Genomic DNA, 54,276 nt, shown 5'->3' with positions numbered 1-54,276 from the left:
ACGATCATGTCATACTAGTAAGACTTATAGGATAAAGTTATATATATATAGGATAAAGTTATATATATATATATATATATATATATATATATATATATATATATGCAAGTGGGTTTTATTCAACTCCTTAAACTTAATGCACAAGCATAAAATAAAGTACAGAATAATAGAGGTTATACACCAGAGCTTGCCTGGGTAAGATATAACCAAAGTTAGCATCCCATCATGGCGACACAATCACCAAGGCACCATCTTTTCTGCTACTTCGGTCGTCTCCACGGTCCATCGTTGTTCCTATTATGATATACGTGGATGCAACGCATAGATGTAAATAATCAACGACAGCCGAAACTCTTAGAAATTCGATTACGCTTCACGAGCTAATGAGATAGCTCTAACGTGCTAGTCTACGTATCCACGTCGTCAAGTAAGGCTCATTCCCGAAAAATGTTTTTGTTCTACAAACCCCCAATTAATTTTCACATTTGATTGATTAAATATATATTTTTGTACAAGTGCTTATTTAGTTACCTTAACAAACTAATTCCTATGGAGCTACAAAAATTACAGTGAGCACCTAATATTGTTAGGAATCTACTGTAAAAATTTCAGAGCCAACACTATCACCAATTTATCACAATAATTCCTATAAGTTTATATTTTGATAATATCAAATATCTCAAATTAATTATATAGCTTCTAAGAATATTATAAAACTATGTGAACAAAATATACTGGCAGATAGATCATGATTTTAGGATCCTAACAAAATTAGTTTTACTATTTTTGGACGTCTATGTAATTTTATAATATTTAATAGAGATTTGCTCAGAAATAAAATTAACAATCTATTTCTAATTCCTTCTAAAAAGGAAAAGGCGAAACCGGCCTAGCACGGCCCAACCTAGGCACGGCCCATGCGCGCGACGCTTGGACGCGGCTCACGTGATGCGGCACACGACAGAGACCGGCGGCCCCTCGGGCGCGCCTGTGCTACTTTCAAGTTTGTAAGTACCTGTGCTACTTTCAAGCAGGTGGTAAGCAATCAGAATCATTTTACCATCTTTCATCTTCCAGTTTTTACTACGATGCTAGACTATAGACAAGTCGTCCCAGATTATCCGGCAATTCACGAATCAATGTGCCTAGCTGGGTACCCCAAAACACATGCCCTGCTTGTACCTCAGGCATAAGCAGGACCAACTCACCACTCTCCTGTCAAGGGGTCTAGGTCTCCATTCAAACTAGAACTCCAAGCCCCTACACCCGAGTCTCGGACTCAGTGTGGTGCTTACACCTCCACCATCCCTGCTTCCAATCAATCGGTCTGGAAAGAGCCGAAACCCATGACAAGAGAGCAACGAGCCTTCTCTGCTCCCATAAATAAATATGTGCTCAGGATAATAAGTTTGTGACCTGCCTAGAACCCAACACAACGCCCGGTCTTTAACCGACATAGGCAGAATAAATGCAATCCGTGCCTCGCTCGAATGCCAAACGAGTACCATTCCGCCCGGTCTCCAATTATCATTCATATATATTTTTCAGGTGATAATAATATAATAGCAATAATAATGTCTTTCCTATCTTTTGTGAGTGACAGGCAATCACTCAACTTCTACCGGAGTCCTATACCATAGCAATCTACACGATCATGTCATACTAGTAAGACTTATAGGATAAAGTTATATATATATAGGATAAAGTTATATATATATATATATATATATGCAAGTGGGTTTTATTCAACTCCTTAAACTTAATGCACAAGCATAAAATAAAGTACAGAATAATAGAGGTTATACACCAGAGCTTGCCTGGGTAAGATATAACCAAAGTTAGCATCCCATCATGGCGACACAATCACCAAGGCACCATCTTTTCTGCTACTTCGGTCGTCTCCACGGTCCATCGTTGTTCCTATTATGATATACGTGGATGCAACGCATAGATGTAAATAATCAACGACAGCCGAAACTCTTAGAAATTCGATTACGCTTCACGAGCTAATGAGATAGCTCTAACGTGCTAGTCTACGTATCCACGTCGTCAAGTAAGGCTCATTCCCGAAAAATGTTTTTGTTCTACAAACCCCCAATTAATTTTCACATTTGATTGATTAAATATATATTTTTGTACAAGTGCTTATTTAGTTACCTTAACAAACTAATTCCTATGGAGCTATAAAAATTACAGTGAGCACCTAATATTGTTAGGAATCTACTGTAAAAATTTCAGAGCCAACACTATCACCAATTTATCACAATAATTCCTATAAGTTTATATTTTGATAATATCAAATATCTCAAATTAATTATATAGCTTCTAAGAATATTATAAAACTATGTGAACAAAATATACTGGCAGATAGATCATGATTTTAGGATCCTAACAAAATTAGTTTTACTATTTTTGGACGTCTATGTAATTTTATAATATTTAATAGAGATTCGCTCAGAAATAAAATTAACAATCTATTTCTAATTCCTTCTAAAAAGGAAAAGGCGAAACCGGCCCAGCACGGCCCAACCTAGGCACGGCCCATGCGCGCGACGCTTGGACGCGGCTCACGTGATGCGGCACACGACAGAGACCGGCGGCCCCTTGGGCGCGCCTGCGGCAGCGGTGTAAAGTCGAGATGGTGACTAGAGGGGGGTGAATAGTCGTTTCTAAATTTAATCGCGTTGGCTAATTGAAATAAACGCAGAATTAAAATAATTCAGTCTAGCCAAGACTACACCCCTCTATCAAAGTTCATAAGCATCTTATAAAGATCCTAGTTAGGCAACAAAGGTGCCGGGTTAGCTAGAGCTCACCTATCCAATTCTAAGAGCAAGATCGCATAAACCTATGCCACTAATATTTCAAGCAACGAGGGAGCTCCTACACATGCTAGTAAGCAAAAGCACAAAGCTAACTAAGCTCGCTAGTAATGCTCAATAACAAGGCAACCAATGCTAAATTAGAGAGCGTAAATACTTAGCTACACAAACTAAGCAATGTGATTAACAAGGTTACACAAACCGAATTAGCCACGCAAGGGAGCTACTTCTATACTATACAAGCAAGAAGGTAACTAGTGAGCTACACAAGCTAACTAATTATAAGAGCAACTACACAAGCACAATGTATATGAAAGTAATTACAAGCTTGTGTAAGGGGATTCTCCCTCCTCGGTGCTCAGACATCGCTAGCGACGCCGAGGACTCCTCGCTCCTCGGTGCTCGGTCATCGCCAGCAATGCCGGGGACTCCTCGCTCCTCGGTGCTCGGTCCTCACCAGCGACACTAGGGACTCCTCGGTGCTCAGACATCGCCAGTGATGTCGGGGACTCCTCGCTCCTCAATGCTCGGATATTGCCAGCGATGTTGGGACTCCTCGCTCCTTGGTGCTCGGACGTCGCTAGCAACACTGGGGACTCCTCGCTCCTCGGTGCTCGGTCATCGCCAGCAACGCTAGGGACTTCTTGCTCCTTGGTGCTCGGACATTGCCAACGACACCAGGGACTCCTCCCTCCTCGGTGCTCGGACATCGCCAGCGACATCGGAGACTCCTCGCTCCTCGGTGCTCGGTCATCACCAGCGACGCCGTGGACTCATCGCTCCTCGATGCTCGGTCATCACTAGCGACATCGGGGACTCCTCGCTCCTCGGTGCTCGAACATGGCCAGCGACGCTAGGGACTCCTCGCTCCAAGGTGCTCGGTCGTCACTAGTGACGCCAGGGACTCCTCGGTGCTCGATCGTCGCCAGCGACACTGGGGACTCCTCGCTCCTCGGTGCTCGGACATCGCCAGCGATGCCAGGGACTCCTCGCTCCTTGGTGCTCGGACATCGCCAGCGACGTCGGGACTCCTCACTCCTCGGTGCTCGGACATTGCTAGCTATGTCAGGGACTCCTCGGTGCTCGAATCTTGCTATGTCTCACCGGTGTGCTATCAAGCTGCTCTATGCTGTTCGGATCAGGGTGATGATCTTAGGCAGTACGTCTGGGGTCTTGATATGCGCATGTTAGACGATATCGGCAAGCTTTTAGACTTCTTTTTCTTTGGCCCTACTACAAGATTCATTCTTCATCTTCTAGTAGGCTCGGGGACTAAGTGGGCACACTTCACTTTACGGTGAATGTGCGCTTTTCTCATCTCGTGGCTACGCCTGAGGACTAGCTGCCTGCTCGGCTGATCTTCTACTTTCTGACCCTGGCACCACGTGACTACGTCACCTACTGTTAGGCTCGGGGACTAGCTATGGGGGTATGCCCCCCGGTATCCACAAGACAAGACATAGGCCGCACCATCAGAGGTGGCCCAGTCCACAAGATCAAGGTGTGCACAACGCTGCTTGGCGTGCACCGCAAGCTATTGTATAGTACCAAATATGATACTTTCCTTGTATCCTTGCCCCTCCAGACTATATAAGGAGAGGCAGGGGTCCCCTAGTGGACATGATCCATACATCTTAATGCAATACATCAGAAAATAGGATGTAGGTATTATGTCATACTGACGGCCAAACATGTCTAAATCTTGTGTCTTGGTGCTTGTATTACCATCTCGCTCCTGATCTCGCTCACCTCTACAACAAATCTACCATCGTGGGATACCTCTCGGTGGACTGCTGAGCATCTTTTGTTGATAGTGCCTTTCTTCAATATGTAGCATTTACAATAAAAAAACTCGAATGTATGTTATGTTGGGCTTTCTTTCATTCAATAGCTCATAAGGTGTCTTCTCCATCATGGGGTGACAATAGAGTCGGTTGCTATAATAGCAAGCCGTGTTGATTGCTTTGGCCCAAAATGAATGACTCACATTGTACTCACTCAACATTGATCTTGCCATATCAATCAAAATTCTATTCTTTCTTTCAACTAGACCATTTGATTATGGAGTGTACTTGACCGAGAATTGATGTCTAATTCCAAATTTATCACACAACTCATCAATTCTAGTGTTCTTAAATTCGCTACCATTGTCACTTCTAACTTTCTTGGTAGTTGTTTTAAACTCATTGTGAATGCCCTTGATAAATGATTTGAATGTTGCAAACACATCACTCTTGTCAACAAGAAAGAACACCCACGTGTATCTAGTGAAATCATCCACAATCATAAATCCATATTTGTTTCTACCAATGCTAGTGTATGTGGTTGGTCCAAACAAGTCCATGTGCATCAACTCAAATGCCTTAGATGTGCTCACCATGCTCTTCTTAGGATGTGTGTTACCAACTTGCTTTCTGGCTTGACGTGCACTACATAGCTTATCATTTTCAAATGTGACATCTTTCAAGCCTCTAACTAAGTCATGCTTGATCAACTTGTTCAATTGTTTCATTCCAATATGATCAAGCCTTCTATGTCATAACCAACCATGCTAGACTTAGCGATCAAACACGTTGACAATTGAGCTTCTCTAACATTAAAATCAACTAAGTATAGATTCTCATATCTAAATCCTTCGAATATCAAGTTAGAGCCATCTACACTTATAATCTCTACATCATCCACACCAAATATGCACTTGAAACCAACATCACACAATTGAGCTACCGACAATAGGTTGAAGTTCAAGCTCTCTACTAGTAGCATATTAGAAATGCTCAAGTCATTGGATATTGTAATCTTACCAAGCCCTTTGACCTTGCCTTTGCCATTGTCACCAAATGTGATACTATCAGTCCCATTACTCTTGTTTTCATTGATTGAATTGAATATTCTTGAGTCAGTGGTCATGTGTTGTGTGCACACACTATCAAGCACCCAATACCTTCCTCTGGCTTTATAATTGACCTACAAAAGAAGATTAATTTCTTTTAGGTACCCAAACTTGCTTTGGTCCTTGAAGGTTAGTTACTAAGGTCTTTGGTACCCAAATAGTCTTTTTCTTTGGGCCCATAATTTGTGTACCAATGAACTTAGCCTTCGCACCATTGGTACCCTTAAAAAGCATGTAACAAGAATTAAATTTAATTGAGGATGCATTAGGTAGCTTGTTCTTGTTAATCTTGCAATATTGCTCTACATGCCCAACGTGCTTGCATCTTTTGCAAAATCGATCATTGCCCTTCACAAAGCTAACTTTAGGAGTGACAAAGGCCGCCTTACCTTTCTTGGCGGTATAGCCTAATCCCTCTTTGTTGAGAGAAAACCTTTGGCTACCCAAGCACTTTAGCAAGCGGGCATCTCCACCATAGGCACTGCCTAAGGCACGAGTGAGCTCATTCATCTCCTTCTTGAGGGTCTCATTATCCACCATTAGTGAGGCATCACAAGTGAGACCATCACTCAAAGGTGAAGTAGAAGTAGTAGTGCTACAAGAAGTGTTAGTGGGAGCAACTATAATAGGCTTATAAAACATTCATCAATAATATCACATGTTAGTCCCACATCACAAGTCACAATCACTTGCTTCTTCTTGACTTGCTCAATGAGAGAGGAGTGAGATTTTTCAAGCTTAGAGTGAGCTTTGCCAAACTTCTCATGGGCTTCTATTAGCCTCTCATTAGTGGCATTGAGCTCATAAAAGGATTGCTCAAGAAATTTAACTTTTTTGCGTAATTCTTTGCACTCCTTTCTCTTCATCTCAATGCAAGTGTGCACTTGCTCACACATGTCCAAGAACTCCTCCTTGGTGTACTCCTCTTCCTCCTCATCCTCCTCCTCATCACTCCTACAAGCATCACTTTCACATTCATCATCATCACTTACATCATATTTTACCTTGGTAGGCTTTGCCATGAGGCATGTCAATGGAGTGTCGAAGATGGAGGGCTTGTTGTTGATGGTGATGCTTGCTAGTGCTTTCTTGATAGATTTCTTGCCATCATCACTAGAGTCATCACTATCCAAAGAGCCATCACTATCCCAAGTGACCACATATCCTCCACCCTTCTTCTTTTCGAAGGTCATCCTCTTCTCCTTCTTCTCCTTTTTCTTCTTGTCCTTCTTGTACTTCTTTTTTTCATCCTCATCATTGTCACTACTATAGGGACAATCCGCTACAACATGATCAGGGCTCTTACAATTGTAGCATCTTCTCACATATTCTTTGCTTTTGGTGTGATCTCTTCTCTTTCTTGCACCATACCCCTTCTTCTTCATAAATTTGCCCATCTTGCGCACAAAGAGAGCCATGGCCTCATCATCAATATCACTAAGATCATCATCATCACTTGGTTCTTTCTTAGACTTGCCCTTATTCTTGGATGATGAGCTAGCCTTGAATGCTACACTCTTCTTCTTCTTGTCTTCATCTTCCTTCTTGTCATCCTTGTCAACCCCCTCCCTTTTCATACGGTATGTCTCTTATGTCATGACATTACCTAGTACTTGGTTAGGGGTAATCTCCTTCAATCCTCCTCTTATGATAAGCAATCTCAACATCTCAAATCTTGGAGGTAGGCACATCAAGAACCGATGAGAGACATCATCATCCTTGATCTTCTCTACCAAAGCCTTCAAGTCATTGACAATTACTTGCAACTGATAGAACATTTCCAGAATGCTTTCATCATCCTTCATCTTGAAACTTGTCAACTTATCCTTAAGGATGTACAACTTGGCACTTTTCACCGCCGGTGTAAGCTCATATGTTTTCTCCAATCTCCTCCACACCTCATTAGCTCTTTCACAATCTTTGGTTTGCTCAAACACATTGGAATCAATGGTATTGTATATGGTGTTGAGAGCCATTATATTGCATTGTTTGTTAGTCTTGTCTAGGTTGGTGGGATTGTCGGGATCAATGATAGCATAGTCATTCTCGGTCACATCCTATACTTGATCATTGATTAAACCAAGATACATCTTTATCTTTCTCTTTCAATAATCATAGCATGTGCCATCAAAGAATGATTGTTTGCCCCCCACATGGTTGAACACAACTTGAGCCATAATTTGACATCGAGGTTGTTAAGCCTTTAATCAAACGGTGACCAAGAGCTCTGATACCACTTAAAAGGTCCTAATATGGCTAGAGTGGGATGAATAGCCTATTTAAAAATCTACAAACCAACTAGAGCAATTTGATTAGTATGATAAATAGTGAAATGCAAACTTGCTCTAGCTCTATAAGGGTTGCAAGCCACCTATCCAATAATTCTAGTTTCTATGATCACTAGACATACAATTTACTATGTTACTACTCACTAAGATCTCTCATACTTGCTACACTAAAGAGCTCCACTAGATAAACTTAAAACAACAATGCAAGCTCTCAATTCTAATTACACTAAAGAGATTGCTATAACTAGTTTATAAGAATATAAATGAGTGAGTAGAGTGATTATACCACCGTGTAGAGGAGTGAACCAATCACGAGATGAATACTAAATCAATCACCGAGAGAATACCAAAGGGCAAGAGACAACCAATTTTTCTCCTAAGGTTCACGTGTTTACCGGCACGCTAGTCCCTGTTGTGTCGACCAACACTTGGTGGTTCGGTGGCTAAGAGGTGTTGCCCGAACCTCGTCCACACAATAGGACACTGCAAGAACCTACCCACAAGTGAGGTAACTCAACGACACGAGCAATCCACTAGAGTTACCTTTCAGCGCTCCACCGGGGAAGGCACAAGACCCCTCACAATCACCACGATCGGAGCCGAAGACAATCACCAACCTCCGCTCAACGATCCTCGCTTCTCCAAGTCATCTAGGTGGCGGCAACCATCAAGAAAAACAAGTGAATCCCATAGTGAAACACGAATACCAAGTGCCTCTAGATGCAATCACTCAAGCAATGCACTTGGATTCTCTTCCAATCTCACAAAGATGATGAATCAATGATGAAAATGAGTAGGAGGGCTTTGGATAAGCTCACAAGGTTGTTATGTCAATGCAAATGGCCAAGAGAGTGAGCTTGAGCCAGCCATGTGGCTTAAATAGAAGCCCCCATAAAATAGAGCCATTGACTCCTTAGTCCACTGAAAAACAGGACGACCGGACGAGCAGGTCAGATCGACCGAACGCTGGACCCCAGCGTCCAATCGCGCGATGTGTGCCACGTGTCCCCTGCTTCAAATGTTGATTACCCGATCTCAACGGTCATCGGTACATTTAAGTTGTGACCGGATACGCTGCTTTGAAGTGACCGGACGCAGGACCTCAACATTCGGTTGTTTCTAGTAAACATCCAGAAGCGAAACATCATGCTCGACCGGACTCACCCTGCGTCCGATTACTCAACGTCTCCTCTATGCGCTGCCACGTTAGCAGGACCGAACACACCCTGTTAGCGTCCGGTCACTGAGTGACCCAGCGTCTAGTCGAAGACCGATGCCAGTGTCTTCACGCTTCCACTAACCGAACGTGCTGGTCCTACCGAGATCAGCGTCCGGTCACTTATAGTGACCTTCGTCTTTTCTGTATAGAGCGCCGGTGGCACCGTCAAATTGTCCGCACTCTACGGATGGATACTCAGTCGGTGAAGTTCCTAACCCTTACTCAAATGTGTCAACCACCAAATGTATCACCTTGTGCATGTATGTTAGCATATTTTCACAAATGTTTTCAAGGGTGTTAGCACTCCATTAGATCCTAAATGCATATGCAATGAGTTAGAGCATCTAGTGGCACTTTGATAACCATATTTTGATACGAGTTTCACCCCTCTTAATAGTACGGCTATCGATCCTAAATGTGATCACACTCACTAAGTGTCTCAATCACCAAAACAAAATGGCTCGTACCATTTATACCTTTGCCTTGAGCCTTTTGTTTTTCTCGTTCTTCTTTTTAAGTCCAAGCACTTGATCATCACCTTGGAATCATCATCATCATGTCATGATCTTTATTTGCTTCATCACTTGGAATGTGCTACCTATCTCATGATCACTTGATAAACTAGGTTAGCACTTAAGGTTTCATTAATTTACCAAAACCAAACTAGAGCTTTCAGGCATCCGCTCATCCCACCTACGGCCTCACCGACGGTGACCCTAGCCCAGACCCACGGAGATGAGCGCTGCCCACCTTGGCCCGTTGTGCAGCTAGCAGAGCAACGGCCATGGCTAGGAGCGGTCGGGCAGCCATGGCACCGGACTCGCGTGGTGACCGCAATCATGGAAGTCCAACGACCGAAATGACAACACACATGATTTTTAAAGTGGCGCAAAAACCGCTAACGACCAAGGTTAGGGTTCGACTCCATTTCCTAACCTAAAGTCGATTATACCATCTACCCAGCAAAACCATCACAAGGACCCGAGAGCAACCCGAGAGGGAGATAGGAGGGTGCCAAGATGGTTTTGTCAAGCTGGGCGGTGGGCGCTGGTTCACGAACCGAGCAGCAATTCGCGGTCCGCAGCGCATTCTAACGAAGTTAGGCAATTTCTATGAGAGTGTCGTGACACCCATCGCCACCTCGACCTATACCGTTCTCAAGTGCTCATTTCGACGCAACTGACGGTGCAAAAACATGAAGTTGGCATTTAGAAAATTTTGTGGATATTTAAATGTTGAAGTAGCATTGTCTATCATCTTTTCAGACTTAAAAGGAATTTAAGGTTCCAGTTAGAACTAACACTCCCTAGCACTTTTGGTTGAATTTTTAAACGGTGTAAACTTTACCACACTTTACCAACAACCATTTCACGACATAACACACACTTTATACCAAACAATAGAACCAAAACATTAGGGCATTATTTAACTATTTTACATTTTATAAAATCGTCAAAAAGTGTACTTTCAACACAACTTCATTTTTTTGCCGATTCAACGAAAATGGCTAATTTTAATTTCCAGTTTGATTTTTGAGCTTCCAAGAACACTAGTTAACAACCTTTGTTTTCAAAAATTAAAGTTGCACTTTTCATTTACACCATTTGCTCATCACCTTTACTTAAGCACCACTGTCGATAAAAGATGCTTGGTAGTTCACCGAGTGGTATCCCGCGATGGTAGATTGATCGACAGATGGTAAACCTAAATAAAATCTATAACTAAGTTATACATGATCCAATGAGTATGAATTTTTTTACTATAATTTAAGCATATAATAATTAGACCACCATAAAAATTTTACCACAATTGAAACATAAAAACTACAGCTAAATTATTCTATTTAATTACAGAAAAACATAGATCTAAATCTACAATAAAAATTTTGTACTAAAGAATACTATATTATGTGTTCACTATGTAGATCTACTCATGTGGAGTCCAACAAAATTGAATTTTCTATTTTATGATTTTTCTGTGATTTATTATGATTTTTCAAATATTCATCCGAAATAAATAAAAAAGAAAAAAACAAAACCGTCTTCAAAACCGTTTATGACTAGGCCAGTGAGGTAAGATGAACGGTTTTAAAAGTTGAGGGAGATGTTTTGCCCAATTTTGAAGTTCAGGAAGAAAAAACGGATTTTCGTGAAAGTTGAGAGAGATAATGTGGACTTTTTCCCATAGTATTGTGCTCAAAATCGCAGGCGACCCGTTGAACAGCCCATCAGGCTGAAAGTCCATACTGGGCTTTCGCTCTTCCCAGGCCATCACTGATCACACTGAACCAAAGCCGTCAGCCCAACTCTCCCCGGACATCACAACGGCACTCCTTACCGTGTTGCTGCTGGTGGGGACGCGTGCAAGAGTAACTGACCAGTGGACCCAAAAGATCAGCTGCCACAACAGCGGTGTACACGCTTTAATGCAACTATGCAAGCCCGTCCAGAGACAGAGAGCAGAGCTGCACAACTCTCTCCAATCCCGTCCAGAAACCTGCGCGGAGAAAAACCTCACGGCAAATAGGGTTCCCGGCGCAGGCGCGCGCGTCCATGGCGCGGAGCAGGCGGGGCGGCTTCGGCGGCGGCGGCGGCGGCGTGAAGGTGACGCCGAACCTGGCGTGGGACCGGGAGGGCACGCGGATGCTCAACCTCAGCGTGCTGCGGCGACTCGACCCCGCCGTCGCCGACATCCTCATCACCGCCGCGCACGTCGTCGCGTACAGCTTCGACGAGGGCGAGCGGGAGTGGGTACGCTGCCGTACCGGTTCCCTGCAATCTCCCGTTCGATTTCGCTCTGTTGCAATTGCGAGCCCTGATTATGTGCGCGCGCGTGGCTGCTGCAGACCCGGAAGCCTGTGGAGGGGTCGCTCTTCGTCGTCAAGAGGTCTGTGCAGTTATCCTGAGTCCTCATCAATGGACTCGCGCTGATTTCATCCATCGCCATAGTTTGTGACTTCACGCTTTGCCTTGCACTTGGTGTCGGTTTGGGCTGTTGGATGGATGCTCAGAATTCGTAGCTACTGTACTTGGATTCTGCTGTGTAGTAAACGTAGTTTGCTTATCTTATGTCTGTTGTTCCTGCTGCTTTTGAAACAGTAATGTCATTTCAATGAAAGTGATTCAAGGAGTACACATGTTATTTTGTGTTGTTGGCTTTTTGCTAACACATTGATGTGCCTTTTGCAGTAACCGCTATTGGTCACTTGTTGGTATTGTTATTGGTTTATTTTGCAGTTGATAAACGTAGTGCGCACCTATACTGGGTCATGTGTTTTGCGGATCCTGGTCCTAATATATACTATCTACTAATGTACTGATTCGCAGTGTATGTTTCTGAAATGTGTCAGGGTAAATACAGATTAATTTCGTAGACAACATAGGACACCATGGAATATGTTAACATTTTCTTTCCACGTCATTGTAGCTGTGTCTGTTTATTTTTTTAGTAAAGTATGTGATGACAGTTCCATGAAGGGCGGGCTTGGTGCAAGCGGTAGAGTCTTACCGCCTATGACCGGAAGGTCCCGGGTTCGAGTCGCGGTCTCCTCGCATTGCACAGGCGAGGGTAAGGCTTGCCACTGACACCCTTCCCCAGACCCCGCACAGAGCGGGAGCTCTCTGCACTGGGTACGCCCTTTATGTGATGACGGTTCCATCATGTAATTTAGTGTCGTTCAATATTCAACTAGTGACATTGTTGATGCTCTGGCTGGCTTGTAGTTATTTTAAATTGTGATGAAGATATTGGCTCTATCAACCATGAAGAGTGCAGTTCGCCTTGTTTTATCCCGTTTATTTTGCAATAATAAGCACTTATTCTTGCAGGAACACCCAACCCAGATTCCAATTGGTCATCATGAACCGTATAAACACAGGTATGCTTGCACACCTACTTTATTGAACACACACTTGTGCAAATTCACCCTGGTTGAACATAAAAAATGTTGAAACAGATCATAGATTGAGCATTTGGCGATGAAATACAGATACCAGTACATAATTTAGTTAAGAGGCTTCGCTGCTGGCCTTTTGTGTTAAGTTAAACTATCAGATGTTTCACTCACAATATATTCATACCGGGGAACGTGATAACTTAGGCATCATAAGAGCTCCTTTATCGAAAATTGATTCCTCTTAGGTTTACACTTGTGGCTGTTTGTGCCATTGCACAAACAGAAACAGAAACAGTGTTTGCTCATTCATCTGACAACTTTACCAATCATAGTTCTGGTTGATTAAGCGAAATGTGTCTATTCGATTTCCAATGGTACCAACGTCAGTGATGTTATTTCTTATCTGTACTTCCTGTCTTTTTTATATTAGTGTTAAAATTAAATATGTGAATTTTATGTTGCCTTTTCTCCTAGAACAGAAAATCTAGTCGAAGATCTCTTGACAGATTTTGAGGTTGAGATGCAAGTTCCCTACTTGATGTACCATAATGCTGCTGATGAAATCATTGGAATTTGGTTCTATGATCCACAGGAATGTCAAGAAGTTGCACATCTTTTTAGTAGGTAACTATTTGATCTGTTCCTTTCAATTTCATCCACACTGGTATCATCCACTCCTTTTTCGTACTGTCCTTTCTAGGCAGATGCACCAATTATGCAATTGCAGCCTTGGCTAATCTCAGATTGCGTTCTGCTTCTGTGCTAATATTATTATCTTTAAGATGAGTTGGTAAAATTGTATGTATTAGTATCTCAACTCGTAACACAATTGTGTGTGTGTGTGTGCATCTTGTTCAATACATGGATTACTGAAATACTAAATAACAATTTAATCTGTTCCTTTCAGTCTCATCTACACTGGTCAGACATATAAATGTGTAACCAATACATCCTGACTCGTACTAACTCTAGGCCACTTTTGAGTTGTAGTTCCTTATGTGTGCCAACTAGGTGTTATAGAAGGGGAAGGGCAAGACAAGATTTTGCAAGTTTTATGTACTTTTCTTTATTCATACTGATTAGCCTCACATTCAATGTATAGGATAGAATATGCATATTCAAGGGCGTCACCCAAGGCAAATCTTTCTTCCAAAAGGTATACCAGATTTGCATGCACTCCTGTTTTCATTGGAAAGAAGGCTGTACCTGAAAATTATTTAAGTCAGGAGTTGCTATGTTTACTTGTTATATTTACCTTTTGTGTCCCCATTTTCATTTTACTAATCATTTCTAATTTCATGCTCAGTATTTTCTCTTCACATATGGTCATTCTTTGAAAAGTATGATTATTGCGGTAGATACCCATACAAAAGTAGCAAAATAATTTTGGCATTAAAGCCCTTTTAGGCCATGAGGTTTAATAACCACGTTGATTATTATACTTTTCAAAGAAAAGAGGGACGAACATTGAGTTGCTTGAATATATTATTGAAAAAGAAAGAGAAAATACAAAATACAGTGTGAGTGTGACTTTTAGTTGAATTGATCCCCTTGAACTCAAAATGTCACCACCTATAGTTGGCTAGGAGTTATGTTGAAACTATCTCTCCTACTATGTCTGTTACAGTGTATTTGAAGAACCAGAAGCAGCATCTGGGCGATATGCTCTACCTGTAGTTGAAGATACTCTAGAACAGCCGACGTCACCTACCATGGATGATGACGATGTTGAAGAGTTCCTCCTAACCCCTTCGAAGGTAAGGAAACTTCCCTTCCATTTATAGCTGTATTTCTTTTTCTTGGATAGCTGTAATTTAATTTAAATGCTGTTCATATTTATTATGATCGTTTGCAATCTAAATTAACCATTACATGAATTTCCTCAAACAGGCAGCCACATGTGTACATACGATTGGTGGAACAGGTGCAGTACAACCAAACCAATCTTTCAGGGCTATCCCTTATCCTAGTCATGGATCACATAATTCTACTGCACCACACTCTTCTTCCCTGCACAGTCTGCTTCCTTCACGAACTTCATCAGTTACTCTGAGGGCCTTTGATGCTCATAGACCCAATAGCTCTACCACCATCCAACCTGCAAGTCTTTTAAATTCAAAACCTCCACTCCTTGCACCGATGGCTTCTACGCATTCAACAGTAGCTAATGCTGCTTCATCACTGCCTACTGTTCCTCCACTTCATCCTCCCTTTGCTGACCGGCAACCAAAAAGTGCTCCCTTGCTCCACCCCTTTCCACTACCCACTGTGTCCCCTGTTCCATCATATGGCATGCCCTTGCTTCAACCATTCCCACCTCCTAATCCATTGCCATTGCTTACCCCGTCAGCATCTTATAGCCAGGTGGTAACAAGAGAGCAAGTACGCGCTGCACTGCTGAGGCTTGCACAGGTATTCTCACTTCCTTGGGCTCTGCTCGTTGCCAGTCAACTGAGGCTTGTTATTTCTGCAAGGATTTTTTTGAGAGTTCGCAGTCAACTGAGGCTTGTTATTTCTACAAGGATTTTTTTTTTCTAGACCAACCTAATTATTTCTACAAGGATTGTCAAGTGTACAACCTTTCTCGACAGGAATAATTTTGTATCGCGTTTTCACAAACATGTCTGTTAACAAAGCTCACCACATCTTCCCTGTGAAACTTCTGCTGAGACTATCTTTTCTTTTGGCAGAATGATAATTTCATCGACATGGTTTACCGGGAGATGGCTAAGAGACCGTACCCATGAAGAGAACATGGTGGTGTGTCCGCGGCAGCCGCTTAGGTGTCTCATCTTTTGCCTTTTGTTAAGCCTTTTTTGACACATCTGTGGAATGTGGTGGCTGCGGTTTAACAGCACTGTTTGAGTTGTAGGCTGATATATCAAATGTAGAGAGGCCAAGGGGTTTTAAACATCTCACTTTTGTAGTTTGAGCCGTTCTGAGGGAACGGGAATGTTCCCGGGCATACAGCTTGCCGCTTGCGCAGTTGGCAGCTGCACCCAACATCTGAGGTGAGGCGGTGAGCTCGTGTATAATTCTGAACTGACTTTACATGTTACGTTGTGAAACCAGAATCTGTCTGTTCAGTATTTTTATGCCTGTTCAGTATTCTGAAGGAGGCTGACAGTTGGTCGAGGGTCTGGATGTATGCGCAGATCATACAGAGAATTTCGGTGTCTATTTTCTTCATCATAATATAAAATGCCATCTATAATCTATTGGTGTAGGTTTTTTTTTGTACGTTCAGTATTCAGTAATTTGACTGTTTAAAGAAGAGCAATATTATACGAGCCATCCACAAATGCATGTAAATATGTAACTAGCGAGACCGATTTTAGCAGAGTCCAGGTCCAACTTAGAAACACGTGTAGATTCTAGAGTTGTAAACGTTTCTAATGGGATAATACCACCCACCCTATATAAATAGGAGGGTACTAGAAAACATGGGCGCAGCGTTGCCGCGCCATCTTTGATAACATGTGATTTTATTGGCCTATGTTTAAACAATAGAGTGTTGAAGCTCAATAGAGTGTTAGACATCTTCTTGACTAATGTGATAGGAATATATATTCCATGACAGATAAATCAGCAATAATAGTCATTCACAAAAAAAAAATGAAGGAGCAATACACGATTGATGAAGACGTGAATCCATGAGCTTTAGTATGATTTATTGTACTCGTAGTGTCGTAGTAATTAAAATGCATTTGATCTGAAATTTAGTATTTGGTGAAGCTTTTAAGAAGATTTATTGTCGCGAATTATAGTGAAGAATAAATTGAGGTGACAACACTAACTAAATAGATTTAGTGTTCAGCTGAATTGACATAAAAGGGACATACAAGGAGACATCTCTTGGTGTATGCTTTTCGCGGACGATATAGTGCTAGTTGATGAAAGCTGGACATGAGTGAATCAAAAATTGGAGTTATGGCGGGAGACTTTGGAGTCCAAAGGTTTTAGACTCAGTAGAACTAAAACTGAGTATATGAGATGTGACTTCGGCACTACTACTCGGAAGAAGGAAGATATTAGTTTGGAAGGTAAGTAGTGCATAGGAAGGATACATTTCGATATTTAGAATCAATGCTACAGAGAGACGGGGATATTGATGAAGATGTTATCCATAGAATCAAAGCAGCGTGGATGAAGTGGCGCCAAGCATCTGGTGTCCTACGTGACAAAAGGGTACCACAGAAGCTAAAAAGCAATTTTATAGGACGACGATTAGACCTGCTATGTTGTATGGTACAGAATGTTGGCCTACGAAAAGACAACATGTTCAACAGATAAGTGTCGCGGAAATGCGTATGTTACATTGGATTTGCGGTCATACAAGAAGGGATCGAGTTCGGAACGATGATATACGTGATAGATTAGGGGTAGCACCAATTGAAGAAAAGCTTGTCCAACACTGGTTAAGATGGTTTAGATATGTCCAACGAAGATCTCCAGAGGCACCGATGCGTAGTGGAATCCTAAGCCAGGATAGTAACGTGAAGAGAGACAGAGAAAGACCGAAGTTGACTTGGGTAGAGGCAATAAAAGAAGACTTGAAAGGATGGAATATACCCAAAGACTTAGCCTTAGATAGGAGTGCTTGAAAAACAGCTATTCACGTGCCTGAACCTTGATTGTTTCTGCTAGATTTCAACTTTAGCCTACCCCAACTTATTTGGGACTTAAAGGCTTTGTTGTTGTTGTTGTTCAGCTGAATTGAGAGCCTACAACTTCCTATCTATATTTGAGTACTTACGTCTATACAACTCTTGATGCAAATCAGTACATGTCTAGGAACTGATGCCAATTGCCAAACCACAAATGAAAAAGAACATAGAGCCTACCCAAGTCTTGAATATATATTTTATAATGACAGGTGGTCCACTGAAAAGAAAATGAATCTATAAAAGATTATAATTGTCCAGCTGAACTGAGAGCCTACAGCTTTCTTTTAGAGTTCACAGTCATAATTCATAAAATGTGATGAGCTTTGTTCTTGTTTCTCGTCTATTTGTGCATAATAAAATATAAATGATAAGTTGCAGCAATGAATTACCCGTACAAGTTCCAGAATTTAGCAAATGCCAACACGGTTTACATTTTGGGAACTTAGCAAACAAGGTATAAGGAAATGGCACGGGAGACCGCACGACCACGGGCAGGCCGCGTCAAGACCCGAGTCGGCCCCCGGCAGCCTGCCCGCGCGAGCTGTGGCGACGGCAAGCTGGCAGCAGCGGCCCGGCCGGACGGACGGCGGCAACGGCGCTCTAGGCGTGGTGGCTACGCAGCGGCGGCGCACGCACACGGGGAGGAAGGCACGGCAACACGGGCCCCAGCGCGCGGGAGAAAGGATGAGAAGCCACGCACGGCTCGGGCGCGCCTGCACCCGCGGTGACTGGTAGCGGCGTTGATGGCTGGCCATGGCGGGAGCGCTACGGCTCGGGCGCGTCGGGGTGAAGCGGCTCAGCGGCGGGTGCCTCAGCGGCTCCCGACAGCAGGATGGCCGGCACGGACGACGGCGGGGCGTGATAGCGATCGAGCAGTGCGCGCTCGAGGTGCGCCAGCGGCGGCAACGGCGGCTGCGGTCCAGAACGGGGAAGGAAGGGGCGGTGCGTGCTCGGGCAGCAGCGGGCCGAGCAGACGACGGCGGAGACATGGTGGGCTACAGCAGTGGATGAGCAGCGCACTCGCGGGGCGACTTGGTGGTAGGGGCGCCGCGCGAGGCAAGCAGAGGAGGGGGCCGAGCGAGAGAGCAAGGAGGGCGAGCCGGAGTTGGGACGCCTCCCATCGGCAGCAGAGAAGAAAAGGGAGGAGTATGGGGCTTGGCGGTGATGCTGCGAGGGCTCGGTGCAGCAGAGGAAAAAGGGAGGGAGAGACAGGTCTGGCACGGATTGACCTGCGACGTGACTGAGCGAAAGTGGCACACGTGCAGGCGTAGGCACGTCGGTTGCTCGGCTCGGCACAGAGGCAGACAACAGCACAACAGGACGATGCGAGCAGTAGGTAGAGACAAGCAAGGCAGAGAGCAGAGAACACGACAAGAGACGCAGGGTGAAGCGACGGAACTGGCAGTGATGAGGGAAAACAAGCAGAGCAGTACACGGCAGCAACAGCCTGGCCAACTCATCCATCAACGCGCGTGTCGTACCGGCGAGGTAGGTGGGGCGAGTGGTCAGCGACACTCTCGTTATTATTTCAGCTCTCAAATATTCATTTACCAAGCCGACTATTTATATTTTCAAATACGGCTAAGGCACTAAAGTTTGTTACTCGATATTTTAAATGCAACCAAAATCATGCTCCGAATTTTACTTAAGTACTATATACCAGTCATATCGTATTTTCGTTTATAAAAATTGTTTTCATGTTCAATCCAACAGAACAAGCTGTTCACCATTTACTTGCTAGAATCGTTATCGGACATTTCTAAATATTTCTACGCGCTGCGTAATTTAACTTGAGCATTTATTTGAGTCCACGAAACTAAGTCACACAGGATTCGCTTGTCGCCTCAAGTACATTTTAAATTAAAAACTCAAGAAACTCGTTTCGAAAATTTTTCTTAGGCTTAAATCTCGGTGCTAAACGAGCTCGTAACACCAGATGTGTTACATCTTTCGCCCTCGTACTAAATTCAAATTTGATGATTTTTTTCAAAAAAATTCTATAATTATGCTCTATCAATTTATTGTGTTTTTACCGCTATTGTTTTGGTCATCTTTTTATGTGACTTTATTTTATTAATGTATACTACCACTTTGTCGGATGAACAAATGACCAAAATAAACTTATAGATCTTGATGAGTTGTACAACTTTTATTTTCATGATTTTTTCAGTTGAAATCATTTACTGTTTCAAAATGTTGTTTGAAGTAGTCATTTTTTGAAATTCAAATTGTAAATTGTTCAAACAAAGTCACATGAAAAGATGACCAAAATAAAAGTTGTAGATCTGAAAAAGTTATAGAACTTTGTAGTTGACAATTTTTTCATTGAAAATCATTTTGTCTAGCAAAACTATATTTGAATTTCTCAATTTTGAAATTTGAATTTTTCAAACGACCTCGGATAGAGAAACAACAAAAACAAAAGTTGTAGATCTCGAAAAGTTATGCAACTTTATAGTTGACAACTTTTTTATTTAAAATCATCTTGTCAAGAAAAACTATGTTTGAATTTCTCACATTTGACATTTCAATTTTTCAAATGACCTCAAATGAAGAAATAAAAAGCGAAAGTTGTAGATCTCAAAAAATTATGTAATTTTATAGTTGACAACTTTTTCATTTAAAATCGTCTAGTTGTGGATATATACGTCTAAATTTCCAATATTTGAAATTCGAATTTTTCAAACGGCATCGGATGGAGAAACATAAAAAACGAAAGTTGTAGATATTAAAAAGTTATATAACTTTATAGTTGACAGCTTTTTATTTGAATTCATTTAGGGTCTCAAACACTAAATTTAAAGTGGGTTGAGGATTGCGACCTAGGCGAAGCAGGCCGATGGGTGCGTCTTGGGATTATTATTTTTTTGCTAATTTTTTAGCCTAGATTAGAGAATTTTTTGAAACAGATTTGTAGAGGCGGTGTCGATGTTTTACCACCGGCAACCCGTCACGGGGTACCCGGGACGGTGATTTGTTCGGAGGGGTATCGGCGTTTGCAGGAACTCGATGGTAAACGCAGGGAGACAACGATTTATACTGGTTCGGTACACCGAAAAATCACGGCGCCCTACGTCCAGTGTGGGGTGGATAGTATATTACGCCCTGCGCTATTTGTTGTGGTTGTGAGTTCTGTCGGTTATGTCTGTCCCCCCGATCTAGGGACCCCTGCCCTCCTTTATATAGTCTAGGAGAGGCGGGAGTCCTAGTCGGTTACAAAGTAGAGATCCTAGTAGGATTATATGTAACTAGTTCTAGTAGGATTACATGTAGGGAATCTTAGTTGGACTAGGTCTTCTTCTCTCTTCTCCGTGGGAAACCCCATGGGTCCCGTATCGACAAGCCCCCGAGCATCTCATGGATGAGCTTCAGAAGCCTTCTTGTTCTTCTTGGTCTTCGTTTAAGTTGTTGTAAATCTGTTCGAGGTTCTTCTTGAAGTGAAACCTTGAGATGGTCTTCTTTGTCTTTTCTTCGGCTGATGTGCACTTTTGGAAAAAAGTGCACTAAGTGAGTGTAGCCCCCGAGCCTCTTGCTTGTTGGGACAAGAAGCCAGAGGGTCCCTTTAGTCTTCTTGGTTGCTCCGAGTTCTTTTTCGGTGGGTGCAATTTTTTGTAAAAATTGCACTCACTGAGTGTAGCCCCCGAGCCTCTTGCTTTTGCTTGCAAAAGTTGGAGGGTCCAGATTCTTGTCTTCAAAAAATTTTTGGGGTTATGTATCCCGTAGCCCCCGAGCCTTCTCCGAGTACTTTTCTTTAGAATAGAAATCGGATAAAGGGTCTTGATGTATTGTCTTTGTTGTAGTCTTGAGTACTTGTATTCTTGGTCTTTCATCCTTGAATTCGAGCCCCCGAGCATAGTTGAAGCGAATGCCGAGCCCCCGAGCTTAGTTTTTTGACTAAGCCGTGATGCTCTTCCGAGTTATTTTTTATTCAACGAGGTCGTTTCTAGACTTCTCTGGTTCTTGATGTCCCTCTTCCAGGTTGTTTGCACTTCGTCCAGGTTCTTTCTGAATTTGTATGTACCTCATCCGGGTTGTTTTTTTATCAATCTGGGTTCTTTCTGAAATGTTCTTCCAGGTTGTTTTTGATTCATCCGGGTTCTTTCTGATCTTGTCTTGGTTCTTGCCGCACCTCTTCCAGGTTGTTTGCACTTCATCCAGGTCCTTTCTGAACTTGTATGTACCTCATCCGGGTTGTTTTCTGATCAATCCGGGTTCTTTCTGAATTTGTATGTACCTCATCCGGGTTGTTTTCTAATCAATCCGGAGCTTGTCTTGGTTCTTGCCGTACCTCATCGGCGTTCTTTTTTGATCAAACCAGGTTGTTTCTACTTTTGTCTAGCCTGTAGCTTTGGGTTTTCTTGTGTGCCTTCCACTTTTTGGCTTGGCTTCCGTATCCGAGTTGTTATGTAGATCGCGTGTTCTTCTTGCTTAAATCATATCCGAGTACTCGGACTTCTCGGCCGAGTAGTCAGTCTTGGTTTGCTTGTTATCTGTCTTGATGCACGGTTGGACATCTCGTGTGTTCGAAGTAGTCGGACATTCGAACGGACAGGTTGCTATCTTTGGTCTCGGACGGCTTGCTGCTCGTGGCTTGGTTTTGATTTGGCTTTGATATTTCGGAGTTGTAGATGTGATGACGCCCTGCATATGACTTGACGTGTGCTTGCACCTTGTTGGATCGTTCGTGTCCCATCATGATTTATGTGTCCAGTAAATTGATGGCTTCCTCATTTGCATGCACGCAGATCCGTATGTGCATGTGTATTCAGTGTATATATGCATATATCTTAATCTTTTGCTCGCTATTGCTTCCCGAACGTCATAAACTTCGGTATCCGAGTGCTTTCTTGAGTGGCGCTTGTGCTTTTCTGAGGAAAAAATATTCCTATCTGGATGTAGCCCCCGAGCCTCTTGCTTTTCGGAACGAAGAGCTAGAGGGTCTTTTTAAGCTTAATTTCGGTCGACTAGTTTTAGGTGTTAGCTTTTAGCTACCCTCATCGGCGGGCTCAAGCGTCTTTTCAGCTATTTTGCTCTCGGGCGAGATGCTCAGGCATGTTTTCAGCCATTTTGCTTTTTGTTTCGGGTGTTAGCTTTTAGCTACCCTCATCGGCGGGCTCAAGCGTCTTTTCAGCTATTTTGCTCTCGGCCGGGATGCTCAGGCATATTTTCAGCCATTTTGCTTTTTGTTTTGGGTGTTAGCTTTTAGCTACCCTCATCGGCGGGCTCAAGCGTCTTTTCAGCTATTTTGCTCTCGGCCAGGATGCTCAGGCATGTTTTCAGCCATTTTGCTTTTTGTTTCGGGTGTTAGCTTTTGGCTACCCTCATCGGCGGGCTCAAGCGTCTTTTCAGCTATTTTGCTCTCGGCCGGGATGCTCAGGCATGTTTTCAGCCATTTTGCTTTTTGTTTCGGGTGTTAGCTTTTAGCTACCCTCATCGGCGAGCTCAAGCGTCTTTTCAGCTATTTTGCTCTCGTCCGGGATGCTCAGGCATGTTTTCAGCCATTTTGCTTTTTGTTTCGGGTGTTAGCTTTTAGCTACCCTCATGGGTCGACAACTTGCTTGATGTAGTCGAACAGCATGATGAAGTCGTCGGACAGCTCATCCGAGTTGTTTGCTGATGAGTTTAACCAGACAAGTGACTGTCATGTCGAGTACTCGAAACAACTCGGAACGTGTTGCCGGGTTCCCAGAATTTGGTTGCTTGCTCGTGACTTGTCGGCTTGCTGTAGGTGGTCTTCTCTTTATTGACCGTGTAGCTTGTATTTCTTGACCTTCTCTCGTATGAGCATGTCGTATGTATAAATCAATGCACAAACACCTTTTGGCTTTGCTTGCTTGCTTCGTTTGTTAGCTTCTTGCATGTCCGTGATGTATTCGTATACGAAGTTGTAGCAGTACAATTTGTTTCTAGATCAGAGTCATCGAACGGATCGCTCGCTTCAGGCTTGGACTACTTCCGCGCTTGATGTAGTCGAGTTCTTTTGGTACAACGTCGTAACCTGATATTCCTCTATTCTGCACTGATTCGATACTTGTCTTGGATAGAATTGGCTCTGGACTTGTACGAACTTCTGTTGCTTGTTCGAGTAGGAGTAGGACTTGCTTCTGGGTTGGACTTGAATCCGCGTGAAGATGAGTTGTATATGTGCATGTCGTATGGATGGTGACGTGTGATGTAATTCCTTTGGTAGAATACTTGCTTGACGTGTGGTGCTTTCTTGCTTGCATGCTTCCTTCCTTCTCTTGCTCGTGGCTTCAAAGCAATTTGAAACGTATATGTATACGCAGTTGTATACGGTCTTGGACTCTTGGTGGTCGTATCCGAGTGCGGCTCAAAAACTATTTCCATAATTGACGCTTGCTAATCCCTTTTGGTTTGTACGGTGACTTGGTTGACTTTTGCAAGAAATCATTGTTTCTGCGTGTTGCAAGCTTGCTATTCATAGCCTTACAGTGCTTGCGTTCCTTGATAGGTTCCCGTGCGGGTGCCACATCTATCTGTGGTCGTTGAGGCCGAGAACCCTGCATCTGGTGTTGATCGGAGTAGGACCGGTCGACTTTTTTCTTCGAACGATGGTGATGATGAGTGTGAACACGGCGAGTTGTTGATAAGATCGACTAGAGCTACGGCAAGTTGTCGACGGGAGTCGACGAAAGTCGCGGCATGTCTTGATCTTAAGGTCCACCGAGATCTCGAACACAAAGCACCGAGAACCCCTACCTGGCGCGCCAGCTGTCGATGTTTTACCACCGGCAACCCGTCACGGGGTACCCGGGACGGTGATTTGTTCGGAGGGGTATCGGCGTTTGCAGGAACTCGATGGTAAACGTAGGGAGACAACGATTTATACTGGTTTGGTACACCGGAAAATCATGGCGCCCTACGTCTAGTGTGGGGTGGATAGTATATTGCGCCCTGCGCTATTTGTTGTGGTTGTGAGTTCTGTCGGTTATGTCTGTCCCCCCGATCTAGGGACCCCTGCCCTCCTTTATATAGTCTAGGAGAGGCGGGAGTCCTAGTCGGTTACAAAGTAGAGATCCTAGTAGGATTATATGTAACTAGTTCTAGTAGGATTACATGTAGGGAATCCTAGTTGGACTAGGTCTTCTTCTCTCTTCTCTGTGGGAAACCCCATGGGTCCCGTATCGACAGGCGGCCATAAATCATGAGCCGCCCCTGACGATCCGTCCCTATAAATCGGTTATTTGTAGGCACGCTTTGGTACGAGCGGTTGGCTGAACCGCCCTAACAAATACCCATGAGCCGCCTCTACAAATGTTTACTGTAGCAACGTGGCTTCATGCCAAGAAGCATGCACACAGCGACGTTGAAATTCTATTCCTGGACTCCTGGTGGTGCGAGGCGGGCGCCGGGAGTGTTCGGTTAACCAGTGACGAGGACTTGGCCGCGAACTAGCTACAATGGTCCCAATCTACAACCGGAGTCGTGGAGTCTAATTATGAGGCATATCGACTAGAACGCTCCGCGAATTCAAGGTGATACGTGTGAAAGTGGAATGATCTACGATTATGTGAAACCTAGAGGTCTAACTCAATCTAATCTAACCAAGTACTCAATCCGATCTAACTCAAATAAAGTCTCTGGCCACACCCATATTTATTTTAATCTCTGTGTGTTGTCGAGATAAATATAATAAGCGTGGCAAATGAGGTCTGGTAATCTTTCCGTGGACTAGATTGCTATGGATCGATGGGTTGGTTCTATTTTTTTTATAACAATGGGTTGGTTCTGTTGAGTTGCTCAACCCATGAACACCCTACCACCGATCCTTGATGCCAGCTTACGTGGCGCCCGCTGCTGCTAGCCTGCCAAGGTGTGCGATGTGCCCTCCTCGTGCTTGACCACGCGTCCGCGGTCCGTGTTGCTGTCGCCACTCGCCAGCTGTGGTAAACCGCCCGAAATAACATGTTTACGGAGATGCTCGCCTTCCATCAGGCACTAAGCACCCCGAAAGCAAGCTACAGCGGGCGGTATCCATCGGGCACACCCCAAGGGAGAACCCAAAAGATCCACATTTTTATTGAGGATCCAATAATGAGAACGAGTTACAATACATGTCCATCTCATACATCCGAGTTTCTTAAAAATTACATTATTACATTACCAAATGTCAGAGTGCGGAATGATCAACAACGGAATTTAAAATAAACATCTAGCGATAAGAACGAGGTTCCGTCTGAGCCCACCAGAGGAATCCTCCACACAAAGGTACTTCTCATGCATCACCTGCAACAGTGGTAAATAAACCCTGAGTACACAATGTACTCGCAAGACTTATCCGACTAGTGGGAATAATTTCCTGACTCCAAGGAATATGATAAGCTTCATAGTTTGCTGGTTTTCTTTTAGCAAAAAGCAATACTAATAGTGAGTCCTTATTTATGTTATGATTATCAGTCGTATTAAGTTATTATCTATCTAGTCTATTAAGCACATGTTTTACTTTCAAGCAAGAGTTGAGCAATCTGTTCCATTTCTTCTTCTTTCAACTTTCAGTTCTTACTACGATGCTAGAAGCAAGACAAGTCATACCGATTCGGCGGTGATTCGCAAACCAATGTGCCCAACTAGGTGTCCCGAAAACACACGCCCCGCTTGTACCTATAGATGGCCATCGGGCCGTGCTGGCCCGGCCCGATGGCCCGGCGGGCCGTGCCGTGCCGACGTGGCGTCGTGCCTGCACAGGCCACCGTGCCGTGCCGCTGCCGTGCTCGTGCCGCGCCTCTGGCCCAAGGCACGGCCCACGGGCTATTTTTCTGTGCCGTGCCGCCCAGTGAGCACGGCCAATTTCACCAGGCCGTGTCGGCCCATGGCTCGGCTGCCAAAAAACCTCTCTTTTTTCATCAAATTTTCTAAGTGTTTCACTTTCATAGTTCACAGATTCCATTTCACAGACAATAGGACATAAGAGAGATATTATCATAATATCAAAATAAGCTGTTTGTGCAATGCTGTCTCATTAAAAACCTTTCTAGGTAAAACTTACCCTTGTGAGAAACCCTAGAAAGAAAAAAAGAGTACAGCCAGCTCTAAATTGTCAAAGTCTCAGTTCTATCCTATTACAATAGCCAACATCAGTGGCAAAGTCACAGTGAGACTTAGTGAGTTCACATGATCACATCACAGTAGCAAGAAGTTCTATTTCTATCCTATTACAAAAGTTCATGTTCATCCATCCATCATCCTTGATCCTTGACTCACTGCCTCAACTATGTCACAAACTCACAGTCCAAAAGTACCTGCAAAATGTCAATGTTAGATTGTTACTTTGTTAGACATAATGAACTTCAAATCTTGAATGTAAAGAAGTTTCAGTTTAGTGACTATCTCTCCTCTTCTCTTCTTCTTCTATCCACCACCAACAGCAGTATCGCCGCTGCCGGTGCCGGTGCCGTTGCCTTCGCCTTGTTCATCGCCGAACAGACTGGCCGCGTCATCACGCAAGTCGTCGTTCTCGATTTCTAGCTCCTCGTCCGAGTGCGGCGCTAGGTCCTCACCGTCGACAAGGGGGGATGCTGATCCGCCCCCCGCGTTGCGAGCCTAGCACCAGCACCAGTCTGAGCCCGACCCCGACATCTAGCTCCAGCACCGCCCCTCGATGGGTGCTTCGGTAGCCTGGCCATGTCCACTCTAGAGGAGGACGCGGCGTCAGGCACGAACCTACAACTCAAAAAGACAGAGACAGAGTGAGTAGAGAGAACAAGAACTGACGAGCAGATCCAAAGAAAGAGTAGGGTTAGGGTTAGGGAAGAACAAGACGAACCTGAGCTCCGGAGCCCGGTGTCGGAGATGAAGAAGCCAGAGCCAAAGGTGGGGAGGAGGAGACAACGATTAGAATCGACGGCGAGGTGGGCGAGGTAGGGTAGGGAAGAAGAACACGAACTCACATGGCTCACGGTTCACCAAGAGCGAGAGGAGAGGGAAAGGAGGGAGGAGACGGGGACAGCCGGATAGGGTTAGCGAGGTGGAGTGGAGGAGCGCCAGCGAGGTCACCGGAGCTGAGGACGGGGCCGATGGCGGTGGCGGCGGTGGATTGAGATCTAGAGCAGAGCGAGAGCGAGGTGGAGCGAGCGAGAGAGACGGCTACGCGGCGGCGAATGACGGGGTTAGCGAGGTGGAGTGGAGGAGCGCCGGCGAGGTCACCAGAGCCGAGGATGGGGCTGATGGCGGTGGCGGCGGTGGATCGAGATCTAGAGCAGAGCGAGAGCGAGCGAGCGAGCGAGAGAGAATGAGGATTAGGGTTAGGGATTGGGGAGGCCGGGATAGAATGAGGGATTAGGGGCAGCCGGGCAGGGTGAAAGGTCCTTGTTTGGTTTTGGTAATTGAGTGACAACTTAGGTGGACTAATTATGTTTATGTGAGATACACAGGTGATTAGTCCATAGGTACATGTGTGTGAGCAACATATGCCATGGAGGTGAAAATGGCTTGGAGATGTTGCAAAGCTCACACATGTGATGATGAAGGAGCTTAAATGCACATGAGACATGACATTGAGTCATGTGATCAAGGTGGAGAAGATCAAGACAAGACTTGGCTTGATGAACCGGTTGCAAGCGTAAAGGGCAAGTCGAAGGCTTTGGAGTGATGGACCGCGTGGCGGTGAAGCTTGAGCAAGACTTGGCGCCGATGGACGATGGCAACGGTGAAGAGCAAGTAAAGTCAAGATCAATAAACCAATATGATCACATGATGATATGAAGTGGATCATATCATTGTTGATCATGTTGGTGCATGTGTTGCATCAACATTGAAGGAGATGGAATGGAATGCGCAAGGCAAAGGTATAACCTAGGGCATTTTATTTCACCGGTCATAGGTGTGTAGAGAAGTATATGACCGGGTTTAGGATAGATGGCCATACTATCAAGAGGGACAAACTTGTTTGTATATTGGTCATCTATTGCTACTCGAGTGATCTAACTTTGTATTATCGCTAGGATCGAGTGGCGTGGCAAGTTGAGTGGCTAACATCCTTTGAGAAATGATTGTGAAAATGCTAACACACTTACACATGGTGGTGTACACTTGGTGGTGTTGGCACATTTACAAAGGAGGTGGTGTTTGCAGGGTTGAGATTCGGCGCTTTTGGGAAAATAGAATGCCTATTTTCTATTGCGCCGGATGTAAATTCTTGTGGTTAGCACACTTGAACAAGGGTGAAGAGAATGGAGGAGATGCCAGCGTCGGTCAAGTGACCGGACGCAGGATCCAAAAGCACCAGACGCTGGCTGGCTGCGTCCGGTCAGGCTGACGTACGATGACGCAGAAGCTGGAGTGTGATCGGACGCTGGCTGCGTCCGATCAAGTGTGACCGGACGCATCTGGTCGAGGTCGGTACCTTACTGGAAACGACCGGACGTTGGGGGTTCAGCGTCCGGTCAGTTGAAGCTGCTGCGTCCGGTCAGGTCAAGTGACCGTTGGAATCGGGACACGTGGCCGTCTACGGGCGACCGGACGCTGAGGTCCAGCATCCGGTCAACACAACCGGAGCGTCCGGTCGACCCAATTTTTACCCAGTGAAGGGGTAACGGCTAGTTTAGCCCTTGGGGCTATAAATAGAAGTGGCCCTCGGCCATGGCTGGTGTGGAGCACCTTGGGGGACTTTGTGTCCATGCTTGAGAGTGCTTAGGAGCCCTCCATCTCACATATACTTGATAGTGATCATCCGATTGTGTGAGCGAACGATTCTAGTGCGATTGCATCGTGAGGTTGCATCGAGTGGCACTAGGTGATCGAGTTGCAAGCCGGTGGTGCTTGTTACTCTTGGAGGTTGCCACCTCCTAGACGGCTTGGTGGTGGTCTCCGTTGAAGCCCGCAAGAAGCTTGTGCGGGGCTCCAGAGAAGAGCTTGTGAGGGGCATTGTGCTCGCCCCGCGGGAGCCGCGAAGAGCAACTCTAGTAAAACGTGTCATTGAGCTACCCTCACTACGGGGTAGGTTCTTGCGGCGCCCGACGTGCGGGCTTAGCGGGTGATGCTAATTAGCCGCCGAACCACCAAGTGAGTGGTCGACACAACGGGGACTAGCGTGTTGGCAAACACGTGAACCTCGGGAGAAAAATCATTGTGTCAACCTTGTTCTTCCCGTTGGTTTGCATCCCCATTACACAAGCTTGTAATTATTTATATTCATATTAAGCTTGTGTAGTTGCTCTTGTAATTAGATAGCTTGTGTAGCTTGCTAATTATCTTCTTGCTTATGTAGCATAGAAGTAGCTCCTTTATGTGGCTAATTTGGTTTGTGTAACCTTGTTAATCACATTGCTTAGTTTGTGTAGCTAAGTATTTGCGCTCTCTAATTTGGCATTGGTTGCCTTGTTATTGAGCATTGCTAGTGAGCTTTGTTAGCCTTGTGCTTTTGCTTACTAGCATGTGTAGGAGCTCTCTTGTTGCTTAAAATACTAGTGGCATAGGTTTGTGTAACCTTGCTCCTAGAATTGTTTAGGAGAGCTCTAACTAGCCCGGCACCTTTGTTGCATAATTGTTATCTTTGCAAGGTGCTAGTGAACATATATAGTGGGGTATAGTCTTGGCTAGATCGATAGTTTTAATTCCGCATTTGTATCGGTTAGCCGACGTGATTAAGATTCAAAAAGACTATTCACCCCCCTCTAGTCCACCATCTCGACCCTACATAGGGCTCCTGGGCTCCTGCGTTGCGCTTATATTTGCTGTTGCCGGCCTTCATGGGCTGCTGGGCCAAATGGGGCACTGGGCCGTCACCGTGCCGCCCTGCACCACCGTGACGTGCCCGGGCCATGCCACGGGCCAGGGTGGCGGCCCAGACATGGCCTGGTCCATCGGGCCATGCCGGCACGAGCCCGCTGGCCACCGGGCCATGCCATGCCCGTGCCGGGCCAAAAGGCTGGGCCACGGGCCGTGCCGACGGGCCTCGGGCTGCATGTCTTTCTATGCTTGTACCCCAGGCACAAGCAGGACTAATCAATCACCCTCCTGTCCTGGATGTCCAGGTCCCCGTCTAAACTTGGACTCCAAGCCCCCACTTCTGAGTCCCAGACTCAGTGCGGTGCAAGGACCTCCACCATCTCCGCCTCCAATCAGTCGGTCCGAAAAGAGCCGGATCCACGACAAGAGAGCAACAAGTCTTTCCTGCGCCCATACCTAAGTATGCGCTCGGGACAATAGATGTGTGACTTGCCTCGCGTCCATTGCAACGACCGGTCCTTAATTGACACAGACAGAGAAAAAGTGTAACCGAGCTATGCCCTGTTGACCACAGGACAGAACCCTCTACACCCACCAGAACCCAACCATATCCCTGTCCGGTCACCATTTTTCTTTCCACCATTTTATCAGGAGTGATCATATTTATCGCCTATTTGTGAGCAACGACAGGTTACCCACGCTACCGATATCCTGAGCATAGCAGCTACTCGACCTTTACTAGTAGGACTCATGGGTGGATATATTTATGCACGTAATTTTCATAAAATGTCTGTAACGTAAATGCACAATACATATATATATCCAGTTATTATTCAAAATAAGAGTTATGCATCGGGGCTTGCCTTGGGCAGGCGGGGTGTCAGCAAAGTCAGCAACTGATGGCTCTGGGACTCCCTCCTGCACGAGAACCTCCTCGCACTTCTGCTCGTCCGTAGTCACAAACTCTACCAACTCGTTATCTTCATGCATGAAATGATGATGCAACGCTTAGTAATACGGCAACAACAACTCTTAAAATAAGAATACATCTACCAAGCCACTAAGCTAACTCTAATGACTAATACGCAAAGTTACCTATTATTCCCACTAAACAGGTATGAAACATTTCATGTATTATCTTAACAACTAAAGACATTCTTATTATTAATATCAATTTACTATGTATATGATAAAACAAGGTGCACTAGCTACCATATTTATCAACCTATTCTAAGGCTACAAAAATTACAGTGAGCACATAATAATACAATGAACTTACTGTAAAATATTTTTAGGGCTAGCACTTCTACCAATACATCACAAAAATTCATTCTCTAAATAACCATAATAATAATACGTGTTTCAAAATAATAAAGTAACTCTAAAGGTATCACTGAACTATACGAACTAAGCTCTAGAGGTGAAGAAATGATATTATTGGAGGAGGCTAATCATGCTATTGGACTTGTTGACCAGCACATGACTGTGAGTCTTTGGTCCTTAACGTGATGAAGGGGGGTGCTGGTTCATTTATGCAGGTCAAGGAATTAACGGAGGAGGAGACCACGGGTCAAGGAAATATTAGAGAACGAGAGAATTATTGCAGGCTAGCTACCTCAGTCGATTGTAGCTCAGGAATGAAGTTCGACAGAGCACAGTTTTCTCGAGCAAGACAGAGAAACTTGATTTGGGGAGAAAGAAGGTGAGCGGCGAAGCGGAACGGCTCGGCGTGTCCTTTTATAGGCAGGAGAAGCGAAGGCGCGACAGCGACGCGTCGTAAGGTTAGTGGCTAACTAGCTTGCTTAAAGGTAATAAAGCGCTGTTTGGCCACGACGCGCTGCTTGGATGAACAGTATTTTCTACGGTGAACAGTGATTCTGCGTTGCTGCAGTGCTGACGCGTGGAAAGGTGTCTGAGCTGCGTTTGCAAAGCAACTGAGCAGCGAGCAAGCGCCGTGCGCAGCGGGCAGAGCTTGTGATTAAGATTAATGTGTAGCGTGTGCGATGCTGCTGTCGGTCGATCATATGCTGCCAACTTGACTTGCTTGACACGACAAAGTAAAAGCACTGTGTCCTGCCAAAGAATGTACTGAAGCGAGTGCTGAGTGCGTGCATGGGAAATTGAGGAGGAGAAGAATAATAAGAGCTGAAGTTGAATTAGGATGAATGAAAGTGATTTGAGCTGCGGGAGAATAGTTGGATAAGGAATAAATTAGAGCTCAATTTGAAAATTAGTGCAACAAAATTTAATTTCTCATTTTAGCACATGCAATAATACATAAACATGATGCTCATAACATGGTTTTAGCAAAAACTGTACAATGTAACTCCGATGGTGTTACACCAGTCGCTGTCCGGCCTCGCGCTCGGCTGGTGTAGGGTGTACGTAAACCCCATCGCACTCCAGCGACCGCCCCTTTCGGGCGCCGGCTAAAACTGTTTTGTTGTGAGAAAAAATATTGTAGATTCTATCTGATAAGTTGGCTGATAAGTTCAAACGAAGAGGCCCTTGTCATTGAACCAAGTGCGTGCGTACGGGAGTACAATAGAAGAGAAGACAGCGCTTTCCTTTGGTTCGTTCAACCACCACCGCCTCTTCTTCTTCCGCTTCTCTAGCCATCTGGCTCCTGGCTGGCTAGGGCAACTACCTCTCCATCGCACCAAAGATGACGAAATGATTGGGAAGCGATTTTTGGTCTCCACGGACCATTTGGGAAGCGATCCGGTCGGATGAAGCCAAATATCATCTGGGGGCAAAGTCGGAACAAAATAAAGAGGATCTGTAATATATGATTATTATAGCTACTAGCTAAAATATATATGATAAAAATTTAGAAGTTTCACCCTACCGGCTGAAACATAAATACCTGAGGGTGGCGATAGAAACAAAAAAAAAAACGCGAAAACCGGTTGAAATTTTGGTAAAATATTTCAAGTTTTCATGAAATTTTAACTAAATTTTAAAAAAAACTAAACGAAACGGAATTCAGCGGCAGCCGTACTATAGTATTTTATTTTCGCAACGAATACAGCGGCAGCCGCCGTAGCAGTGCAGCCGAACGGGTCAATCTGGTTGTGCTCCACAAATGACCAAATCCAAATATCCAATACCGTCTCCTCACGTTTTCATCAATCAAAGAGTAAAAAACGGAGCAATGTGGGTACTGTCAAAATTACTAATAGAGCTGTCTGCAGCGAACAGACTCCCATGCTCTCAGATACAAGCAGCAACAGCAACCACGCGGGTCTCGTGCAGTCGTGCTTTGCATCACGGCGCTGTAGCAGCCTGCTGCCCAAGCCTGGGCGATCCATCCATGGCGTCGGTAACCACCAGCGCAGCCGCCGCCGGGCCACGCCCCGACCGGCCGCACGTCGTGCTTGTGGCTAGCCCCGGCGCAGGCCACCTCATGCCGACGGCCGAGCTGGCGCGGCGCCTCGTGGCGCACCACGCCCTCGCGGCCACGCTCGTCACCTTCGCCGACCTCTCCGGGGACCCTGACGCGCACTCCGCCGCCGTCCTTTCCTCCCTCCGCGCGGCGAACGTTTCCACCGCCACGCTCCCTGCAGTCCCGCTCGACGACCTCCCCGCCGATGCCCGCATCGAGACCGTGCTCCTCGAGGTGATCGGCCGCTCCATCCCGCACCTTCGGGCTCTACTCCACGACGTTGGCAACACCGCCGCCCCGCTGGCCGCGCTGGTGCCTGACTTCTTTGCCACCGCGGCGCTGCCCCTCGCCTCCGAGCTCGGCGTCCCGGGGTACATCTTCTTCCCCAGCAACCTCAGCGTGCTCTCCGTCATGCGAAGCGCCGTGGAGCTCAACGATGGCGCCGGCGCCGGCGAGTATCGCGACCCTCCCGGACCCTCTCCCGCTTCCCGGGGGCGTGTCGCTACGCCTCGAGGACGTGCCGAGTGGGTTCCGATACAGCAAGGAACCGGTCTACGCGCAACTCATCCACGTGGGCCGCCGGTACCGAACCGCTGCCGGCTTCTTGGTGAACACTTTCTACGAGATGGATCCGGCGACCGTGGAGGAGTTTAAGAAGGCGGCAGAGCAAGGCAGGTTCCCGCCGGCTTACCCGGTGGGCCCGTTCGTCAGGTCAAGCTCCGACGAAGGCGGCGTGTTGTCGCCGTGCATAGAGTGGCTGGATCGGCAGCCGACGGGATCCGTGGTGTACGTTTCCTTCGGGAGCGCCGGCACGCTGTCCGTGGAGCAGACGGCGGAGCTCGCCGCCGGGCTGGAGGACAGCGGGCACAGGTTCCTCTGGATCGTGCGCATGCCAAGCCTGGAGGGCGAGCACTCCGACGGCATGGGTCGGAAATCCCGTGGCGGTGGCGACGAGAACGATCCCTTGGCTTGGCTTCCAGAGGGGTTCTTGGAGAGGACCCGGGGGCGTGGCCTCGCCGTGGCGTCGTGGGCGCCGCAGGTGCGCGTGCTGTCCCACCCGGCGACGGCCGCCTTCGTGTCCCACTGCGGGTGGAACTCGACGCTGGAGAGCGTCTTGTCCGGCGTGCCGATGGTGGCGTGGCCGCTGTACGCGGAGCAGCGGATGAACGCCGTGGTCCTGTCGGAGAACGTGGGCGTGGCACTGCGGCTGCGCGTCCGCACGGACGACGGGCTGGCTGGGCGCGAGCAGATCGCGGCGGCGGTGAGGGAGCTGATGGAGGGGGAGGATGGGCGCGCCGTGCGGCGCCGGACGGGGGACCTGCAGCAAGCGGCGGACCTGGCGTGGGCGCCGGATGGATCGTCGCGCCGGACGTTGGACGAGGTCGTCGGCAGGTGGACGGCGGGTGCGCTTGGCAAAGTATCTGTCGTTTCGTCGTCGTGAATCGTGATGATGTTGACTAGTCCATCACGCGCGCCCTCGCGCGCCGACAAGGTAGCAAAGGAGATAAAGAGAATTTTTTTGCACCTGATTCAGATTGAATGGGGAGCGAAGAAATGCAGCCATGCAGCCGACGGATCCGGCCAAGGATGAATCACAAGCAGCGCAAAAAAAAAGTAAATTATAGAATAATAGAATTTGATGTAATTTTCTACTTAAGCAGAATTAAATAATATCAGGGTCAGAGTAGGACATTCATGGTAGCTGTTCAATATTAAAGCCAATCGATAATGATTTTATGTACCTTGGTAAAACTCCTTAAGACATTCTTCGTTTCCAATTGCAGCATACTTCAGTGGGAATCGTTCTGGATGACCCATTGCAGCTCTAATAGAACCCCACGTTGACTCCTCACTTCCCATTGCAAACTCAAGGCCGTCCAAAGCATCCTATATCAGGAAAAACAAACTCATGAAATAGAGCATGTAATAATTAAAATCATCAAGAAATGCACAGTACATGTGGTCGTCATTCAGATTCTTGAAAAAAAATAGTCTTTATATGATTTTTCTTTGAAAAGATCATTGAGGCTACCGGAACTGAGCTTGCTGATCAAAAGACTCCAGATTCCAGAGATAAAAATGAGCTACATTGGTTTAAAACCTATACAAAATCCAGGAAAAAAGCAGAAGACAATGATCGATGATATTCCAACACAGGAGGAGAAAATTTTTATGTTACAACATGCAAACAACAAACGATTATATATACCTTAACGAAAGGTTCAATCATATCAAGTCCATCATTGTGGCTGATACGTAAATTCAAGAGAAGAATTCGAACTTAATGGGTATGATGATGATGATTAAACATAAAACAAAAAGGGGGTTTTCTGTCAAATCATAAACACTGTCAAATCACAAACACCACCTACCAGCAGTGAAGACCCAAACTTAGAGAGCCCCCAGGTCTTCAGCAAGCTGTTGTGAACAGTTCAGAACAAAGATATGATCAGCTAGGCTGAAACCAAAAGAAGCAAAATCAGATGACATCAATCAAATTTTACCAGTACAAACTCATAAAAGGCAAGGCCATCATCGGTCCAGTAATTCCAAACGTCGCCATAGTGCCCAGGCCTTTCTTCCCATGGACCAATAGTTTCCTTCCATCTGAAAGCATTTGTTAACCAGTTGCCTTCAACAAAGCAACCACCTACAAGAGTTGTATGCAATCTAGTAAATCATCACAAATATGTCTGCACACTTATCAATATATCATATACGTACAAACATCAATTACCTGATTTTAATTAAGAAAACACATCTCATTACGAGGAAATCTCATGAATCGTGGTTTTAAATCCAAAAGCATGGTTATAAGTTCTGTGCGGAAACCATGTCCCTGCATGAATAAAGAAGAACCGTTGTTAAATACGCAGATCAACTTATGCACAACCATATAAGCATGGCTGTATGGTAGGACGCTATCAAATTCACTTATGTATGCATTAAATTCATCAAACAAACCAAAGCAGTAAAGTTAGCTATAAACGACAGTTAGCTGGCTGCTGTAGTTCTAAATGTGGCTACAAACTTTGTAAACGTGTTTTGGTTCAGATACTAGGATTGCATTGCCAAACAAAGTTGTTTTACTGCATGTATGCTTTAAATTGTATACCTTTTTTTCTCAGCTTGATTTCTATTTCTCATACCATAGAGAACAAAAGTTATACTATACCTTGTATGTGTCTGCAGGCATGAGTGATACTTGATCAAACGATACAATGCCTTTCTTCCTAGCTGTTATTCGAAGGCCTGAAGTTCTATTCGTGCCTTTAGCAACCAATTTTCGCTCCAGTTCTGTCCAATTTGATGTGCCAGAAACTCTACAACAGGGCAATACTATCAGTTACTGTGAATACCAGAAATATTTTCTGCTGCCTAAATACCAAGACAAAATATACTAACGCTATCGTACCTGAAACCAGGGTCTGTAACCCATCAGAGCTTGTCAATTGAACTGTCAGCTCTGATGGTTGTGTTGACCTGACACACATGACAAGATGGTAGGCCTTTCCACCTTATATGTTCTGTAAGTTGAAATGGTAACATTACAGAGAAGGGAATTTTGGAAAAGGTAGGGAAAGAGAACATGTACTGAATATATACCTAACATCAGAACTTGAAAGGTATGACCAGCAAAAGGATCAGAAGAAAATGCATGGAGCTCAAACTGTCTTGATGCGAAGCCCAGGAGGAGAGGCGAACCTGCGTGACGAAGGCGCGTCGGGGTGGCAGGCACGGCAGCGGCCACCTGCGGGGGGGGGCAGCGGGGGCCAGCTCGCGGACGTGTGCCACCGTCCAGCCCGCGCAGCGGCCATCGTGGAGGTCTGCTCGCGCCGCCGACGTGGGCGCGCGGCCGTGGGGACGACCGGTGACAGAGGGGCCAAACCCTAGGCCGGCGCTCGCACTGCTGCGACCCGCTGGCTCACGTCGCGAGGAGGAAGGGGCGTGGTGGCGGTGGTGGTGGACGAGGAGGAGGAAGAGGAGGAGGAGGAGGGTGGCCGCCGCCGCGCGGATGGCCGGCCACCGCCGAGGTCTGCCCGCGCCGTCGGCTCGTGAGCGGAGAGGAAGGCATCGGGGTCGGGGAGAGCCGGCGAGGGTTTCCTAGCGGGCGGCCCGAACTGTAGCGAGGGGCGGACGCAACACGGACCGTGGATCGCAGAATCGGACGGCCAGGTGAATTTCGGGCGACGTGGCCACCCTGGCTGGCGGCCAAACTCTCTCGGTTTGATAATAAGAGATGTCTGTTGTCCTGGTGAATTTGTGCTAAGAAAAATAAAAGGATAAAATCTGATTCTTAACTTTCAAAACGTGATAAATTACCACCGTCACCTCTGCTGAAATAGTCCGCAACGGTTTCGTAGGTGTTTTTGATTCAAATGTACATCTGGGTCCCATATTTCTTCTTTTAGGCATGCCATTATTTATGAATTATTTGGGCTCCTACATAATCTTCTTATATCTAGATCTCGTTGAGAACTAAAGACCCCTTTGACGTAGCTCTAAAGTAGTGCGCTTGATTGTCGGGGTGTGCTAGCTTACCGCTCATTCTGACGGTAAGCTGCGTCTAGCAATTAATTTTGGCATAGCTCCAGAGCAGTGCGCTCGATTGTCGGGGCGTGCTAGTTTGGGGGTGTTTGGATGTTTGAATATATGCATGAAGTATTAAATATAGACTAATTACGAAACTAATTACATCGTTTACGACTAATTTACGAGACGGATCTTTTGAGCCCAATTAGTCCATGATTTGACAATGTTTTGCTACTGTAAACATGTGCTAATGATGGATTAATTAGGCTTAAAAAATTCGTCGTGGAGTATTGACGAATTATGTAATTTATTTTTTTATTAGTATCCGAACACTCCATGCAACTTCTTCCCGACACACCTTCTAAATTTTAGTAGCTGGATCCAAACACCCTTTTTTGGACGGTAAGCTCCGTTCGGCAATTAATTTTGGCGCTCACAACTTTCCCGCCCCGCCAGCTTTTTTTAGCCCGGTAATTAATTCTCGACAACTTATTTAAATAATTTTTGTGCTCGCAACTTTTTCCTGCGCGCTTCTTTCTCCGGCTACAGAAAATAAGAAACATTCACAAATCAAATAATAGTAAAATAGTGCGCTTGCACAGAATTGAACTCAAGACCCATGGTCTATGGTATCATTCTCCTACCACTATAGCACATTAGTGTTTGCAATAAATATGAAATTTTTTCGTTGCTAAATCATATCAAACCAGAAAAATATATCATACACTATCTCATAAGATAATCATGGAACATTAAACTTATACTATGTGCACATCCAAAAGTATATCTTAGAACATCGCATGTATACCATGTGAACATCACAAAAATAAAACATAGAACATTAAATGTATACCATGTGAACATCAGAAAAATACATCTAGAACATCACATATATATACTATGTGAACATCACAAACTATAACACAAAACATCACATGCATATTATGTGAACATGACAAATACATAAAAAAAACATCATAAAATACATCACAGAACATCACATATATATTACGTCAACATCATAAAATACATCACAAAACATCACACTATACTAAAATGTATAAAAGAAAAAGAAAGGAAAAATGATAAAATATAAATAAAATAAAACAAACAGAATAATTAATTATAGTAAAAACAAAAAATAAATAAATGAAAATAAAAAATAACATAAAAGGAAAAAACAAAAAGAAAGATATGGAAAGAAAACATAATAAGGAAAGGAAAGGAAAAAATAAATAAAAGAAAGATAAAAAAATAAAAAAAACACATAAAACAAAATAGGAAATAATAATATAAAGTAAATGAAGCACAAAAAGAAAAAAATAAAATAAAATAATTAGTATAATATACTCCTCAGTTTCAAATTATAAAATGAATAAACAAAATATAAAAATACTAGAAAATGAAAAATATAAATACGTCAGAAAACAGAAAGAAAAAGAAAACAAAACAAAAAAAAAGAACGACAACCCACCCAACTGCTCTTGTCGTGGGCCTGGTCGTTCCTGCTCTTGTGTGGGCCGTGATTACGTCCGCTGGCTGTTCGGCGCGCTGCGGACGGAGATTCCCGCCAAACTTCACGCGGCTGTTTGGTGCACGGCTTCCGGCCGGCCGTTCGGACCGGAAGAATTCCGTCGATTGTCTCCATCCAGCCGAAGACGGGCGAAATCTGGGCCACCCAAGCAGGAGGAAGCATTGACAGTTTTCAACTAGGCCACAGACTAGGCCCTGATCTGGCCCATTTAAGTTGGGCACGTGGCCCAACCAATATGACTCGAACTTCATCCTCTCCTTACCGTTCCGTTCTGCAGCACATAGTAGATCTAAAAAAAATTTTATTACAAAGTAGACTTCTTTTTTTCTATTTCTTTTTCTTTTTTTTTTCTCAACAACGACAGGGTAGACACTTTACGGCCAGCTCTGTGTATGGGTAGATTATAGAATTCTAGTACTATATATACAGTTGTTTAGCCCAAGGATGCTAGATCGGCTGCTCCAACACTCCGGTGGACATACGGAAGCGAATTTGCAGCGCAGGAGGTGAAAAAATCTCCTCGTTTGCCTCATGTCCCAAAACACAGGCTTGTAGGCACCGGTCCACTTACAAGGTTACGAGCCCCTACGTACGGACATGGTACCGGGTTGGGGGGGTTTTTTCAACCTGCGTGAGAGGCCTCTACCATAAGCCGAAAATCCGGACGGCTGTCAGGCCACCTCATGTTGAGTTTTTTTTTATATACGATTGTTCATCATAGGCCTCTACATCTTTTTTAAAAAGTGAAAAATATAACCTCCAATCTCTTCGCGTGATACTTGAGTTCAAAATTTTGGCGTACAAACACATTAAAAATCATGAGTCCTATAGCTTAATTAGTAGCTGTAAACGTTCTCGATGGTGCACATGGCTAAACTATCTAGGAACTACTAGCAGGTACACGGTCCAGCAAGGCGGAATTATAGCGCATCATTTTATTACACATGGAACCAAAAGATCGGTAACATTAGTTATATATGTGCTGTCATTTTAGCACTTCACAGGATAATGTTAACATAGTATAAGGCTGTTTCAGTTGGACATGGATACTCATTTTGCTATGAACGGAAGAATTTTCAATGTTTGATAAAGCCGTGCACCTGGCAAGCGAGGCTTGTTATGGGAATATGTTCCATCAGACTGATTACGATCATAAAAGATGAGTAGCTCGAGGAAGAAGACAACACTGAGGACGTGGAATATACATTCGTAAATATGAGAAAACATAAACTAAATTAGTAAATATGAAAACAATACGAGACAACCAATTTTAGACAATGTTGTAGAGGCATATAGTACCATGGTTACGTACCCAGAGCTGTAGCGTTAATATATAGCAATGGATTTAGACTTTGCGATAAAAAATGTATACCCAAACCAATCAGAATATGCACACACCAAAGAGCCGGTGTAATTGTTAACCAAGGATACTACGCACTATGGTCTAAACCGAAAACAGTAGAACCTGAATTAAAGAATAATAAATTAGAGGTGATTGATGGTAAGGAAAGCTGAGGGTAGCGAGAAGAGCTGGCCAACTTGAGTACATCAATTGTATATCAGCTGAATTCATGGATAGGTGCTCACAATTCATGGAGCAAACAGAAAAACAAAGTAATTATTAAGATCAGATAACTTTTTTTTAGATAATGGAAAATTTCCGGCTTCAGCCTTCTTCTAAAAAGAAGAAGCATCGGTCCAAACTTATTACAGTAGCACACCCATAATTAAAACTTATTACATGTTCAAAACTAAAATCCAAGACGGTAAATGAAAGACCATCCATGCGATGCGAAGAACTTCATGGCTCTCGATTCTAGTAGCTTGCAAGCGTTCCTTGCCGTCATCCGAGCACTGCAATAGAGCCCAAAACCGTAACCAGTATGTTCCCCTAAAAAGAACCTGCAAAAAGTTTTTGGGTAACCTTTATCAAAAACCACATCGTTCCTTATGATCCATATTGCCCAGCAAAACGTCGTAGCCCCAGTCAATAAAAGATGATTATGGTTGGAACCTCCTAGCTTAGACCAACTATTGAAAAGATGGTTCGTGTTCCTTGGAGGATTAATGCCAAACAAAACAAACACAGCACGCTAAAGAAAACTGGCAAAACAAACACAGCACGCTAAAGAAAACTGGCATAATGGCAATCAAAAAACAAGTGTTGGATAGTTTCAGGTGTGCTACAAAAACAACAAGCCTTACTACCATTTCAATTCCTTCTAGCAAGATTGTCTTTTGTTAGTATCACCCCTTCTTTAAGAACCAAAGAAAAATCATAATCTTCAGAGGCACTTTCATATACCAAATTTCCTGGGTAACCTTAATCCCGTTATTGACTAGGTATTTGTACATGAATGTAACAGAAAACGAGCCATTATTTGTCGATGTTTCGAGTAAACCCAACGAGTAAATTTATATATTGCGCGTCTGACCCGGATGGTGTGCTAAGAGGACACAAGGATTATACTAGTTCGGACTGGATGTCCCTACGTCCAGTTTCGGGCTGCTCGTGTTACTAGCACTGAGCTTGTAGTAGGGGGTTACAAACTGACGAGAGAGGAAGGAGCTCCCAAGTCTCTGTGGTTCGATTGCTCGATGCTTCTACTGCTCAATCTATCGGTCGATTGAACTCTCTTCTGAATGGTGCCCTGCCTTCCCTTTTATTGACCAAGGGGAGCAAACAGGATACCCGAGACCGAGACAGAGGAAGAGGGAAAAAGGAAAGAGAAATAAGGCTCCTAGGGGTGTGCCGTTCTCCTCTTTGAGCGGGTCTCGCCGACCTTGTAGATCGTGGTGGCAGTGGCGTCGCATCGGGGTCCTGTTGGCCGCTGCAGCATACATGCAGGCGTCGTACGTCGTTCTTGTCTTCCATCCCATCCGAGCAGACGGAATGGTCAAAGGGTCCCCTGATAGAGGCCATACGGGAGGCTGGCGATACAGTGCTAATCAACTAACGCCAGTCGACTGACATTGAACAGTGGTCAAGCAGGGAGTTGGTAGCACGGTGCTGGCCTGTTGATGTGGTGGGCTACGTGAGTCTCCCAGCATGGCCTGATACGATCACCAGTTGCATCGAGACATGCTAGAGACGTGCTCCCAGGCGTACGCCTCCACGCCGTAGTGGTTGAAGTGGTTTAGGTCCCACCCTGGGGCCACTACTTTCGTTCGGTAGCAAATCTGACCCCCAGGGGACGGGCGAGGCGGAAAACTCACCCTGGGGGCCAAGCGAGACGAAATACGACCCTCGAGGGTCGAACGAGGCAGAGCCTGTGTCCTAGGGTCGGAGGAGTTGTAGCCCATGCCTTGGGGTTGGACGAGGCGGAAACCTCATCCTCAAAGTCACAACCCACGCCTTGGGGTCGGACGAGGCGGAAACCTCATCCTTGGAGTCGTAGCCCACACCTTGGGGGCGGGTGAGGCAGAAACCTTGTCCTCAGAGTCACAACCCATGCCTTGGGGTCAGACGAGGTGGAAACCTCATCCTTAGAGTCACAACCCATGCCTTGGGGTCAGATGAGGCGGAATCCTCGTCCTCAGAGTCGAACGAGGCGTGGCCCGGCCCCTAGGGGTCGAATGAGGCCGTAGTTGCGTCCCTAACCATCGGATGAGCCGATGTGACACTCATTAATCCTTTGGCTCAGATTCTCAATCATAGATATCCGACAGTAGCCCCCGAGCCCCCTGGCGATTTGGGTAGAATTGCCTGGGTTTTTTTTGACTTGTCAGTGGGTGTGTGTGAGCACACCCGATGGGTGTAGCCCCCGAGCCTACGGAGGAGTAGAATACTCCTTCAGAGGTTTTTCCAAAAAAAAGAACTCTAAGGACCCTGGCCTTCTTTTGTTGCCCATGGCGTGTCCTGGGGACGGTGATTCCCTCTTGCCGAGGTCGGACCCGTCGTGGGTATGGCCGTGAGATTTGATCGGTCGCCTAGTTTCTTGCATCACTCCATCCACGGCTTCCGCAACCGAAGGTGACTCATCGTTTGTCTATGACCGCATGTTCGGTCTCTTTGCGATGCCGAGCCCCCGAGCCCCCATGTGTAGCAGGGGTCTGGTTAGGGGCTTGGTTCGTCTTGTGATCGTCGACCCTCACACGTCCATTTGGTAGAACGGAGGGGCTGAGCCGTGCCGTGCTTTCCTCGCTAGATGGAGCATGGTGCTCGGTGAGTTGTTAATGGGCTTGTTCGAGTGGAGCCCCAGCATCCCCTTTGTGGGGGCCTAGTTCGAGGTCAGCTAGTGACTAACTCTAGATTCTTAGTGGCCGATCCATATAGTTCTCGGATCCATTCGACCGGTCTGAGAGCTCGATGCCTTTCTTCGGGGAAAAATCATGGACCTTGCATCATCCAAGACTCGAAATGAGGGTCGAGACACCTGTGGCGCTTTGTGCGCCTCGGGTATTGGCTACTAGCAGCCCTGTTCTTAACCTTCCCTCACTCTAGGGTGCTCTAGAGCAGCCATGAACCCATTGGTGGGCTAGCCTTCGAACTCCTGGGCGTTAATGGGTCATGAGAGCGTTTTTAGCTCCATATCCCACTTACCTGCGGTGGCCCGTAGGCTTTGAAGGTGAACCATCGCTCGGAGGATCTTTCGTGGGGAAGATTTGGATAGGCATGCGCTAATCTCTTAGGGCAGCGACATGACTAATGCGGCATGGAACAATGAGGGCACGACCCCTGAAGGAAACAGATCTACCGAGGCGTGGGTCACGTTAATTTAGGCAGACGGTTCGCTCCTCGCCCGTTATGCCCTTACCTTATAAACGGAACCGTTTCTCCCCAGCCTCTGTACGCACAGCCGCATCCTTGCCCCTCCAATCTCTCTGCCTTTTGCTATCAAGATCCAGCCTTCGCTCCCTTGTTTATGCTTCGCCGTCGGTGAAGCTCTCGCTCTCCAGCCCTACGCCACCGCCGGATCTTCTGCATCGCCATCCCCATTCCTCGATGGAGCCGTGATGGAGGGTCTAGTTAAGAAGGGCCTTCTCCATGCGAGGATCGCGGTGATGGAGTGGATCGTACCTGGTGGCAAGGATGTGCCATTGTCGCTTGATGGTTATGTCGTCTCCTTCATCCCCTTCCATGAGCGTGGGTTCACGACTCCTCCCCACCGATTCCTTCGAGGGTTGCTGCACTACTACGGTCTTAAGTTGTAGCAACTGAATCCCAATCTGATTCAGCACATCTCAGCCTTCGTCGCGCTGTGTGCGGGGTATCTGGGGATCGAGCCCACTTCGAGCTATGGAAATACTTCTTCACCGTTGAGCTACAAAAGAAGAAGGAGAAGAAGAAGCCAGACCTGGCGGTGTCGATGGGGCGTGCGAGCATCCATCTTCGAGGCAACCGGTCATCGAAGTACATGTCCATCCCATTATTGAAGTCTAATAAGGGGTGGCATAAGCTCTGGTTCTACCTGAAGAATGCCACCGCCTCCCCCTATCGATCTTCACCGGCCACCTAATCGAGGAGGCGCCGGACGTGTGGAGGTACGGGCCCATCAGGAAGGAGTAGAAGAGGCTCGTCGACCTTCTCAAAGACATCATGACTCTAAAGGGCCACGGGCTTCATGGGACCGATGTTGTTGGAGCGTACCACGTCAGGAGGCTGGCATCGCTTATGGCGCCGGCTCTTCCGATGTACAAGATGACGCTGGATTCCGTGCCTGAAGGGACTGTGATGGTCGCCGGTGAGGCCCTTAGCATCGACGAAATGGCACAACACATCAAGGAAGCGGTGGAGTGCCTGGTGGATCCGTCGGTGGATCTCGCCCCAGTGTACCTGGTCCCGGGGCATCCCGCGATGCGACCGAACATGGGTTTCATCAAACTAGTAAGCCTCCTTCGAGTTTCTTTCCTTGGCTGACCCCTTTGTTCTTAGATTCTAAGCGTCGGGATTTGCAGCCTAGCCTCTTCATCCATGAGTCCATCCTCTAGAGGAGGCGACCAGGAGGGTGGCGAACCATGCCATGGCTGAGGCGGTGAAGGTGAAGAAGGAGCGGAAGAAGGCGAAGAAGGAGCGAACGAGGCTTTAGCATGGATAGCACCGACAAGGCTCGGAGGAGAGCGATGGTGACAAGGAGGAGGAAGAGGAGGAGGACGAGTCTGACCCTAACATCCCATGGGGCGCCCTTGCACGTGAGGATGAGCGGGCTGATTCCACAGCACGCCCCAGCACAAACCAAAGAGGTTGCGCCTCCAAGATCGAAGAGGAAGGGTGCTCCCCCAAGGTCGGAGGAGCAAGTTCGCCTCGCTCCGACCGACCCCACTAGGGGATCAAAGTGGCCGATTGCCAATGTGGTAGAGTCGGGGTTGAGCGAATAGCCCCCAAAACGTTCTAAGATAATGGCGTCGATGTGAGTTTACAACTTCTTTGCCCTTTCGTTGCGTTCTTTGATTTCATCGTGTGATGTTGGTGCTTTCCACAGGACCGCCCCCAACAAATTCCTAGCGTTGGTGCCGTAGAAGATGCTAGCGCATCGACCAATCCCCAAGCGCTGATTGGCATGGTGCCAGGGGCATGCCATGATGGTGCTGAGGTGGACACGGCGCCGCCTGAGGAAGCAGGGGAGGCAGAGGCGCTGATTGTGCTAGAGGAGGTGCTCGTGGAAGAGGCGCCCGCACCAGTTGATGCGCCTGAGGTGGAGCAGACGGGAGGAGGCATGACCGAGGCTTGCCCTATAGATGCGACGATGACACAGAATTTAGAGCTCGAGCTGCCAGCCTCCTCTGCCATCAGAGGGTCCGCTCTTGAGGCATCATCGGCTCCTGTCAGGCTAATGCTAACGGTTGCGATGGTAGACCCCTTGGTTGGGGCTAGGCCCTCCTAGTCCCTTGTCCAGCCGGGCAATGATCCGCTCGCATGGGGAAGAAACCGACTCCATTAGGCCAGGTGGCTAGACCTGAGTGACTCGGTGTTCACCCTTGATGACCCAATAGAGGAGGACTAGACGAGCGTGCGCTCAGGACTTGAGTCTGTAGTCCGCTCCCTGACCGACGCGTTGGGGGTGTTGAAGAATGACATCGCCTCGGTCGGCCAGGTTTGTCGTGTCTTCACGTTTTCTACTTTCAAGCCCTATTTATATAATTCTAACCTAATTTTTTTGCAGTCCCTTGCAATGCGTAGCCGAGAGAAGTCCCTATTCCTCCATCGTGAAAGGGAGGTCTAGGGGCTTGCTACCAAAATGCCTCGGCTATAGGAGGAGGTGGTGAGCCTCCAGACCAAGGAACGGGAAGCCCATCAACACGCCGACGAGGCCAAGGACAAGCTCAAGGCTGTGGTTGCCAAGTCTGGGGAAGATGCCATGGAGCTTGGATGACTCCACCTGGCACTCGACCTTGCTCGTCAAGAGAGCGCTGATGCTCAGCGCGCGCTCGAAGAAGCCAAGGGCCTAACTGCCACCTTGGCTGGGGATGTTGGCGTGCTCTAGAGGGAGAAGACAGTCCTCGAGGAGCAAGTGGAAGGTGAGGCTCTGGTTACCTTTTTTGCTTAACGTTTGCAGTCGGTTTTCTGACGCTCTTTGATGTTCAGCCTGGGTAATCCTACAGAGGCAACTCTTCGAGGTGCGGGGTCAACTCCAGTCAGAGAGCGACGACCACGACGCCTTGCACGCTGTCGTCGGGTTAGTCTTCAATGACCTCAGGGTCGCCCCAGCCGTGGAGACAAGCTCGCTCATAGTTTGGGTTACCCACATCCTGGATCAGGGGCGCACATTCGCAAGGGAGTCCATGTACACCGGTGTCCATCACGCGTTCACCATCGCCCGCTCCCACTACGTCAACATCGACCTACCAGTGATCAGTGAGGGCTTTGCGCCTAGCTACACTGACGCCGAGCTGGATGAAATTGAGAAGGAAGCGGCTCCCCCAGTGTGGGACCTAGTAGATAAGGTCGAAGAAGAAATCCTACCCAAGAGTGTAACCGGTGATCAGTGAGGACTTCGTTTCCCTACTCGTAGGCCTTGACCCTTGGTGCTCCGTAGTCGAGGTCGGTTGGGAGGATGGCTTCAGAGCCGTAGATAATGAAAAACGGTGTGTAACCGGTTGCCTGGCTGCTGGATGTCCTTAGGCTCTAGAGTACCAAGGGGAGCTCCGTGACCCACCGTCCACCGGCTTTGTTGAGCCGATTGAAGATCCTGGGCTTGAGGCCTTGGAGGACAATGTCGTTTCGTGTTCTTGACCTGCCCGTTCATGCGGGGGTGCGCTACGATATCCCAATCAACGCAGATGTGGTGGTCATCGTAGAATTGGAGGAATTTCTTCCCCGTGAGTTGTGTGCCATTATCGGTTATGGTGGAGTTTGGGACCCTGAATCGGTGGATGATGTCCATGAAGAACAACACGACCTTCTCAAATTTGATCACGGTGATTGGTCAAGCTTCTATCCATTTCGTGAACTTGTCCACGGCAACAAGTAAGTGTGTAAAGCCCCCGGGCGCCCTCTTGAGGGGCTCTACCAGGTTGAGCCCCTAGACAACGAATGGCCATGTGATGGGAATCGTCTAGAGCGCTTGGGCTGGCAGGTGAGTTTGTCGAGCGTAGTACTGGCATCCTTTGTAGGTGCGTACGACCTGCTCGGTGTCGGCCACCATGGTTGGCCAGTAGAAACCTTGTCGGAATGTGTTTCCGACTAAGGTTTTAGGTACGGTGTGATGTCCGCAGACCCCTCCATGGATGTCTTCTAGCGGGTCCTTCCCCTGCTCGGTGGGGATGCAATGCTGCAAGATTCTGGTGTGGCTACACTTGTAGAGCTCCCCTTTGATGACGACGAAGGACTTAGTGCGACACGTGAGCCATCGAGCCTCCATCTTGTCGGCAGGGAGCATCTCGTGGAGGAGGCAATCGAGATAAGGTGTTCTCCAGTCGATCGGAGGGTCAGGCTCCACCATTGGGTCTTTGATGAGTTCCATGAGCTCGGGGTTAGATGGAACTGAGGGTTGTTCGGCCCCCAATCCCAGAACCAGTGGCTCGTTGCTGGTCTATTCTGGTTTCTCATATCGGACCAAGGGCTTGTATAGGTCGCTAGCGAAGATGCTAGTGGGGACCAATTCTCGGCTCGATGCCATCTTTGCTACTGTGTCGGCTGCTTTGTTGAGCCACCTCAGGATATGGTTGAGCTCGAGGCCGTCGAACTTGTCCTCCAACTGTCGAACCTCATGACAATACGCAGCCATCTTGGCATTGTGGTAGCTTGACTCCTTCATGACCTGGTCGATGACCAATTTTGAGTCACCTCGGACGTCAAGCCGTCGGATGCCTAACTCAATGGCGATGCATAAGCCATTGACGAGTGCCTCGTACTCAGCCACATTATTTGAAACCGGGAAGTGGATGTGAACTGCGTACCTCATGCGCACAACGAGGGGAGAAATGAAAAGTAGCCCAACCCTAGCGCCCTTCTTCATCAATGATCTATCGAAGTACATTGTCCAATACTCCTGATCGATGGCCGCTGGTGGCATCTGGATCTTGGTTCATTCAGCCATAAAGTCAGCCAGTACGTGAGACTTGATGGCCATTCGTGGGGCATACGTGATGCCCTGATCCATCAGCTTGAGCGCCCATTTCGCGATTCTCCCTATGGCTTCCTAGTTCTGGATAACCTCACTGAGGGGGAAAGATGACACGATGGTCACCTGGTGTGAGTCAAAGTAGTGGCGCAGCTTCCCCTTGGTGATTAGGATGGCGTATATGATCTTCTGGATCTAGGGGTAGCGTGTCTTGGAGTCAGACAAGACTTCGCTAACGAAGTACATGGGGCATTGTACCTTGAGGGTGTGTCCCTCTTCTCCCCGTTCTACAACCAAGGCGGCGCTGACCACCTAAGTCGTAGCTACGATGTAGAGTAGGAGTGGCTCTCCGTCAGCCGACAGGACCAGAATCAGGGCCTTCGACAGGAGCACTTTGAGCTTGTCAAGCGCCTCCTAAGCCTTAGGCATCCATGCGAATCGGTCGGTTTTCTTTAGGAGCCAGTAAAGGGGGAGCCCCCATTTGCCGAGGCATGAAATGAAGCAACTAAGCATTACAAGGCACCCGGTAATCTTCTGAACTCCCTTCAGGTTTAGAATCAGGCCCATCTTCATGATGGTTGAGATTTTTACCAGGTTGGCTTCGATGCCATGCTCGGATACGATAAATCTGAGTAGCATGCCCCTTGGGACCCCAAAGAAGCATTTCTTGGGGTTGAGCTTGATGCCATTCTCCTGGAGCTTCCTGAAGGTCTACTCTTGGTCAATCATGAGCTAGTCGGTCTGCTTGGACTTAACTATGATGCCGTCCATGTAAGCCTCAATGGTCCGCCTGATGTGGTCTCCAAAGCATTTGGTCATGCAACGCTGGTACGTAGCCCCGGCGTTCTTGAGTCTGAACGACATCGTAACATAAAAGAACGATCTAACCGAGGTGATGAAAGAGGTCGTGAGCTGGTCAGACTCTTTCATCGTGATTTGATAGTACCCGGAGTATGCATCAAGGAAGCATAGAATTTCACACCCCGAGGTCGAGTCAACTACCTGATCTATGCATGGCAAAGGAAACGAATCCTTTGGGCATGCCTTATTGAGGCTCGTGTAGTCAACACGCATTCTCCATTTCCTACTTTTCTTTTTTACAAGAATAGGATTGGACAACCACTCTGGGTGGTATACTTCCTTGATGAAACCGGCCGCCAAGAGCTTAGCGATTTCCTTGCCGGTGAGCCTCCGCTTCTTGTTGAAGCAGCGTAGGCGTTGTTTGACTAGCCTAGAACCCAGCCTGATCTTCATGGCATGCTCCTCTTAGAATTCCTGGCATATCCGAGGGTTTCCACGCAAAGATGTCTCGATTGGCGCTGAGGAAGTCGACGAGCGCGCCTTCCTACTTGGGGGAGAGGGCGGTGCTGAAGTGCACCGTCTTGTCGACAGAGTTGTCGGGGTCAACATGGACCTCCTTGACGTTCTCCGTGGGCTCAAAGGATCTGACCGCTCGCTTCGCGTTAGGCGCTCCTTCAGCGATGTCCTTCCCAATGGCTACGAGCTCCTCTGAAGCGAGGGTTGCTGAAGTGAGCTCGCACTCATAGGCCTTCTAGAAAGAAGTGCCGATGGTGATGACCCCGCGTGGGCCTAGTATCTTGAGTTTGAGGTAGGTGTAGTTGGGGACGGCCATAAACTTTGCGTAACATGGTCCCCCCAGGATGGTATGGTAGGTTCCATGGAACCCAACCACTTTGAAGGTGAGGTTCTCCATCCTATAGTTGGACAGACCCCCAAAGGTGATGGGCAGATCGATCTATCCAAGTGGAATGACCTGCTTTCCAAGCATGATGCCGTGGAAGGGTGCTCTGGTCGGCCAGATGCGTGCTTGATCGATGCCCATAGCGTCGAGCATCTCGGCGTACAAGATGTTGAGACCGCTTCATCCGTCCATTAGTACCTTGGTGAGACACTTTGTGCCGATGATTGGGTCAACCACGAGTGGGTACCGACCTAGGTGTGTGACACTATTCAGGTGGTTGGATCGGTCAAAGGTTATGGGAGACCCTGACCATTTAAGGAAAGCGGGCGTGGCGGGCTTGGCTTCGTAGACCTCTCAACGTGCGAGCTTCTGTCAACGCTTGGAGCCATATGCCTTCGGCCCACCGAAGATCAAGAGGCAGCCATCCAGTGATGGAAAGCCATCGTCCTTCTCTCCGGCATCGTTGGCTTCTACCTCGGGCTTCTTCTTCTGCTCCCATTTCTTGGAGCCACCGATGAAGAAATGCTTCATGAGGGAGCAGTCCTTGTACATGTGTTTGATGGAGAAGGCGTGGTTTGGGCATGGCCCCTCAAGCAGCTTGTTGAAGTGACTAGGGGTGCCCTCGGTCGGTGCTCGACCAGCTTTTCGCTCGGTGGCGTCCATGAGTGAGCCCTCATGCCCTTTTCGGTTCTTCTTCTTATTTGAACGGTCGGAGAGGCCTTCGTCGGCGTCCTCATACCGCTTCGCCTTGCCTCTAGAGCGATAAAAAATTGCTCCAACCGCCTCCTCATCGAAAGCATGGCTAGTCACGATGTCGAGGAGTTCCTTAGTAGTCCATGGGCCCTTACATCCCAACTTATGGACCAAGGACTCACAGGTGGTCCCTGATAGGAAGGCTCCGATGACGTCGGCATTGGTGACATTGGGGAGCTCGTTGCACTGCCAGGAGAAGCGTTGGATGTACTCGCAGAGAGTCTCTCCTGACTTCTATCGGTAGTTCTTCAAGTCCCAGGGGTTTCCAGGGTATGCGTAAGTGCCCTGGAAGTTCCCCATGAAGATTTGATTCAGGTCCACCCAACTCTAAATGCAGTTGGGCGGAAGGTGCTCTAGCCATGTTCGCGCCGAGTCGGCCAGGAATAGGGGGAGATTGCGGATGATGAAGTCATCATTGACCGCACCCCCGGCCCGACAGGTGAGCCGGAAGTCCTCGAGCCACAAGTCGGGGTTTGTTTCCCTGGAGTATTTTAGGATGTTAGTCAGCAGGTGGTATCAGGGTGGGAGCGTCGCCTTGAGGATATGCCAACCAAAAGCCTAGGGCCCTGTTGGTTCAGGGCTATGACTCTAGTCCTCCTCATGGTTGTAGTGCCCACCACGGCGAGGGTGGTAGCCATGGTTGGCTGCCTCATCTTTGTCACCCTGTGCATGCCTTCGGGCATTTAGGGTGAACTGAGTGTCACGGTCACGGTCGAGACAAACTTGGATTGGGGCTATGGCGGGCCTTCTGCCACCCTATGATGAGGGTGCCTAGTGGACGGATACGTCCCTGGCATGACGTCCTGAGGATGCGCGCTGGCTGGCATCAAGCTCATGTCATCGAGACATCGAGCTCTCTGCCTGCTGCACCGCTGCTCACTCGAGCAATGTGTGTATCTCCCGATGAGCTTGGCGCTCATTGGGCGTCGTGGGCTCTGGCATGCCTCAGATCATAGCCGTGGGGCGGCTATGTTCTGACTGGCATGGGTGAAATGTGGGAGGCCATCGTCGTCCTCGATGATCCTCCTGTGTATGTCGCGGGCCATGGCACGTGCGTGTCCGCCGTCCACATGGTGAGCAATATCGTGCTCGAGCTCTGCTTGCTCCTGCTCCAGTTGAAGCCACGCATCCTTGAGCTCCTTCTACCATGCCCACAACTGCTCCACGCGCGAGGCCCTTATGTCCCCCTTGGCCTCGTCATCCTCGCCATTCAAGGGAGTGGCTTCCCCACCGTGGACACCTTCGTCGTGCACGTCGTGGATTGCCGCCATGAAGCACTAGCATGAGGGGTGGTGGCTCCCCCCGCCAGAGTCGAAATCAGAGACAGTCTCGGAGCCTTCCGTGATCAAGTCGTAGAAGGACCCCGAAACATAATCTGTTACGCCCATGAACTCGCTATTCACGGCGGACAGACATGGGTCACTGATGGCGGGAAAACGGGCGGCTAACGACCCGCCTCCACGTCAGCAGAGACAAATTTAATTTTGGTGAATTTAGACGGGACAAATATAAAAGAACAGGTAATGCGAGTCCATACTTCCATAATTCTTATATTTTCATAAAAATTATGTTAATTACATCTCCGAAGAGAAAACCCCTGATTAAGAGTTCCAACATGATTACATGATAAATAAAGATTACATCATATGGCTTCCTATTACAAACTACAAAAGAAAACAAATTCTTCAGTCTTGTAGTTGCCGATGGATGAATATGAATTTCTCGATGAGCTACTTCACTTTTTTTTTAAATATATGAGTGGCGGATAGCTTGTTTGGGTCTTTTAGTTGAGTACGCATGTATTTAACTCATGCGTATTTTGAGTGTATATCATGTTATTTATTTGGACCATGACATAAGGCTAGGTCTTAATTACTAACCCGGCATATGATTTCTGCTTAGTTAATTGGACATGGATGCCTTGCATGCATTTTGACATATGCTAATGTCGACGGAGGGACATTAATTTACTTGGTTCATTATTATATCACGTATACATGGACGTGATTTATCTTAGAGACTAAATTTGATATAGTCTCGTACGAGACCATGGATTAACATATTTTGACATATACGATGCACTCATCATATATAGGGTGCGATATTTCGTTTGGGCTTAAGCTAGGACGACGTTTATTTTACTATGGCCGAGGTTGCGTCACCGGCCTCGGCCAGGGTCTATGTAATTATATATATTATTTCATCAAGGTCAGCGTGCGTACTAATAGCATGGTGTTTGACCGTGGATCAGCACGTGCAATCTCATTTATTTAAATTTGATTTGGTTTGGTTTTTGATTTATCAGCTAATTAGGCACAATCATATATGAATGTTGTCTAACTGAGATGCAATATTTGACGTGCCCATATGGTGCACGGTATTTATAGAGAGTCTA

The 54,276-nt window shown here is 46.6% G+C and overlaps 2 protein-coding genes and 1 pseudogene across 3 annotated transcripts; 2 read left to right on the top strand and 1 right to left on the bottom strand.

The window, feature by feature from the left end:
* The first annotated feature begins 11,694 nt into the window (after window positions 1–11,694).
* Window positions 11,695–16,324, top strand: LOC136481724 (mRNA-decapping enzyme-like protein). Of its 2 annotated transcripts, XM_066479044.1 has the most exons (9): window positions 11,695–11,972; window positions 12,068–12,108; window positions 13,050–13,099; window positions 13,597–13,741; window positions 14,220–14,273; window positions 14,745–14,874; window positions 15,008–15,529; window positions 15,808–15,900; window positions 15,990–16,324. In XM_066479044.1, the coding sequence occupies exons 1-8, from the start codon at window positions 11,775–11,777 to the stop codon at window positions 15,862–15,864; spliced, it is 1,197 nt and encodes a 398-aa protein (XP_066335141.1). In that variant the 5' UTR covers window positions 11,695–11,774; the 3' UTR covers window positions 15,865–15,900; window positions 15,990–16,324. The 2 variants fall into 2 exon arrangements, with proteins under 2 accessions (XP_066335141.1, XP_066335137.1); XM_066479040.1 differs by having other exon boundaries at window positions 15,808–16,324.
* A 6,999-nt stretch (window positions 16,325–23,323) lies between these two features.
* On the bottom strand, window positions 23,324–37,641 carry LOC136455734 (uncharacterized). Its single transcript, XM_066455573.1, has 8 exons — window positions 37,272–37,641; window positions 37,032–37,179; window positions 36,594–36,695; window positions 36,361–36,506; window positions 36,229–36,274; window positions 35,599–35,743; window positions 31,335–31,451; window positions 23,324–23,397 (listed from the first exon to the last, which is right to left on the bottom strand). The coding sequence occupies exons 4-8, from the start codon at window positions 36,471–36,473 to the stop codon at window positions 23,324–23,326; spliced, it is 495 nt and encodes a 164-aa protein (XP_066311670.1). The 5' UTR covers window positions 36,474–36,506; window positions 36,594–36,695; window positions 37,032–37,179; window positions 37,272–37,641.
* LOC136481713 (UDP-glycosyltransferase 72B1-like) lies at window positions 33,690–35,536 on the top strand (annotated as a pseudogene).
* Window positions 37,642–54,276: the final 16,635 nt, after the last annotated feature.

The sequence above is a fragment of the Miscanthus floridulus genome, chromosome 1 (assembly GCF_019320115.1).
Source record: "Miscanthus floridulus cultivar M001 chromosome 1, ASM1932011v1, whole genome shotgun sequence".
NCBI classification, from domain to species: Eukaryota; Viridiplantae; Streptophyta; class Magnoliopsida; order Poales; family Poaceae; genus Miscanthus; species Miscanthus floridulus.
Note: the sequence above shows the minus strand (reverse complement) of the source record. Positions and strands in the feature narration are given on the sequence as shown.

Coding starts and splice junctions, on each gene's coding strand:
- LOC136481724 (XM_066479044.1), top strand. CDS start 11,775: ATGGCGCGGAGCAGGCGGGGCGGCTTCGGCGGCGGCGGCGGCGGCGTG. Junction 13,742..14,219: donor GTTGCACATCTTTTTAGTAG/GTAACTATTTGA, acceptor TTCAATGTATAG/GATAGAATATGCATATTCAA. Junction 14,274..14,744: donor GCAAATCTTTCTTCCAAAAG/GTATACCAGATT, acceptor TGTCTGTTACAG/TGTATTTGAAGAACCAGAAG.
- LOC136455734 (XM_066455573.1), bottom strand. CDS start 36,473: ATGCTTTCAGATGGAAGGAAACTATTGGTCCATGGGAAGAAAGGCCTG. Junction 35,744..36,228: donor AGTTTGGGTCTTCACTGCTG/GTAGGTGGTGTT, acceptor TTCCTGATATAG/GATGCTTTGGACGGCCTTGA. Junction 23,398..31,334: donor TGACACCCCGCCTGCCCAAG/GCAAGCCCCGAT, acceptor TAAACTCATCAG/CAAACAACTCGGATGAGCTG.